The sequence below is a fragment of the Juglans regia genome, chromosome 5 (assembly GCF_001411555.2).
Source record: "Juglans regia cultivar Chandler chromosome 5, Walnut 2.0, whole genome shotgun sequence".
Lineage (NCBI taxonomy): Eukaryota > Viridiplantae > Streptophyta > Magnoliopsida > Fagales > Juglandaceae > Juglans > Juglans regia.
In genome coordinates, this window is record NC_049905.1 from 19,446,472 (window position 1) to 19,518,560 (window position 72,089).

The 72,089-nt window shown below is 35.0% G+C and overlaps 7 protein-coding genes and 1 long non-coding RNA gene across 8 annotated transcripts; 1 reads left to right on the forward strand and 7 right to left on the reverse strand.

Moving 5' to 3' along the window:
* Positions 1-4,069: 4,069 nt before the first annotated feature.
* On the reverse strand, positions 4,070-4,576 carry LOC109017996. The gene is made up of 2 exons (XM_019000178.1): positions 4,484-4,576; positions 4,070-4,393 (listed from the first exon to the last, which is right to left on the reverse strand). The coding sequence occupies exons 1-2, from the start codon at positions 4,574-4,576 to the stop codon at positions 4,070-4,072; spliced, it is 417 nt and encodes a 138-aa protein (XP_018855723.1).
* A 4,295-nt stretch (positions 4,577-8,871) lies between these two features.
* LOC109018000 (hexokinase-3-like) lies at positions 8,872-12,235 on the forward strand. The gene is made up of 7 exons (XM_019000188.2): positions 8,872-9,125; positions 10,307-10,475; positions 10,571-10,729; positions 11,026-11,100; positions 11,608-11,763; positions 11,870-11,968; positions 12,044-12,235. The coding sequence occupies exons 1-7, from the start codon at positions 8,872-8,874 to the stop codon at positions 12,125-12,127; spliced, it is 996 nt and encodes a 331-aa protein (XP_018855733.1). The 3' UTR covers positions 12,128-12,235.
* A 1,463-nt stretch (positions 12,236-13,698) lies between these two features.
* Positions 13,699-14,532, reverse strand: LOC118348453 (putative disease resistance protein At3g14460). Its single transcript, XM_035690080.1, has one exon. The coding sequence runs from the start codon at positions 14,530-14,532 to the stop codon at positions 13,699-13,701; it is 834 nt and encodes a 277-aa protein (XP_035545973.1).
* A 9-nt stretch (positions 14,533-14,541) lies between these two features.
* LOC109017995 (putative disease resistance RPP13-like protein 1) lies at positions 14,542-16,997 on the reverse strand. Its single transcript, XM_035690081.1, has one exon. The coding sequence runs from the start codon at positions 16,924-16,926 to the stop codon at positions 14,542-14,544; it is 2,385 nt and encodes a 794-aa protein (XP_035545974.1). The 5' UTR covers positions 16,927-16,997.
* Positions 16,998-25,737: 8,740 nt separating this feature from the next.
* LOC118348524 lies at positions 25,738-27,192 on the reverse strand. The gene is made up of 2 exons (XR_004801594.1): positions 26,641-27,192; positions 25,738-25,994 (listed from the first exon to the last, which is right to left on the reverse strand). It is a non-coding gene; the product is annotated as an uncharacterized LOC118348524 (long non-coding RNA).
* Positions 27,193-27,302: 110 nt separating this feature from the next.
* Positions 27,303-30,436, reverse strand: LOC109017994 (putative disease resistance RPP13-like protein 1). Its single transcript, XM_035690082.1, has 2 exons — positions 27,462-30,436; positions 27,303-27,351 (listed from the first exon to the last, which is right to left on the reverse strand). The coding sequence occupies exons 1-2, from the start codon at positions 30,434-30,436 to the stop codon at positions 27,303-27,305; spliced, it is 3,024 nt and encodes a 1,007-aa protein (XP_035545975.1).
* A 12,260-nt stretch (positions 30,437-42,696) lies between these two features.
* LOC109021741 lies at positions 42,697-43,551 on the reverse strand. Its single transcript, XM_019000176.1, has one exon. The coding sequence runs from the start codon at positions 43,549-43,551 to the stop codon at positions 42,697-42,699; it is 855 nt and encodes a 284-aa protein (XP_018855721.1).
* A 10,900-nt stretch (positions 43,552-54,451) lies between these two features.
* LOC109007330 (putative disease resistance protein At3g14460) lies at positions 54,452-57,571 on the reverse strand. The gene has a single exon (XM_035690083.1). The coding sequence runs from the start codon at positions 57,542-57,544 to the stop codon at positions 54,452-54,454; it is 3,093 nt and encodes a 1,030-aa protein (XP_035545976.1). The 5' UTR covers positions 57,545-57,571.
* Between the last annotated feature and the right edge of the window lie 14,518 nt (positions 57,572-72,089).

Sequence of the window (72,089 nt, forward strand, 5' to 3'; positions counted from 1 at the left end):
ATATCTGGGTCTTAGATCTAATACTGGAGGATCCAAGTTGCATAGATAAGTTGATATAAAATGAAATGAAATAAAAGTTGAAAGTTGAATGAAATATTGTTAGAATATCACTTTTTAATATTATTTTTGTTTTTAGATTTGAAAAAATTAAATTATTTATTATATTTTGTGTGAGAATTTGAGAAAGTTATAATGATTATATGAGAATTTGAGAAAGTCCAAATAATAAAGCCAACAGTTCAGCTTGATTATTTGATCCCATCCCAGTGCTTGCTGCAAAAGCAAACTACAATCTCCGCTCCTCATTCCACAACATCCCACCTACACCAGACTCCCCTGGATTCCCAAGATTGCTGCCGTCGACGTTCAACTTGAACCAACCTGAACTAGATTTCTGCCAAGACACTACACTGATATGTTTTTCCTAGGAAGTTTGACCCCCAACTGAAGCACCTTGAGTATTTCTATATCCCGCTGAGCTAAATGAGATGCATCCTTCAACTTGCTTCCCACCCAACTGAACCAATACCTGATAGATCTCCACAAAGAATCAATAGACTCCCTTCTACATTCAATTCGAGTAGTACAGCACCATCACCACAGTCTCTAGGTGACAATGACTGGAATCAACATGATCAGGTTCCCCACATGTGAAGCTTTTTTGTGCGTTTGAACCATGCCTCCATCGGCTCTCACCACGTTCTATTAGCAACATAAGGAATACCCAAAATATTAGAACAAGTCCTCCATATAGCAGCTACTGTTCTCCCCTGATAAAGAACATGGTTTAAATCTTCAAAAGCACCCTCCTCACAACACTAACACTTTGACACCATAGGAATTCCAATTCTCCTCATACGATTATCCACACTCAGACTCTGTGAAAGAGCCTTCTACATTATAACCGAAATTTTTTTTGGCATAGCAGCATGCCATATCCAATCAGACCACTTTTTTTTTTTTGAGCCACTACTCGAACAAAACCTCAAGCACTGCGAGTTATGAACTCAACATCTAAGTTACCCAACCAAAACAAGATATTAGAGTCCTATTTTGTACCCCCTATGTTAGACAAAATCCTGTCTGATAACTCCCGTCCCACAAACTGAATCAAGAAGTCTCCACCATACATTGCTTAATATTCAACTTCGAATTATCAACAATACAATGATACTCACAAATAGGACTTGAATCCATGCACTTGTCCCTTTAGAAGGAAACATTTCCTTCTTTCACATGCCATTTGGAATGATTTAGCACTAAAGGAATAGATTCCATGACCATTCTCCAAAACTGGGAACGTGAGCAATCTTGTGCCATTCTTTTCCTTTTCCCTTTAGCCACTGTTTGTTCAACAAATGGCAGTTTGTAATTAAAAGAATAGAAATTGAGGGGGGCAGCCCTTCTTCTGACACTTTCTTAAGCTTGGGGCAGTCTCTGATCTAGTTACTAAGCAAGGTGACGTATTCAATCCCATTCTTGTCCAACGATTTCAAATTTGGAAAACCAAAGATATGAAGATTGGTCAGACTTGCGGGAAGCAACCTTGCCTTTGGAAAAGACAACATTTTCTAAATTACCCTCGAATTCAAATGATGCAAGGGAAGTACAATTTTGCAACCCCATCCCCTCTGATTGGCAGCAAGTTTTTCACAATTTCTGATGCAAAGTCTCTCAAGATTGGAACACAACCCCCCTTCAGGAAACGACTCGATTTCTTAGCAATTTGATATTACTAAAACCATAAGAGACGGAAGCTTAAATCAAGAATTCAAAACTTAAATCATTAAGACATCATCATTACCTTGGACTCCATACTTCTCCATCTCATGTATAACTTTCACTAGACCGCTTGATCCACCAGCTGGGTTCCTCCTACTAGTGCTCCTTTATGACTTTCATAACCATTGTGGATATGGAGCTCATAGTGGAAGGAATTGAATCGATTTCATAATTGGTTTGTAATTGTCTTGGGATGGTTTTTCTTTTCCCATTGTATTATAAAATCAACCTAGAGGATTGGATTATAAAAAAATAATTATTAAGTTTCTAATTATATTCATAATGCACATTCAATTAATAGCATGAAATGAGCTTTTCTTACTCGGATGCAACTACAAAGCTCCTCATTTTCATTATTGGGCACATCATTCCAACTAGGGTAAGGCTACTTTGCAGCCCCATCTTGACCGCTGGGCTTATCGCCCAGTGTAAAACAGTTTTCTTTTTTTTTTTTCTTTTTTCTTTTCACATTTTTTTAATATATTTAAATACATTTAAAAATTAAAAATATACATCAATACATTTAAAATCACTTCTTTAATCACTAAATAAAATAATAATAATAAAAAAAAACTAGCGGTCAAATAGAAGTGTCAAATAGAGTGGGCATAATAGTATTTTCCTTCCAACTATGGAAGCTCATTTCAGCATGATGTGTCACTATCCATGTGACCCTTGAAACAAATGTAGTCGTGTTCTTGCATGAGATTTTAGTATCTTCGTCCTTGATGAGCAAAGGAATCGGTTCAATCTTGCGAAGGTTGTCAAATTTTGTGCTCCTTGATTGTCTACGACCACGTTTCTTACTCATGGATACTAAAAGCTCCATCTCACAACAAATATGTCAATACTATATATTGTGTCCAAGAACAAAAGCACACCATATAACAGATTGAATGATAGGTTAAAAAAATCCAGAAACGAATAAGCAAAGTTGTTTTTTAGAAGTATGAAGCTATTGGGGGTACCTGCCTCTACCATTAGATCTTGAAATTTAGTTTCCAAAAACCACATCTGGTGGTTAATTAGTTGGGTCATCCGAGGAGGAGTCAGTGTGGTCTCTCATTGTCCGTGCATTTGGTAGTGGTGATGGTGACTCTTCTCTAACTAATGAAGGTCCAAACCTCCATCAGCCTCCACCTCGTCCATGTATTCTTTTTCCTCTTGTAGTTTGGCTCATTGTCTCACAAACTACTTCCTAGATAATGGCTGAGCTGCATTAAAACATAGTATTAGAGCGATATTGAAAACTTAATTTCTAATGGTGATAGAAGATACAAATCACTCTAATTTTATGTACATACTTCAGGCTCATTTAAATTGTAATTGAGCTCCTATATATGTCTAAGATTCTCCTTTTATTCATTCCATTTAATTTGCAACCAATCAATTGAGCTCCTTTTATTCATCCTAGAGTTTACTCTCATTTTATGTACATACTTCAAGCCCATTTAAAATGTATTTGAGCTGCTACATATGTATGAGATTCTCCTTTTATTCATACCATTTAATTTGCAGCCAATCAAATAAATGATACAGTCATATATATATATATATATACACACACATTCATTCCCAAAACATCCTAAATTCAGAGAAATATACCATTATTGTTTTGTTTAGTGCATTTGTTTGAGCATCAAGAAATTTATGGGAACAAACAATCCTTTGATAGTCTGGCAAAGAAAGGTAAAGGGCGGCGGGAGCTGTCTCTGCTTGCGCATGTCGAAACAACGTGGTTTTGGGGAAGTCATATGAGGGAGGCCAAAAGGTGCCACATCTGGATGGTGTGAGTGATCGGAGGCGGTAGATGGGGGGAGGTTATGTTATGGGTAAACTAGTGAATTTACCCAGAATGTAGAACAACCAGAATGTAAGAGTAACTGTAGAAGAATATCAAATCAGAGAACAAACAAGAACACAATTGAGAAAAACCCAAGAATCACTTCTTGATTCTTGGAAGAGGCATTCGAGGGACCTCCAACCTCCAGACAAATTCTTATTGATACTTCTCCACCCCAGTATTTACAATGCACTCAGTATTTATAATACTCGAGTGGCAAAAGGCCCCGTATTGCAATGTAACAAACTCACCGCCTTAACCTCATTTTAGTTAAAACTGTTATTCATCCTACACTTAACAAAACGCACTGTTTCATTAAACATAAAACTCCCCGTTTAAACCCCTCATCTCTCTCGACTGATTCCTCTTTATTAACTAACTTCCAGCCATTACATTCCCTTCCCCTTAACAAAGTCCTTGACCACAAGGATTTAATCCTCCCCACTAAAGGACCTTGCCCACAAGGTGGGGATAGCGATCCCGCAATGTCCACAGAAGTTCCCAGGTACTATCTTCAATAGAAGCTCCTAACCATTTCACCAATACTTCAGTGACCGCATGGTTTCTGATTTTCTTCATCCTTCTTTGTAAGATCAACTCAGGTTCAGGTTGCACTTTTCCTTGAGAATCCAAAGGAGGCAATGTAGGAAGTGGAATAACATTTTGATCCAACTTTTTCTTCAAACATGACACATGTACCACAGGATGTATCTTTGTAGATGGAGGCAAGTTGAGTTTGTAGGCCACTGTTCCAATTCTTTCCAAAACCTAAAAAGGTCCAAAAAACCTTGGAGATAATTTCAGATTGTGGCGTAAGGAGATAGTTTTCTGTCTGTATGGTTGCAATCTAAGAAAGACCCAATCTCCCACTTGAAATTCCCTCTCAGTTCTCTTTCTATCTGCAAACTCCTTCATTCTATTCTGAGACTTCAGCAAATTCTCCCTCAGCATCAACTAAAGTTGCTCTCTGGACTTAAGTTGTTGGTCTACTGCAGGATTGACTGATGTGCCAGCTACATAAGAAACCAATTTAGGAGGTAAGTAACCATAAAGTACTTCAAAAGGACAGACTCTGATGGAAGAGTGACAAGTGGTGTTGTAACACCATTCAGCCAAAGGAATCCACAAACTCCACTCCTTAGGTTTGTCACTGGTATAACATCTCAAATACCCCTCAAGAGTTTTATTCAAGGCCTAAGTTTGTCCATCCGATTGAGGATGATAACCAGAACTGAAATTGAGGGAAGTGCCTTGCAACTTGAAAAGCTCTTTCCAAAAATTACTAGTGAAAATAGCATCACGATTTGATACAATTGATTTAGGTAACCCATGCAGCTTAAAGACACCAGAGAAGAAAACCTGGGCTACTTTACTTGCTGAATAGGAATGTGCCAAGGGAAAAAAATGTCCAAACTTGGTGAATCTATCCACCACAGTAAAAATCACATTGTAGCCACCAAAGAAAGGCAAACGCTCAATGAAATCCATGGAAATATCTGCCCATGGTGAGGAAGGAACATGTAGAGGTTGCAAGAGGCCAGTTGGATGCACATTTTCATGTTTGCATGTTTGACATACTTCACATTCTCAAACCAATGCCTTAATATCCTTGCGCATTCCCTTCCAGTAGAAATCCAACTTGGCCCTATGTAATGTTTTATGATAGCCCACATGGCCAGCTTATGGACTATTGTGAATGTGATGCAATACTTTAGCCTTGAATGGTGAATTTGAAACCACCACGAATTTCCCTTTCCTTAATAATAAGCCCAGTTGTAGTGTAAAGTGCTTAGGACCCTCTGATCCTTGTTGCAACTTCTCATAGATGTCTTGGATTATGGGACAAAATTGATAGCTTTGTTTTAATTCTTCCACCCAAAGAGAGGTAGGAAAAGTGATAAGTGCTAAGGTTGCTGACTGCTCTTCAGACTTCCTGGAAAGAGCATCAGCTACCTTGTTTTCTTTTCCTCTTTTGTAATCAATAGTAAAATCGTAGCCAATAAACTTCAGAAGCCATTTCTGCTGAGTTTCTGTGCCAACCCTTTGCTCTAGTAAGTACTTAAGAGCTTGCTGATCAGTCTTTATTTTAAACACATCACCCAAAAGATAAGGTCTCTATTTAGCTACAGCAGAAACAAGAGCTAATAACTCTTTCTCATAGGTGGATAAAAGTAATGCCTTACCTTTTAATGCCTTGCTATAAAAGGCAATAGGCTGATTTTTCTTGCATGAGAACAGCTCCTAACCCAAAGCCTGAAGCATCACACTCAATAGTGAAGCTTTTAGAAAAATCAGGCAATTTGAGTACTGGTGGATTAGTAACAGCCCTCTTCAAGTGTTGGAAAGCCTGAGATGCCTCCTCAGTCTAATGGAAAGCATTTTTCTTCAACAACACTGTTAATGGGGCAGCAATGGATCCATAATCCTTGATGAATTTCCTGTAATAACCAATGAGCCCGAGAAACCCCCTTAAAGCTTTCAAGGATCTTGGAATAGGCCAGTCAATCATGGACACAATCTTGGAAGGATCAGCTTTAACACCACAACCAGAAATGATATGTCCCAGATAATCAACTTCATGCATTGCAAACTTACATTTTGACCTTTTTGCATAGAGTGTATGTTGCTTTAAAACTTCTAACACTGATCTCAAATGTGCAATATGGTCCACCAAATTCCTGCTGTAAACCAATATGTAATTGAAAAAGACCAAGACAAACCTTCTTAAAAAAGGTTTAAACACATCATTCATCAAGCTTTGAAATGTAGCAGAAGCATTAGTAAGCCCAAAAGGCATTACTAAGAACTCATAGTGGCTCTCATGAGTTCTAAAGGCTGTTTTCTCAATATCCACATCTTTAACTCGAATCTGGTGATATCCAGATCTCAAGTCCAGCTTGGAAAATATTGTTGCTCCATATAATTCATCAAGTAACTCATCAATAACAGGAATGGAAAACTTAACCTTGATGGTTACTTGATTTAATGCTCGATAGTCCACACACATCCTCCATGAACCATCAGATTTTTTAACAAGAAGCACTGGTGATGAAAAAGGGCTCTGACTTGGCCTCACCACCCCAGATTTCAACAAATCCTGAACAATATTCTCAATCTCAGTTTTCTGATAATGAGGATATCTATAAGGTCTGACTGAAACATGACCAGTTCCCTCCTTAAGAGGAATATGATGATCGAAAGACCTGATGGGAGGTACACCCACAGGTTCAGCAAACACATGCTCGAAACCTTGTAACAGTTCTTCTACCTCTTGCACCTGACTTCCAGGTTTTTCTGTTGGATCCTCAGTTCTCAGCTGCAAAAACCAACCCTGCTGTCTCACCAAGGAAGACTTCAAACTGCCCTCTCCATTTTGAAGCCTAATGCCATCAGACTTCAACCCATGTAAGGTGATCTTGGATTGCCCCACTGTAAAACTCATAGACATGGAATTAAAATCCCAACTGATTAGCCCCAAGGTCTTTAGCCATTGAACTCCCAATACTATGTCACAAACACCCAAAGCTAGCACATGAAATGGAATTCTAAACTTTGAGCCTTGAACCTTGATGACTTCTTCACAGCTACCACTACTTACCAACTTGTCACCATTAGCTACTCTCACTTGTAACCTCAAATCATCATGTACTTTCAGTTTTGCTGCTTGTTCCACCAATGGATCCAAAAAATTATGTGTACTCCCAGAGTCCACTAAAATTTCAACCACACAACTTCCAATCCTTCCCAATAACTTCATGGCATTATTGTTAGAGCAACCAGATATTGCATTAATGGACACCTCCAGCCCTTCTCCTGCTTCTGTCACCAACTGTTCCTTGGTCACTACAGTCTCATCCCCCTTCTCCTGTGTTTCTAAGGCTTTATCAACAATATCCTCAACTTGTAACAGATACACTTTGGGAGCCTTACATATATGCGTGGGGTTCCATTTTTCATCACAACGGTAACATAAACCTTTCTTCCCTTTTTCATCCATTTGTGAAGAAAAAATCTTCTTAACTACTAAGGGAGGTTTCTGGAATCTGTTGCCTTCCACCATAGATTCACTCAATGCTGAAACCCCTCTCCATGGTTTTTTAACAGTTGACAAGTACTCTTCTTGGATTTTTGCCAATCCAAAAGCAGCCCCAAGATTCACTGGATTAAACATCTCACAGGTAACCTGATTTCATCTTTCAGGCCACTCACAAAACAACTAAGCAAATGCTTCTCAGACAAGCCTATCAACCTACTTGCCAAGGCTTCAAACTGTGACTTATACACAGCAACAGATGTTGTCTGTTTTAACTTGGTTAATGTCTCTATTGGGTCATCATATGCTGATGGCCCAAATCTCACTTGCATTGCCATAACCAATGACTCCCAAGAATTGAACTGACCTGAGTTTAAGGCAGTTTGGTACCAAACTAATGCCTCACCCTCCATATGATACGAGGCCACCATTAATTTTTGATGGAATGGTGTTTGATAAAAATCAAAATATTGATTAGCTTTAAAAACCCATCCAGCAGGATCACATCCACTAAAACGTGGAAAATCCAAACGAAAGCTTCTCTGAATAACCCTATCTTCATGACCTCTAGGTTCATTTGTATTGACACTAGAAGACTCAACCAAAGATAGTAACATATCAGAAACTTGTTCTAACCTTGCTGACATTGCAGTAATAACTTGTTGATGGTTCTCCAACTGTCTATGAACCATTTCTTGCTACTTCTGGGATCCATCCTGCTGACCTTTCAGAGCTCCACGCGTGCCTTCTGCCATCACAGAATCAAGTACTACTGATACCAATTGTTATGAGTAAACTAGCGAATTTACCCAGAATGTAGAACAACCAGAATGTAAGAGTAACTGCAGAAGAATATCAAATCAGAGAACAAACAAGAACACAATTGAGAAAAACCCAAGAATCACTTCTTGATTCTTGGAAGAGGCATTCGAGGAACCTCCAACCTCCAGACAAATTCTTATTGATACTTCTCCACCCCAGTATTTACAATGCACTCAGTATTTATAATACTCGAGTGGCAAAATGCCCCGTATTGCAATGTAACAAACTCGCCGCCTTAACCCCATTTCAGTTAAAACTGTTATTCATCCTATACTTAAAAAAACTCACCGTTTCATTAAACATAAAACTCTCCGTTTAAACCCCTCATCTCTCTTGACTGATTCCCCTTTATTAACTAACTTCCTAACTAACTTCCAGCCATTACAGGTTAATGGTGTTGGGGTTGGAGGTGACGGTGGTGGTGGCGGCGTGCGCGGTTGCGTCGGTGGTGGTGGGGAGAAGAGTAAGGAGCAGGAGGAGAGTGTTGGGGGTGCTGGCGGAGCTCGAGGAAAGGTGCCCGACCCCGTTTGGGAAGCTTAAGCAGGTGGTGGATGCCATGGCCGTGGAGATGCATGCTGGCCTAGCCTCCGAGGGTGGCTCCAAGCTCAAAATGTTGCTCACCTTCGTCGATCGTCTCCCCAATGGGTAATCACATAATCTTATTTGGCTATCTTTTTTTATCGCTGTTGTTTGGTTGCGAGCTCATTTGGTTTAGGATTGAATGGTCTCTTTCTTAGTCTTTCTTGAATCTTTCTATCCTTTTTGACAAGATTTTTTTCTGGAATTTGATAATGGTTCTTTCATCGCTTTGGTTTAACTGTTGTTTTGATCTTTTTGTCATCTTTTTACACTTTTGTGTTTCCTTTTGGGCTTTTTATTTCTCTATGATTCCCTTTTACTTTTATTGTATCGAAGTCCGTCTCTATTTGATTCCCGTAACAGTTTTGTCACTATTTCTTTGTAATAATTTTGTTGTTTATCGATCGAGTAACTCCACTCCTGTGACATTATATATTCTTTGCTTTCTCTCCCAAGTTCACTTTAGCGGTGTTCTATTGTCACTTTCTCCTGTGTATTGAACTTTTGTCTTGGTTTCGTTGCGAATTTGTCATTTTTTGTTGTTTCATTTTATTTTTTCTGCTGCTCTTTTATTCAAAATTCTCTATCTTTCTGGATTTTTTTTTTTTTTTTTCCAAAGAAGTGCAGGTCTTTTTGCTATCTTTTTACTCTATTTCTGGTCTTCTTGATGTATTTGGTAGGTTCTTTTAGGAGATACTTCTTCATGGCTTTTAAGATTGGGATGTTTTGAAGTCATTCACCTTACCAATCTAGATATATACTCAATACAGTTGTATATGTCAGTTTGACATTCCAAAATTGTGATTAATTCGTCCACTTATATGGGAATGTTTTGTTTGGAAAAGCTAAGAATATGGTCTGTAAATGTGAGAGAAGTTTCATAGGAATACTGCATTAGATTCCAAAAGCCACTAACTGATCGTGCACTAGCCTTTCATTTGATCAAATTGCAATTTGGGGCTCTGTCTTGCCCTGAGTTCTCTGTTGTTTATAGGTGCCATTTTGCTTCATCTAAGACATAATTTTGGTTCAGGATTCAGTTACAATAAAAAAACTTTGGTTCAGGATTGATGTTTGAAGGAGTAATATAACATGATTTTATTGCTTTAATGTCCGCATTGGTTTTGTTTGTCATGATGCATGCAATGACCATATTGTTCCCATCGCTGATCGCTTTATGAGCGGGTGGTACTGTCAAGATCTTGTATTTAATACCATGGTAAAATTGACATTACCTTTTTCATCAGGAGTGAGAAAGGAACTTATTATGCACTAGATGTTGGGGATACTAATTTTAGGGTCTTGCGGGTTCAGCTAGGAGGTCAAAGGTCCTCAATCCTGGAACCGCATGTGGAACAAGCCGTTCCCCCACATCTGATGACCAGCACTAGTGAGGTCATTGACTTTGTAACTCAAATATTGTATCTATATTTAGAACTACTATGAAATATTATGATGTGTTGATGCTATGCTACTATGTGCTTTTATTTCCTGCAGAACCTCTTTGATTTAATATAAAGGAGTTTGTTGATAGAGGAGAAGATGGTTCCAAAACTCTAGTTAGCGGAAGAGGGGAACTCGGATTTACATTCTCTTTTCCAGTGAAGCAAAGATCTGTTTCATCGGGCATTCTGATTAAATGGACAAAAGGGTTTCACATTGAAGAAATGGTTAGTCAGGTTAATTTCATGTACTTTTCCCAGTGATCCATAATCATGGGAAACTTTGTGAAAGTTGATTGCCTAGATGCTTCTGTTGATGCAGGAATTGGAATCGTAGTAGTTTCAAGTCAAGCTAAATTTTGATTGCGAATATGCTAGGCTCTTCTTGCCAAATTAAGCTGTGGTCTTAACAGTTCTTTCAATATCAAATTTTAGCATAATCCTATATGAACATTATACTGCATTTCTCATAATTTGTTTTAGTGAGATATTGAAATATGTATATTTTTTTATCTGGTTGTCAGGTTCGAAGGGAGGTGACAGAATGCTTAGAACAAGCAATGAGCCGAAAAAGACTGAATATGCGGGTAGCAGTACTGGTGAGTACTCCCTGAGCGTCCTTGACTAATTTGGGTCGTATTGGTCTCTAACTGTGCATTGAGGACCAAATAGCGTTTAATTAATTGGTGGCATGATTGAAAAATTTTAAATTGTTGGATGTGATGACATGCTTGAGTAATAACTTGAACAAAAATGCAATAACATGTCTGTAATATTTTGCACAAAGGATATTGAGCATTAATGACCTCATTATGTTGCATTCTTTTTCTCCTTTTTAATAAGTTATGCTCGTTATGATATAGTCAATAGTGACTATATCATAAAAAGGTTTGTAGCCAATCAATAGTAATAGCTAATTGTGGTTGTAGCTATGGTTGTTATGACACCCTAAATGGTGACGTACTGACTGTTTTCAACTTCTGGAGACATGCATAAGATTGACATGAGTGCAGCCAGACATGTGATTGGCTTTTTTTTTTATTGACTACCACAGTTGTGCGACTGACTGGTTTTTTGAACATGATTTCATTCATCTTTCTAAGCAGGTCAATGATACTGTGGGAACATTAGCACTTGGACATTATCACGATGAAGACACTGTTGCTGCAGTGATATTTGGTACAGGTACAAATGCCTGCTACTGGGAGCGGACTGATGCTATCATCAAGTGTCAAGGGCTTCTCACAACTTCGGGAGGCATGGTATCCTTTCTTTTGTTTCTATGCAGACATCATCTGACTCTTCATCTGACAAGGTGATTTACTTTGTATATTCTTGTTCATGTTGAGTCATCTTTCTTCTGATCAGGTCATCAATATGGAATGGGGAAATTTCTGGTCATCTCCTTTGCCGAGAACTTCTTATGACACCGACTTAGATTCCCATAGCTCTAGTCCAAATGACCAGGTAAGGTTCGATTGCTTACCCTTTCTGTTGCTTACTGTTTTGGGATCAACTCAAACCTAATCTTTTTGGATGCAGGGTTTTGAGAAAATGATATCAGGAATGTATCTTGGTGAGGTTGTGAGGAGAGTGCTTCTAAGAATGTCATCATTCTGTATTTAGCCAGGCATTGGAGTAGCTCTCTTGCCGCCACATATTCATAGGACAGTGTGTGTGGATAGCGTACAGTTGCTATGAATATATGTTCAATTACATACAAATAGCCCCTGTAAATGTAGAGTTATTTATAGATTGATGTTCTTTATAAAATTTTCCTCTCCCAGTCTTGATTTTCAGGAAGGATAGGATGTCTTTTTGCCTTTTGAATTTTGCATCCTGAGTCTTTGATTATAAGACACGGGAAGTGGGTTTTATAATCTTCATTTGTTATGATAGAATTGTTCGAGAGATATTGTAGAATTCACTTCATATGTCTCTTATCACTTTAAACATTACAATTTAGAGCAGAACATGAGTTTCTAAATCAAGTGGATTCTTGGAGGAAATCCAAACTCCCTAAAACTTATTTATATGCAAAATGCAATTTGAACAAGCAAACGACTTAAATCCAAACAGATTATGGAAAAAAAAAAATAGTTTTAAGCCAAACATCGCTGTATCCTGAAAGTTATATAGCATTTCAAAACATTGCTTCACATAATGTTCCAGTTCCACTTGATATCTTCTAATATCTCAGCTTCTCATCTCAACTCTTCTCAGCTTCCAACATGTTAAAATTTCACAAGGCAAAAATTTCATTGCAGATGAACAACCATTTTCCCCACATTGATCATGTCACGTGTCTGCAAATTAAGTGCAAAAAAGTGTCACGACCAACGACAATGAAAAACAAAAACAAAAAGTGATCACTCGCTTTTACAATTATCAAAAATGTTTTTTCTATTCAAAATTAAATAAAAGATTTGATACTCACTAATAGCAATTTTTCCCCGGGGAGGGTCAAATTTTCTAACGTGTGACACATTGAAATTAAAAAAAAAAACTATATATAAAATCACATCTCGATAATTTTCCATATACACGTAGAAATAAAATTCTAAAAATACAATGTCTTAATATATGTTTCATATTTTAGACGATAATGTTTTATGAAATATTTAGAATTTGTTTGCTTCAAAGAAACTATCAAGTGATCTTTTAAAATGTCACTATGTATGTTATTTTATTGTTTCATATAAACTCTAGATGTTTTCGTGTCACATTAAGCATATAATACTATAATAGAGATCTTAAATTATTTTTCTTGTATTCTTAATATTGTATAACAAAAAACTTTGGGATCTATATTTATAAGTTTATTATTTCTCTTAATTTAGTTTTGATTTAATTTTGGTGAGACCACACTCTTAAATTGGAGAGATATTTCTAAATATATTGAAATTTTATAAAATTTTGCAAAGCATATGGCCGAGATTATAAATTTTTTTGGGTGGTCATTTTCTATATTTATAAAATATATTATGATTAAAAATTAGTGTATATTTATTTTTCAAAAAATTTCACAAAATTTTTTGATCACATCTATCAAAGAGTAAATACCTAACGTACCCATGTTTTGATCATAGACTTTTGGTTGGCTCACTCAATCAATTCGAAGTAAACATACGAGATCAAAATGGTATAACATCTATCAAAGAGTAAATACCTGACGTACCCATAGACTTTTGGTTGGCTCACTCAATCAATTCCCAGTCAACTATTTTTTTGGGGATGTGAGCAAGCTTGCGCCGCCATTCTTTTCCTTCTCTTCTTTCCCACCACCTTCTCTTCGTTAATAAAGGACAATTAATGATACATAGATGAGAAAGGGAAGTGAGGTGTTGAAGCCCCTCTTCTAACATGCAGTACTCCAGCTTCGGACATTTCCGGATTCCCAAATATTCAAGTGAGGTGAGGCGTTGAAGCCCCTCTTCTGAGATGCACTCCAGCTTTGGACAGTCTGCGATTAACAACCCTAAAAGTGAGGTGAGGTTCTCAAACCCATTCTTGTCGAACGACGTCAAATTTGGGAATTCAATAATCCCAAGAGCGGTCAGATTTGTGGGAAGCAACCCCTTCTCCTGAAAAGACACCACATCTAATTTCGATCCACCGGAAATTATCAATTCTCTAAGAGAGACAAGATTTTGCAAACTCCACCCCATCCGACTCTCAACGAGTTTCTCACAATTCAAAATATGAAGTTCATTCAGACTGGAAGGCAAGCCTCCTTCTGGAAACGTCTCAATATTTGTACACTCTCGTATAGAAAATTCAGTAAGAGATGGAAGGAGCATGTGCATCTTGTCAGGTAGCGATCTCAAACTCTCACAATCCCCGATATCTAACTTTCCAAGGTTGGTGGCGTGCAATCCTCCTATCGGAAATGACACAAAATTAGAACACTCTCCGATAGTTAGAGACGACAAGGCCACTAAATCATGTTGATCTTGTTCTACAACTGTAAGAGATTCTAGATCCCTACACCTTCGGATTGTCAGATCCTTAACATTTGGGAATAAATCCATTGGAATGGACTAGAGAGAATCACAATCGAACAATTCCAAAACTTCAAGGCATGAATAGTCCAAGTTTATTGGGAGCCCTAACTTCTTGCAATTGTTTATTCCAAGAGTTTTTAATGGAGAGGGTAGACCACCCATTGGAAGAGACATATGTGAGAAAAAGTCACCCATATCCACTACATCAAATCCTCCAATTCTGAGCTCCTTCGTAACATGAATTGACAGTTCCCTTAATATATCCTCCCTACAATTTATCAGCTTCAACTGACATATAGCCGGAGCCCTTGGGAGTGAAGTCAGCATCTTCGGACAATCTATAATCTCAAGGATACCCAAAGAAGGAAGGTGAATGGGCAAATCTCCCGTTAGCTTTGCGCATTTCCGAATATAAAGCTCATCGAGACGATGGAAAGCTCCTCCTTCATTTTCAGCACCAAACGAAGACCATTTCTCCCAATTCAACATCTGCTCAAATTTTAAAAATTTCAATGCCCCAAACGACTTAATAGAAGAATAACAAGTACTTCCGTAAAACTCTTCACCCACTGCTACAATTCTATCAAAACCAACAATAGAGAGGTTTTGCAAAGAGTGTAGTTGCCCAAGTGCTGGTAAGCTGCAACAATATTTACAGTTTTTCAAATGAATAGACGTTACATAAGGGAAGGAATGATCCCCTACCAAATTTGGAAAACTTCCACCCATGTAGTCATTTATAGTGAGACTTTTCAGGTTTCTATGTGGTTGCAGACCGTTGAGTACATCTCTTTGACTTTCTGAAATCTCAGTATTTGAACCTGCTTTCCAGTTTAATGCCAACTCTTTAAGGTCCATTTTATTCCTCAAGCATGCACCTTCTGCATCTTTGAAAGATTCAACATTTTCAAGATCCAAGATAGAAAGTGCTCCTCGAAGATTTGCAAGCTTTCCCAATTCTCTAATGCTACACCCAGTGCGTTTGTTAACGACAAACTTGGTTAATGTCTGGAGACATTTTAGTTTGTCCATACGCATCGGCATCTCCATTATGAGGGGAGTTTCAGTCAAATCAAGATGGCGTAAATTAACAAGTTGTTGCATGTCTCTTGGCAATGTTTCGAGATCTCTACAGCGAGATAACTTCAACGTTTGCAAATTGTACAACTTACATAACGAATCAGGCAACCTTCTAATTGCCGTACGAGAAATGTCCAAATAACGTAACTGTGTAATTTTTCCAATTGATACAGGCAACTCAAATATATTCAAGTAGTTAGATAGGTTGAGCACCCGTAAACAACTTAACATTGGCAATAAATCATGCAACAATTTTTTAGTTGCGTAGCGACAAGGTGTTGAAGATTCTAATGCCAAAAATGTACGCAATTGCGTAGCTTCTTGAAGAGCCTCGAACTTCTTAAAGTTCTCCTCAAAAGCTCTAGCATATGACACGTGACGAATCTTTTTAACATTTTGATGAGAAGGGCTATCAACCTCCAACCTAAATGTAAATTCACCAGACACAAATTTTGCCAAGTCATTGATGAGATCATGCATCACAAAACATAGTTCATCTTCATTCGACTTCTGAAATAATGATCTTGATACAAGAGTGTCAAAGTAATAATTACCAACTGCTTCCATTGTTTTGTTTTCAATTTCGTGGAGAAAACCTTCTGCCATCCATAATAAAACTAATTCATCTTTCTTGAAGGGATGGTCTTTTGGAAATATTGAACAGTAGGCAAAACACCGTTTTATATATGAGGGAAGGTGTTTATAGCTTAATCTTAGAGCAGGAAGAATTTCATTTGACAAACTCCATATCTCACTATTCAAAACCTCATCCCAGTCACTAACATCAACTTTGGATCGCAAGAGGGCCCCAATTGTTTTTATTGCTAAAGGTAGACCTTTGCATTTTTCAACAATTTGTCGACCTAACTCTTCAAACTCTGAATGCATGTAGGAGTTAGCATCGTGCAGAAATGCATGTCTTGCAAATAGTTTCCAACAATCCTCGCCTTGTAACTCCTTTAGATGATGGATTTCAAAAGCACGCATGGCTGATGCAACACCAACATCGCCCGTTGTTACGATGATCCTACTTCCTTGTGCCCCAAATTTCAAGGGGTTGCTTAATATTTCACAGTCAGTGGAATTGCTATTCCAGACATCATCCAAGACCAATAGGAATTTCTTTCCCATCAATTTCTCCTTTAGTTTAAGTTGAAGCTGATTTAGATCTTGAATATCTCTGGTCGAAGAAGGCGCTACTGCTTCCAGAATTGTTTTCGTTATTTTAAACATATCAAATTCTTCTGAAACACAAACCCATGCTACAAGGTCAAAATGCTTTTGGACCTTTTGGTCATTGTATACAAGCTGAGCAAGGGTGGACTTGCCCAGTCCCCCCATGCCAACTATGGCAATCACACCTATCTTATTGTCACTAGCATCATCAGGAAGTAACTTATTAATTATTTCATCCTTATCATCATTTCTACCACAAATGTCTGAAACTTGTACCAAAGAAGTAGTGGGCAATCGTTTAGATGCTTTCGTTTTGACGGTACTAGCTTGTACTAGACCCAGGACATACTGTTGACCTGCTAGATCTTTTAATCTCCCATGTACCCCTTTTATCCTTTCTTCTATCTTCTTAAAAAAAAGAGAAGTGTGGATGGAGTTTCGTACCTTACTTGAAATATTGGTTCCAAATTTAGCATCTAATTTGGATTGTAAGGCTTTTGTGGCAATCTTATCCAAGACGTCCTCTGCATCATAGACAGCATCCTTCAGCTCATCAAGCCACTTTTTCACACTAGAATTTGTAACTTGTTTGTCCTCGGCATCTTCGAGAACCGCTCCCACAGACAGCAATACATTGTTCAACTCGGACAAGAGTTTTTTACTGGGTTTTCGTCCCCTTAGGAAATCAACAAACTCGCGGGATGCCATCCTATCAAATAATACTTGAAGGAAGGCAGAGAGAAGTGCTCCTCCTACTAATTCGGCCATGTTTTGTTCTTTGAAAGGGGAAAATGCAAATGAAGAAAGGTGAGATTGCAAAGAGCCAGCAGAGAGTAAAATGTGGTTGCAAGCAATATTTGGCAATGAGTACTATATGTGGAGGAAACAGCCTACTGCATTGATCCAACACCACCTGATTGCACCAGGTCAAGTCAATGACCCCAGCAGTTATTTAAGAGCCATTATTGGACCCTCATCTCTACACAAACAAAGCAAGGGCTAATTTGGCTTTTTATCGAAACTTGAATGATTGGATTAGTCATCTCATTTTCTAAAATTATAAAATAATAATATTTTTTTAATCTACTTAGTTAATGCAATATTTATTTTTTAAATACATTTTATTTTTATTTTCATAATTTCCAACCATCTATATATTAAAATACATAAAATCCATCTATCAACCTAAATTAACTTCATTTTTAAATACAAAATATTAAAATATACACATAATAAATTCACAAAAGAATGAGAAATAATATAAAATTCCTTAAACTTAATTACTGTAACTTAACACATTTATTGAATTACTGTAGCTCATAATCAAATTTATATACCAATGTTTAATCCAAGGAGGAAGTTTTAAGGGACATTTTAGCTAAAATTACGTCACAATCCTTAGCTCCAAATTCTGAGTCTCCGAAGAAAATATCCCAACACTAATATCAATGATATTTCTATAAATAAAAAAATAGAATTTAAAATGAAAAAAAGACTGGAAATTCAAGTTGGGAATGGTCGACCTTTTCAGCGGGCCAAGGTAAGCATGTGGTGGGCGGAATACAAGAATTAATGCATTGACGTCGCCTCTCAACCGTTTATTTATTTATTTTGATAATTTAATACAAGAATTAATACACCACTAGGTGCCTCGACAGCTTCCATAAAATATCGTTCAACCTCATATGTACACTGCATAATATTCCTCGTTGCAATGAGTTGATGATACTGCTGGATAATAAGATGACCTGTAACCTCTCCGGATGGGTCAGTATCATCTAAGAAAGCTATCGACCCCGTCAGCCTCTAATGTGAGGAGCTACCAGCTGTGGATGAAGGTTGTTGTTGTAGTGACTATATAGGTCATCAATGTCACTTTTTAGCATTCTAATAAACTTTGCAGCCTTCACTACCCCGAGGATGGAATTTATCCAAAATTTTAGAACGGCCAACTTATATCGGGGGTTAAGGATCACAGCCACAAATAGTAATCTATTTATATTCTCAATATTCCCCCAATAATAATGAATAGTAATTCTTGTTTAACATTTTTATTCCATCAATGCCACCCTTGGTACCTAGGTGTTATTACGATTTTAGCCTTACTTTTTGTGTTTTACTTTTTCCATTTGCACTTTGTCAGTCACTCTTATTTGATTTGTCATTACGGTTTTAATCTTCTAGTTTTGTCAGCAACCCTTTCTAGATTTGATCCAACGGTGAAGGTTAAAACATTGAAAATAAACTAATTTAAAATAGATAATTAAAATAGAAATATCATATCATACATTGAAAATTAACTTTAATTTATAAAATACTAATCTTTCATCATTAAATAAATGATGAAATCTTGCCAAATATTTTTAAGAGAGTAAAACCATATAAATAATTAAAAATTTTAACATAATTTAAATCTCATAATAATTCGGCTATTTACTAATCAATCTTATGTACTCTTTTAATCTTGATGATTGTGAACTAACATCTAATTCAATTATTTAAGATTATGTGCTACATGTAAAGAGTCACACTTTATTTACAGTTTGGACACATTATTTTTAAAAATTTTTGTAAAGAATTTTTAAGAATTTTTAAAATGTGTATTTTTTTTAAAATATAGTAGGTAAATTTGAGATCTACATACAAATTATTTTCTTAACGAGGGACTCAATTTGTTTTCAAAATAAAAAATTGTGTGTTAAGATGTGCCACGCGGCATTGTATCGGTGCATGAGGCTTATGTGTCGATAGTGGAAGGTTGATGAAGGCTGTAACTAGCATATCTGAGGCACCATAGTCCATTTTATAGCGCGTATACTATTTGCACGTGCCGATGTTAGGGGGCGTGCATCACGTTGGTAGTTAGAAAGAGTAATATTGCTAGATATAGTACTTATGTGTTGTGAAAGTGCCGTACACTTTTTTTTAAAAAATAGTGAGATCTATTATTAAGAAATTATTTTTTTATGTGGGTCTCATGTTTACTTATTTTTTAAAAAAAGAATGCACGATGTTTATATATTCTATAATTGCAAATATCATTTCTCAGCCATAAAACGGTATATTTGATATTTTCAATCTAACAGCAAATTTCGGAAAGAAATTAGACATAAAAATAAACCAAATATATACTATAGGAGTAGTAGACGAGCAAGAGTTGATGACAATTTTTCTTTTCCTTTTTCTGATCCCTCATGAATAATTCTTGTTAAAAAAACACTAATCATGATAATATAGTGAATATTCAATTGTCCGAAAATAATTGACATTCTGAACTTTCATCACAATATCTTTAAAAAAAGAAAAATTTTATTCATTATCTTCACATCACACACTAAATATAATTTTTAAAATTTTTTTTATTATTCAAATGTGTGATATATAAATAATAAGTAGAATAATTCAATTAGTTTAAGAATAATAAAACTAAAAAAAAATTAACTTTACAAATTATACTACTGTTTACAAATTATCTTAATTCTATTTATAAGTTTCTCATCTTATCTATATAACGAGTTCTTAAAATTAACTTTACAATGAAGGAAGCACATAGCCACATGGTATTGTAGTAGCCACTAGGGCCTACCAAAAGTGAAATGCCCAAGGAACGCAGTGGTTCTAATTTCATGGACGATGCCTTTGGAAGAGAGAGATGAGAATTATCACGTTCCTAAATTGTGCAAGGCAACTTACTTTATTAACTAAACCATCCTTTTTACACCCAAATTGAGGGGACTACACAAAAGATACCGGCTACGTTTTTACACCCAAATTAATTTCACTCCAAAATCTTGATACCAATATGGTCTCGGTTCACAATAATAGAGATCTTGGTCTATGTGTCTCGGATCATAATTATAGAGATCTTGATATTCGGGTCTCAGATCTAATACTAGAGGATCCAAGTTGCATAGATGAGATGAGATGAGATGAAATGAGATAAAAGTTAAAAGTTGAATAAAATATTGTTAGAATATACTTTTTATTTTGAGATTTGGAAAAGTTGAATTGTTTATTATATTTTGTGCTAGAATTTAAAAAAATTGTAATGATTATATGAGATGAGACTGTTATCTTGGTAACTGAGGCCGGCCTTACTTATAAGTTCTATAGCGGAAAAGACCCTCCAAGTTTGAAACATTTATTTTGTCTGGACTCTATATATGTAACGTAAATAACATTTATTTTGTCTTGACTCTATGTTATCTTAGTTTTATCAATGCAGATCATTTGCTTAGAAGTTCCAGAGAGCTTTCGGATTTTGACTTCTGCAAAGGCTGAAGTTGTTACCTGTTGTGTATCTCACCTTGATTTATATATTCTTTAAGATATCCTGAAATCCAAAGATGTGCTTTGATATGGGTTGTAAAAACACAGATTCACATTAGCTAAAATAATATATAGGAAAGAAAAAACTCCTAATGATCCACACTAAAAGGTGCATGCCACTGCCCGACAAGCAACCCAAACACCTTGCAAATCTTGATTCCGGACGGACAAAACATGAAAAAATATGACAAAGAAAATGACTATATGAATAGGACAATGAACAAGTAATTATACATCCGAAACACTCCAACAGAAATTTTTTCAAATGTTTTTCTAGACATTTGCTTAAGTCGATCACAACATCTTCGTCAATCAATTTGTAGGGGAACGTGTGCAATCTTGCGCCATTCTTTTCCTTTTCCCCTTTGCAACCAATTGTTCAGCAATGGGCAATTTCTGATCTTAGAATAGAAATTGAGGGGGGCAGCCCCTCTTCTGACATGTTCTTCAGCTTAGGGCAGTCATAGATCTCTAAGAAATCAAGAGAGGTGAGGTATTGAAGTCCATTATTGTCCAACGATTTCAATTTTGGATTTTGGCAAACTAATCCATTGATCCTTTCTTGAGTTCCATTGTTGGTGATTTCAACTGTTAATTTACTTCTCCTGCTCATATTGATCATGTCTCGTGTCTTGGGCATTTCAAGTGCAGTTGCCCTCTGTTATTGACGATATCGAACATGAAATCTAAGTTCGAACATCATCTCTTAGTAAATCATTCGATTGTATCATAATCCGATTGAACATTCAACGTAATGCATCCCAACATAGTTGTCTGTTCGAACACTAAATTTAACGTTTGAACATTTTTTTATGTTAACACCTTTGAACGAATTTATTTCGATCGACCATTCATAAGTATGTGTACGAACATACTTCACGGTCGAACATAATGATTTTACTGTTCGACTGGAAATATGGGATGAAATTTAATTGTCCCAGAAAAAACTTTCATTCGAACGCTATGGAATGGTTTTGCTCAATTTTGTCTCAAAAAATATTTTTAGGACGAAATTTAAATTTTCTTCTTAAAAGATCTCTTGAGACATTGATATTGGGACGACCTTAAGACGTTTTTTTTTTTCATCCTAATATATGTTTTGGGAAGAAGTCACGGTTTTCCATCCTAGAAACCTCTTTTGTTGTAGTGTACAAGTAAGAGAAAAGAAAAAATAAGGCCAAACAGAGTGGGGCCGTGGGAGTTGTAAATGAAATTCATACTTGTATAAAAATATTAGTTCTTCTACCGTGAGGCGAATTTGATATCCAAATTATGTCCTTAATTATATATATGCCTAGAGGTTGGCACTACATGATGGAAAAGAACCATGAACAGATAGTAATTAACGATAACCACCAGTCAATTCAAGCAAGATTTACTTGTGTGGTTATGTAAATGAGATGAAATGAGATGAAAGTTGAATAAAATATTATTAGTAATGTTACATATAGTCGTTAGTGTGCAAGTGCCGTAGAGTAGTCGCTTTGAAAAAGAATGAGATCCATTATTAAAAAATTAATTTTGCTTTCATGCGGATCCCGTATTTATTCATTTTTTTCAAAGTGATTACGCGACATTTGCACACTCACGACTGCAACTATCATTTTTCAAATATTATTAAAATATAATTTTTTAATATTATTTAAGTATTTTAATATTATTAGATGAAATGAGAAGAGATGAGTTGAGATAAAAAGAGGGCATTAAGAGTTTCAGCTAGCATGTGATCTTGAATATGGAAATTTAGAGATCTAATTAATTCTAATATTTCCCCACACACACACGAACGCACTAAGCCCTAAGGTACATGCATCTATGTTTAGCCAATTTACTTGTTAATATTCCGCTTCCTCAAATATATAAAAAGACTACAAAAAATCTGGGATGATAGGAAATAAAAATATGGGTAATTGTCATATTGAGCTTCCTCCAATATACAAAAAGAATTAAAAAGCTTGTGCTTCTTTTGTTTTTTTGTCGGTTTCAATATTGTTAGATTAAATGAGATAAGAAGAAATGAGTTGAGATGATTTAAACTTCGGTAGAAACAGAGCATTTAGAGTTTCATATCGTGCTAGTTAGATTGTGCTTCTTTCGTCTGTACATGTAAAATTATAAAATAATATTATTATTTTAATCTACTTAGTAATGCAATATTTATTTTTTAAATACAATTTATTTTTATTTTCATAATTTCCAACCATCTATATATTAAAATACATAAAATCTATCTATCAACCTAAATTAACTTCATTTTGAAATACAAAATATTAAAATATACACATTATATATTCACAAAGGAATGAGAAATAATGTAAAATTCCTTTAACTTAATTATTGTAACTTAACAAATTTATATACCGATGCTTAATCTAACGAATTATTGTAAATTTTAATTAGCTAAATTTACGTCACAATCCTTAGCTCCAAATTCTGAGTCTCCGAAGAAAATATCCCAACACACTAATATCAATGATATTTCTCTAAATAATAAAAAAGATAGTAAAATGAAAAAAACACTGGAAATTCAAGTTGGGAATGGTCGTCCTTTTCAGTGGGCCAAGGTCGCATGTGGTGGACGGAATACAAGCATTAATGCATTGACGTCCCCTCTCAACCGTTTATTTATTTATTTAGATAATTTAACTATAATCAGGCTTGAGAGCGATAGGCCAACAAATCCTTGTTGAGCATCATCACCTAGCTAATGCCAATGAGTCAAGGATTCCTTTTGGCAAAATGTATTCAATGTCTAGATCTGTCAATACTCCAAACTTTTATTTCAATTTCCTATTGCAATTTCATCTGTCCATTCCTTTTAAATGAGCTTTATAGCAAAGGAGGAAGCACATAGCCACTTGGTATAAGGAGTTGTGCTTCCAAAATTGTCATTTGAGAGATGATATTTGAAGTATTAAATGAGCTTCCTCCAATATACAAAAAGAATTAAAAAGCTTGTGCTTCTTTTGTTTTTTTGTCGGCTTCAATATTGTTAGATTAAATGAGATGAGAAGAGATGAGTTGAGATGGTTTAAACTTCGGTAGAAACAGAGCATTTAGAGTTTCATATTGTTCTAGTTCGGTGGAAATATTTGTTATTCTGGTCTTGTAAAAAAAAAAAAAAAAAAGAACCTAGCCAAGGGTGATGATTAGCTAGAAAAAAGAAAGAAAAATGCAGAGCCATGGGTAGTAATGATATGATTCTTTTCAATTCCCTTACAACTGACCGATTGTTCTTCAAGTTTGCATTCCAAAATATCAATCATCCTTTCATCACTTGCATTTCGTAGTAGTTGTCAGCAGCTTTAGATCGTAATGATAATTTTCTGTACTTAGCGTGACATCTTTCTGAGAACAGTTGCCTTCTATTTTGTTTTAGCATGTTAAGATTGTGAGGCGGGTAATTACACATGAAGATAGAGCATGTGGGCAATTGCGTTACAATTTTGTCATAAATTTTGGCAAATTTTGTCACCACAAATGTGTTGCAATTTCGACCCAAATGATGGAGTAGATGGTAGAAAAAAATCACATTTGGGGCTAAGTATTGGTGCCACAATTTAAACATATTGCCATAAATGAAGTATTATAATCTATGCGCCCTTTTTAGTGTCGCATATAGATTTGTTGCCGCAAATGATAAATATCTGCAGCGACATCGGTCTTCACAAACGGGTTATATTTTTGCCGCAAAAAAGACCGAGTAGATGGTAAATAATCATATTTGCGGCTAAGTAGTGGTGCCGTAAATGTAAAAATATTGCCGTAGAAACTATTATTGCCGGCGCCGTTTTGTAGTTGCAAATTATTTGGTTTTGATGGCGCTTATAATCTTTTAGCAAATGCCAATGAATCGCAGTAAAAGAAATTCATATACGCTGAATTTGTTAACGTCACAAATACATTCTTCTTGGGAAAAAAATTGTAATTGAGCTCCTACATATGTATGAATTTCTCCTTTTATTCATTCCATTTAATTTGCAACCAATCAAATAAATGAATAAGAAACCAGCGTTTATTATAAACACTATGGGTATTATAAAGTTCCAATATTGTCAAAATATGATTTTTTTAACATACTTTATGTTTTAAAATTTTAAAAAGTTGAATTGTTTTTTGTGTTTTATTTAGAAGTTTGAGAAAGTTATAATGATCAGATGAAAAAGTTAAAAATTTAAAATTGAAATGTATTTGCATTTGAGTAGGAAAGTATGAGAAATTTTAAAATGGAATGAGATGAAATTTATTCCCAAACGAATCCCAAGTGTAAGCTCAAATAACTTACTCACAACCAAGTGAAGTTGAGGTTTTGAGAAATTGAGGTCATATAATTTTAGAGAAATGCTTTAGCCACAAAGAGATTACATAAAAGTAATTCCGTAAACTGATGTAGATTCATGTGGTTTGTCAAATTATAAAATTATTTTTATTGTAAAGTAGATATGATAGATCACATGAAGCCATAACAGCTTTTGATATTTTTCCTTCCAGATGTTAAAAGAATCATTGGAGAAACCAAACAAAGCAGAAAAATATCCTCAAACTGTTACAATCAAGATTATAATGTTTCATTAGAAATCGGAAAAATGTTAAAAGCATTGGAGCTTAAACGAAAAGAACAATAAGAAAAAGAAAAAATTCCCTAAAAGCCAAACGGAAAGTTCTCTAGCATTCCAAAACAACATGGTCACACAAAGTTCAAGTTCCACTTAGTAAAACGACACAACTTCTATTCAACTCCAACTACTTTCACGTCCGGTCGTCTACTCAAACTCGTTCTCTGCTAATATCTCAGCTTCCGACGTGTTACAATTCGACAAGGCAAACCTTCAGTGCAGGTGAACAATCATTGTTCGTGATTTCAATGTCAATTTACTCCTGCCCACATTGACCATATCACGTGTCTACAAATTAAAGTGAAAAAAAAAGTGTCACATGGAGAATATTAAATATGATATATCAAAAATGTTTTTTCTATTCAAAATTAAATAAAAGATTTGATACTCACTAATAGCAATTTTTCCCCCCGGAGGGGTCAAATCTTCTAGTATGTAAGTTATAAATTGTTTCATGTAATCTTTTAGAATGTCACTATGTAAGTTATTTTATTGTTTCATGTAAACTCTAGATGTTTTCGTGTCACATTAAGCATATATAATACTATAATAGAGATCTTAAATGATTTTTCTTGTATTCTTAATATTGTATAACAAAAAACTTTGGGATCTATATTTATAAGTTTATTATTTCTCTTAACTTAGTTTTGATTTAATTTTGGTGAGAGCACACTCTTAAATTGGAGAGATATTTCTAAATATATTGGAATTTTATATAATTTTGCAAAGCATATGGCCGAGATTATAAATTTTTTTGGGTGGTCATTTTCTATATTTATAAAATATATTATGATTAAAAATTAGGGTATATTTATTTTTCAAACAATTTCACAAAATTAGGGTCTGGCATCGGTGGCAAACTACGTCTAAGCAAATTAAGCTAAACGAGATCAAAATGGTATTACATCTATCAAAGAGTAAATACCTAACGTACCCATGTTTTGATCATATGCAGACTTTTGGTTGGCTCAGTACTCAATCAATTCTCCGTCAAGTGTTATGTTGGGAATGTGAACAAACTTGCGTCGCCATTCTTTTCCTTTTCTTCTTTCCCACCACCTTCTCTTCGTTAATAAAGGACAAGACTCGATCTCTAGAGTAGAAAGGGAAGTGAGGTGTTGAAGCCCCTCTTCTAACAAGCAGTACTCCAGCTTTGGACAATCCCAGATTGTCAAATTTTCAAGTGAGGTGAGGCGTTGAAGTGCCATGCGCTCTAGCTTTTGGAAGTCACTGATATGCAAACTTTTAAGAGAGGTGAGGTTCTCAAGCCCATTCTTGTCGAACAACGTCAAATTTGAGAATTTATTAAGGACCAGACTGATCAGATTTGTGGGAAGCAACCCCTTCTCCGGAAAAGACACCACATCTAATTTCGATCTACCGGTAATTTCCAAATATCTAAGAGAGGCAAGATTTTGCAAACTCCACCCCATCCAACTCTCAACAAGTTTCTCACAACCACAAATAGCAAGTACATTCAGACTGGAAGGCAAGCCCCCTTCTGGAAACGTCTCAATATTTGTACACTCAATTATCAAAAATTTAGTAAGAGATGGAAGGAGCATGTGCATCTTCTCAGGTAGCGATCTCAAACCCTCACAATTTCCGATCTTTAAGAATCCAAGGTTGGTGGCGTGCAATCCTCCTCCCGGAAATGACACAAAATTATAACACTGTTCGATACTTAGAGACGACAAGGCCACTAAATCATGTTGATGTTGTTCTGCAACTGTAAGAGATTCTAGATCTTTACACCTTTGGATTTCCAGATCCTTAACATTTGGGAATAAATCCATTGGAATGGACCGGAGAGAATCGCAATCGAACAATCTCAAAACTTCAAGGCATGAATAGTCCAAGTTTATTGGGAGCCCTAACTTCTTGCAATTGTTTATTTCAAGAGTTTTTATTGTAGAGGTTAGACCACCCACTGGAAGAGACATATGCGAGAAAAAGTCACCCATATCCGCTGCATCAAATCCTTCAATTGTGAGCTCCTTCGTAACATGAATTGGCAGTTCCCTTAATATATCCTCCCTACAATTTCTCAGCTTCAATTCACATATAGCTGGAGCCCTTGGGAGTGAAGCCAGCATCTTCGGACAGTCTATAATCTCAAGGATACCCAAAGAAGGAAGATGAATGGGCAAATCTCCCGTTAGGTTTGAGCATCTCCGAATAGAAAGCTTCTCGAGACGATGGAAAGCTCCTCCTTCATTTTCATCACCAAACGAAGACCATTTCTCCCAATTCAACATCTGCTCAAATTTTAAAAATTTCAATGTCCCAAACGGCTTAATAGAAGAAGAACCAGTACTACCGTAAAACTCTTCACCCACTGCTACAATTCCATCAAAACCAATAATAGTGAGGTTTTGTAAAGAGAGTAGCTGCCCAAGTGCTGGTAAGCTGCAACAATATTTACAGTTTTCCAAATTAATAGACATTACATTAGAGAAGGAATGATCCCCTACCCAATTAGGAAAACTTCCACCCATGTAGTCCTTTATAGTGAGACTTTTCAGGTTTCTATGTGGTTGCAGACCGTTGAGTACATCTCTTTGACTTTCTGAAATCTCAGTATTTGAACCTGCTTTCCAGTTTAATGCCAACTCTTTAAGGTCCATTTTATTCCTCAAGCATGCACCTTCTGCATCTTTGAAAGATTCAACATTTTCAAGATCCAAGATAGAAAGTGTTCCTCGAAGATTTGCAAGCTTTCCCAATTCTCTAATGCTACATCCAGTGCGTTTGCTAACGACAAATTTGGTTAATGTCTGGAGAAATTTTAGTTTGCCCATATGCATCGGCATCTTCATTCTGCGGGGAGTATCAGTCAAATCAAGATGGTGTAAATTAACGAGTTTTTGCATGTCTCTTGGCAATGTTTCAATATCTCCACAACCAGATAACCTCAATGTTTGCAAATTGTACAACTTACATAAAGAATCAGGCAACCTTCTAATTGCCGTACTAGAAATGTCCAAATAACGTAACTGTGTAATTTTTCCAATTGATTCAGGCAACTCGCACATCTTGTTGTAGTTAGATAGGTTGAGCACCCGCAAACAACTTAACATTGGCAATGAATCACGCAACAACTTTTTATTTGTGGAGTAACAATATACTGGCGATTGTAATGCCAAAAATGTACGCAATTGCGTAGCTTCTTGAAAAGCCTCTAACTTCTTTAAGTTCTCCAAAAAACCCCTAGCATATGACACGTGACGAGTCTTGTTAACATTTAGATGAGAAGGGGTATCAACCCCCAACCTAAATGTAAATTCACCAGACACAAATTTTGCCAAGTCATTGATGAGATCATGCATCACAAAACATAGTTCACCTTTATTCGACTTCTGAAATAATGATCTTGATACAAGAGTGTCAAAGTAATCATTACCAACTGCTTCCATTGTTTTGTTTTCAATTTCGTGGAGAAAACCTTCTGCCATCCATAATAAAACTAATTCATCTTTCTTGATGGGATGGTCTTTTGGAAATATTGAACAGTAAGCAAAACACCGTTTTATAAATGAGGGAAGGTGTTTATAGCTTAATCTTAGAGCAGGAAGAATTTCATTTGACAAACTCCATATCTCACTATTCAAAACCTCATTCCAGTCACTAACATCAACTTTGGATCGCAAGAGGGCCCCAATTGTTTTTATTGCTAAAGGTAGACCTTTACATTTTTCAACAATTTGTCGACCTAACTCTTCAAACTCTGAATGCATGTAGGAGTTAGCATCATGCAGACATGCATGTCTTGCAAATAGTTTCCAACAATCCTCCTCTTGTAACTCCTTTAGATGATGGATTTCAAAAGCACGCATGGCTGATGCAACACCAACATCGCGCGTTGTTACGATGATCCTACTTCCTTGTGCCCCAGATTTAAAGGGGTTGCTTAATATCTCACATTCAGTGTAATTCCTATTCCAAACATCATCCAAGACGATTAGGAATTTCTTTCCCATCAATTTATCCTTTAGTTGAAGTTGAAGCCGATTTAGATCTTTAATATCACTGGTTGAAGAAGTTACTGCTTCCAGAATTGTTTTCGTTACATTAAACATATCAAAGTCTTCTGAAACACAAACCCATGCTACAGGCTGAAAATGCTTTTGGACCGTTTTGTCATTGTATACAAGCCGAGCAAGGGTGGTCTTGCCCATTCCCCCCATGCCTACTATGGCAATCACACCTATCTCATTGTCACTAGCATCATCATGAAGTAACTTATTAATTATTTCATCCTTATCATCATTTCTACCACCAATGTCTGAATCTTGTACCAAAGAAGTAGTGGGCAATCTTTCAGATGCTTTCTTTGTGATGGTACTAGCTTGTACTAGACCCAGGACATACTGTTGACCTACTAGATCTTTTAATCTCTCATGTACCCCTTTTATCCTTTCTTCTATCTTCTTAAAAAAAAGAGAAGTGTGGATGGAGTTTCGTACCTTACTTGAAATATTGGTTCCAAATTCAGCATCTAATTTGGATTGTAAGGCTTTTGTAGCAATCTTATCCAAGACGTCCTCTGCATCATAGACAGCATCCTTCAGCTCATCAAGCCACTTTTTCACACTAGAATTAGTAACTTGTTTGTCCTCGGCATCTTCGAGAACCGCTCCCACAGACAGCAATACATTGTTCAACTCGGACAAGAGTTTTTTACTGGGTTTTCTCCCCCTTAGAAAATCAACAAACTCCTGAGATGCCATCCTATCAAATAATACTTGAAGGAAGGCTGAGAGAAGTGTTCCTCCCACTAATTCGGCCATGTTTTCTTCTTTGAAAGGGGAAGAAATTAGCAGGTGAGATTGCAAAGAGTAGAGAGCAAAATCTGGTTTCAATTAGCTTTAGCAATGAGAATAGAGGAGACAGCCTACTGCAGTGATGGTATTATCAGTGCTGCAGATGGACTTTTAAATGTTGGAATCTTTTCTTTATATGTTTGCTTTATTTATTCTAACATGACACTCGAATAAAGATAGCTTCGGATGCCTTTAATTTGGCCTATTAAAGTGGCCAACTTCGGTGAAAGAAGATTGGCATCGAAATATTATAAATGATGAGTAATTAAAAAACACATTTAATACATGACTTTCATAATTTTCATAATTACAACAAACCGCTTATAACAAACATGTAAGTACTACTCCAGTTTGTTTAAAAAATATCTAACATGCATGCACCTTTCACTGGAAAAAAAAAAAAAAAGATTAATCAAGAAGAACATACCATATACATTATATAAATAAGTATACTTCATTATTATTTAAAATACCCAAAATAATTTACAAAATGAAATAAAATCATAAAAATATTCTACCCAAATTAATCAAGAAGAACATACTTCCCTTTAAATAAAATAAAATTATAAAAATATTGTTAATTTACAAATTAAATACCTTTTATTTATAATGTCGTTAAAGACATTGTCTCTCAATTATTTTTCAGTGATCAGAAAGGAATCAAAGCATTAGTACTCATTTCATTGACGTTGTCCTAGGAAAAGAGAGATCATGATGAGAATCAAGTTCACATGGTATAATAGGGCATACCGAAAAAGAAAATGCCAAGGAATTAAAGCTTGCTAATTTCATGGACGACGTTGCCTTTGGAAAAGAGATGTGAGAATCTAAGTTCACATGGTATAATAGGGCCTACCAAAACAGAAAGAAATGCCAAGGAAAGCAGAAGTACTAATTTCGTGGAGGATGTGCCTTTGGAAATTAAAGAGAGACGAGAATCAAGTTCCGATGTCCAATGTCTATATAGCATGATTTATGATCTGTCGATCAATATTCCTTTAGGCCTTGTTTGGTTTACAGAGCTTTTAAACTATTTCATCTTATCTCAATATCTAAACACAATTCAAATATAAATATTTTTTAAAATTTTTCATCTAATCATTACAACATTCACAAATTTTTAAATAAAAAACACAAAAACAAAATCAATTTTTTCAAATACTAAAGTAAAAATAATATCAAAAAATTATATTCTACCCTATTTTAATTTTATATTTTTTTATTCAACAACTTCACAAGAATCACAACAATTAATCTCAAAACAACTAATTCTAGGCAACCCAACATCATGGAAAAAAAGAAAACTTAAAATTAAATTTCCTTGATTTAATTTTAAGGCTTGGAATCGGACAACTTACCAGAGGCTGAAACTGAACGGAGGTTAGCCTGAGAAGTGAAGGAGAACGGAGTGTTGCACACTACGGAGGTGCAAAGAGGCAACGACAGCAGCAGAGAGGGAATGAGGCGGCGAGACGCGGAGATCTGAGGGACCGAGATGTTCAGAGAAAAAGGAGAAGAAGAAGGAAGAAGGAAGAAGGGAAGGGGGTCCTGCGTTTTGGACCCCCTGTGTGATGAAGCGACGCCGTTCCACATTAAGTGGAACAGCGTCGTTTAAATTTTTTTTTTTTAAATCCATATGTAAAACGACATCATTTTACATCTTGATTTTTTTAAAAATATCGGAGTCGGAATTCGGAGTTTGGAGCTCCTGACTACTTATTCGGAACTACTCCGATTTTGACTTTGATTTCCGACCATTCTAGCTCCGTCGAAATCGGAGCGGAAGTTAGACAGAGTCGAAATTTTTGGAAGTTTGCACAGCCCTAATTTATGTGTCCAATCTTTTAAAATTAGCTTTATACATAGCGAAGGAAGTGTAATGCTAATTATGCATTAGACTCTTGTGAAAAACGTCGGCCCTAGCATTTTTTAGAGAGAGAACCTCCAACCTCTCTCTAACATCCAAACCGAAACCAGCTAGGGGGTAGGAGCTCCAACTCCACCCCCTCCCTCCTTCCAGTCCAGTGTTTCGTCTCCTCCCTTGGTTGTGTTTTCTATTTTGTTGGTTTTTTCAGGTCAAATAAAGGAGCAACACCGACCTGTGATTTTCCAGTGGCCAACGTTCTACACGCACTCTACCATGGGTTTTTCAATCGCCGGTCTTCCTGTCTACCGAATACAACGCTGGCCTTTGGAAAAGATCAGATATGAGAAAATCAAGTTTACATGGTATAATAGGGCCTACCAAAAAAGAAAATGCATGATTTATGTGTCCAATCCTTTAAAATTAGCTTTATACATAGTGAAGGAAGCGTAATGCTAATTATGCATTAGACTCCTGTCAAAAACACCGGCCCTAGCATTTTTTCGAAAGAGAACCTCCAACCTCTCTCTAACATCCAAACCGAAACCAGCCAGGGGGTGGGAGCTCCGGCTCCTCACCCCTCCCTCCTTCCAGTCCTGTGTTTCGTCTCCTCCCTTGGTTGTATTTTCTGTTTTGTTGGTTTTTTCAGGTCAAATAACAGAGCAACACCGACCTGTGAATTTTCAGTGGCCAACGTCCTACACGCACTCCACCATGGGTTTTTTAAAGTCGCCAGTCTTCCAGACTACTGAATACCACGCCAAAAGAAGCGGTGTGTAGCACACACGTGCGGCTTATTGCGCACGCGTGGCTTCCACGCGCTAATGCGAGAAGGCTTATGCTCTGCCACGTGCGGCGTTTCTGGCGCCAGCGACTCCGGCCGCACCAATACAGCCGCCTTGGCCAATGTATTTTCGATTTTTTTACAGTATTTTTAAGTGTATGTAGTTTTGGTGTTTGTTTGTATTGAGAAATAAAAGAAATAGACTATTGGACTTTTGTCCATAGCAGGAAGAGGAGGGGGGTGGTCTAGTCCTTCTCCTCATTTGGAGGTGGGGAGATGGTTATATCTGTTTTTTTTTTTTTTTTTTAGAGAGAATGGTATTCTCAAACAAACCATTTTTGTTAGTAGAGAGTTCCTAGTAGTTAAGACAATTTCCGTCACAAATAAATTTGTGTGCAGAGAAGCTTTCCATAGATGAGTAGTTTGGATTGTAATATGAGTTTTTTCTCTGTATTGACCAGTCACAGTTGTAACTTCGATTTCATGAATGAAATTATGTCTATTTCCTATAGGAAGAAGAGGAAGAAGAAGAAGAAAAAAAAAACATAGAGAAGGAATTATCACGTAGCCGGCCACGGGCCTGCCAACAAAAGAATCAATGCCATGGGAAGCAGTACTAGTTTTGCTAATCGCCTTTGGAAAAGAGATGGCATGAGAATTAATCAACTTCATATGGTATAATAGGGCTTACGAGAAAAGAAAATGCCAAGGAATTAAAGCTTGCTAATTTTATGGACTGTTGCTTTGATTTAATTCAAATAATTTTACTACTATTTATAAATTATCTTATTATTATTTACAGATTTTTTTATCTTATCTATATAACCAAACCAATTCTTAAAATTATCTAATTTCATGGACGATGCCTTTGGAAGAGAGACATGAGAATCAAGTTCCTAAATTGTGCAAGGCAACTTACTTTATCAACTCAACCATCCTTTTTACACCCAAATTGAGTGGACTATAAAAAAAAATACCGGCTACGTTGAGAAGAGTCTAGTTGAGTTATAAATAATAATATTTTATAAGTTTCATTAAAATATGTTAATTTTTTTAAATTGAGATGTTGAAAAAGTAGCAATCCTATCAATATCTATATAATATCCATGTTTTATAGGTCCCTTTAAGATTGCTCCACAGTCCACCCACTAATTCGGTCATGATTTGTTCTTTGAAAGGGGAAAAAGCAAATGAAGAAAGGTGAGATTGCAGAGAGTAAAATGTGGTTGCAATCGGTATTTGGCAATGAGTATATGTGGGGGAAACAGCCTACTGCATTGATCCAATACCACCTGATTGCACCAGGTCAAGTCAATGACCGCAGTCATTTAAGAGTCATTATTGGACCCTCATCTCTGCACAAAGTAAGGGCTAATTTGGTCCATGTGATATCTCATTATTAATGGAAAAAAAATGGGATAAATTCTGAAATAATTGTCATTATATCATTTTTCCGTTGGAAAAATATTTTTTGGCTTTTTTTCAAAACTTGAATTATTTGATTAGTCATCTCATTTTCTAAAATTATAAAATAATAATATTTTTTTAATCTACTTAGTTAATGCAATATTTATTTTTTAAATACATTTTATTTTTATTTTCATAATTTCCAACCATCTATATATTAAAATACATAAAATCCATCTATCAACCTAAATTAACTTCATTTTTAAATACAAAATATTAAAATATACACATAATAAATTCACAAAAGAATGAGAAATAATATAAAATTCCTTAAACTTAATTACTGTAAGTTAACACATTTATTGAATTACTGTAGCTCATAATCAAATTTATATACCAATGTTTAATCTAAGGTGGAAGTTTTAAGGGACATTTCAGCTAAAATTACGTCACAATGCTTAGCTCCAAATTCTGAGTTGAAAAATTGTTTGGATAGTGAAAAATGTTGAGAAGTGTTGAGAATATTTGTGAATAGTAGTAAAAAAGTAATGAAAAAATAATAATAAAATATTGAATAGTAGTAAAAAGTAGGTGAAAAGTAATAAATAAGTAAAAAATAATAATAAAATAAAAAATAATAGTAAGAATATTTGAGATACTTTCACTTGCTAAACATAGACATAATGAATGATATTTCTATAAATAAAAAAATTAAATTAAAAAAAAAATGAAAATTCTAGTTGGGAATGGTCGTCCTTTTCAGTGGGCCAAGGTCGCATGTGATGGGCGGAATGTATTTATTTAACGTCGCCTCTCAACCGTTTATTTATTTATTTAGATAATTTAATTATAATCAGGCTTGAGAGCGATAGGCCAACAAATCCTATGTAATGCCAAGAAGTCAAGGACTCCTTTTGGCAAAATGTATTCAATGTCTCCATCTATCAATTTCTTATTGCAATTTCATCTGTCCATTCCTTTTAAATGAGCTTTATAGCAAAGGAAGCACATAGCCACTTGGTATAAGGAGTTGTGCTTCCAAAATTTTCATTTGAGAGATGATATTTGAAATATTAAAATATGTATTTTTTTTAAAAAAAAATATTAGGTAAATTTAAGATCATCTACGTAAAAAATTATTTTCGGACTCAATTTTTTTTCAAACTTAAAAGATTGTGTGTTAAGATGTGTCATGCGGCATTCATGTATCGGTGCATGGGGCTTATGTGTTGATAGTGGAAGGTTGATGAAGGCTGTAACTAGCAGATCTGAGGCACCAGAGTCCATTTTATAGTGCGTATACTATTTGCACGTGCCGATGTTAGGGGTGTGCATCACGTTGGTAGCTAGAAAGAGTAATTTTGCTAGATATAGTTATATGTTGTGAAAGCGTCGTACATTTTTTTTAAAAAAATAGTGAGATCTATTATTAAAAAATTAATTTTTTATGTGGGTCTCATATTTACTTTTTTTTTTAAAAAGAGAATGCATGCTGTTTATATATTCTATAACTGCAAATATCATTTCTCAGCTATAAAACGGTATATTTGATATTTTCAATCTAACAGAAAATTTCGGAAAGAAATTAGATGTAAAAATAAACCAAAATATATATTATAGGAGTAGTAGAGGAGCAAGAGTTGATGATAATTTTTCTTTTCCTCTTTCTGATCCCTCATGAATAATTCTTGTTAAAAAAACACTAATCACGATAATACAATGAATATTCAATTGTCGAATATAATTGACATTCTGAACTTTCATCACAATATCTTTAAGAAAAAAAAAAAATTATTCATCATCTTCACATCACACGCTAAATATAATTTTTTAAATTTTTATTTTTTTCTTTTATCAAATGTGTGATATATGAATGATAAGTAGAATAACTCAATTAGTTTAAGAATAATAAAACTAAAAACAAATTGAAGAAAAAAAATAAAATATATATGATGGATCGCATAAATTGACATCAATTTATAAAATTTATTGTATAAAATTTTTAAGTAGCCTAAATATTCCCCGTTTAAGAAAATAAGATTATAACAATATTGTCATTTTACAAAATACCTTTTGTTTATGTTTGGAAAAACGTTCTCTTTATGACTGCAATTATTTTTCAGTAGTGAGAAAGGTAGGGTTGATATCTGCTTGGTGTGAGGCGGGGGTACCCTTCCCCGCACCAAGTGGGTGTGGGGCATTTTCCCCTGCCCCGGTGCTGGGGGACGGGGGAAAAAACTCCACCTAGGTCAATACATTGGGTCTAAAAAATTTTTTTTGATCTAAAAATAATTTTTTAGACCCAAAATGACTATTTCAAGTCTTTAATAAATTGTGTATATATATATACAATATATTTATATATATATATAAATATATATAATAATAAAAAAAATTTATACATGGAGCGGAGCGGGGGGTGGGACGAGGCCCCGCTAGCGTCATCTTGTCCCCGCTATGCCTTCTCCATGAGGGGCGGGGCAGATGGGGGCGGGGCCCGCTACCCACCTCTAGAGAAAAGAATCAAAGTAGTGGGTTTGGTGGGAAAAGAAATGCCAAGGAAAAATCAGTGGTACTAATTCTAGCTCACATGGTACAATAGGGCCTACCAAAAAAGAAAATGACAAGGAATTAAAGCTACCAGTACTGCTAATTTCGTGGACGTTGCCTTTGGAAAAGATAAGAGATGAGAAAATCAAGTTCACATGGTATAATAGGGCCTACCAAAAAAAAAATGCCAAGGAATTAAAGCTCGTCAATTTCATTGACGTTGCCTTTCATTTAACTCAAATCGTACTACTGTTTATAAATTATCTTATTACTATTTATAGATTTTTCATCTTATTTATATAACGAGTTCTTAAAATTAACTTTACAACGAAGGAAGCACATAGCCACATGGAATAGTTGTAGCCACTAGGGCCTACCAAAAATGAAATGCCCAAGGAAGGCAGTGGTTATAATTTCATGGACGATGCCTTTTGGAAGAGAGAGATGAGAATTATCACGTTCCTAAATTGTGCAAGGCAACTTACTTTATTAACTAAACCATCCTTTTTACACCCAAATTGAGGGGACTACACAAAAGATACCGGCTACATTTTTACACCCAAGTTAATTTCACTCCAAAATCTTGATACCAATATGGTCTCAGTTCATAATAATAGAGATCTAAATATATGTCTCGGATCATAATTATCGAGATCTTGATATCTGAGTCTCAAATCTAATACTAGAAGATCCAAGTTACATAGATGAGTAAAAGTTAAAAATTGAATAAAATATTGTTAGAATATAATTTTTATTTTGAGATTTGGAAAAGTTGAATTGTTTATTATATTTTGTATTAGAATTTGAAAAAATTACAATGATTATATGAGATGAGACTGTCATCTTGGTAACCTAGGCCAGCCTTACTTACTTATAAGTTCTATAGCAGGAAAGACCCTCCAAGTTTGTAACATTTATTTTGTCTGGACTCTATATATATATGTAACGTAAATAACATTTATTTTGTCTTGACTCTATGTTATCTTAGTTTTATCAATGCGGATCATTTGCTTCGAAGTTCCAGAGAGCTTTCGGATTTTGACTTCTACAAAGGCTGAAGCAGTTGTCTGTTGTGTTTCTCACCTTGATTTATATATTCTTTAAGGTATCCTTAAATCCAAAGATGTGCTTTGATATGGGTTGTAAAAACACAAATTCACATTAACTAAAATAATATATAGGAAAGAAAAAACTTACTTCACGGTCGGACATAATGATTCTACTGTTCGACTGGAAATATGGGATGAAATTTAATCGTTCCAAAAAAACCTTTCGTTCGAACGCTATGGAATGATTTTGCTCAATTTTGTCTCAAAAAATATTTTTAAGACGAAATTTAAATTTTCTTCTTAAAAAACCTCTTGAGACACTAATATTGAGACGACCTTAGGACGATTTTTTTTTCATCCTAAAATATGTTTTGGGAAGAAGTCATAGTTTCCCATCCTAGAAACCTCTTTTGTTGTAGTGTATAAGTAAGAGAAAAGAAAAAATAAGGCCAAACAGAGTGGGGCCGTGGGGATTGTAAATGAAATTCATACTTGTATAAAAATATTAGTTCTTCTGCTGTGAGGCGAATTTGATTTCCAAATTATGTCCTTAATTATATATATGCTTAGAGGTTGGCACTACATGATGGAAGAGAACAATGAACAGATAGTAATTAACAATAACCACCGGTCAGTATATTTAAGCAAGATTTACTCGTGTGGTTACATAAATGAAATGAGATGAGATGAAAGTTGAATAAAATATTATTAGTAATGCTACATACAGTCGTGAAGTGTGCAAGTGCTAAGTAGTCGCTTTGAAAAAGAATGGAGTCTACTATTAAAAAATTAATTTTGTTTTCATGTGGATCTCATATTTATTCACTTTTTTTAAAGTGATTATGCGGCGCTTGCACACTCACGACTGCAACTATCATTTCTTAAATATTATTAGAATATAATTTTTTAATATTATTTAAATTTTTCAATATTATTAGATAAAATGAGAAGAGATAAGTTGAGATAGAAAGAGGGCATTAAGAGTTTCAGCTAGCATGTGATCTTGAATATGGAAATTTAGAGATCTAATTAATTCTAATATTTCCCCACACACGCACGAACGCACTAAGCCCTAAGGTACATGCATCTATGTTTAGCCAATTTACTTGTTAATATTCCGCTTCCTCAAATATATATAAAGACTACAAAAAATCTGGGATGATAGGAAATAAAAATATGGGTAATGTCATATTGAGCTTCCTCAAATATACAAAAAGAAATAAAAAGCTTGTGGTTTTTTTGTCGGTTTCAATATTGTTAGATTAAATGAGATGAGTTGAGATTGTTTAAACTTCAGTAGAAACAGAGCATTTATATTTTCATATTGAGCTAGTTAGATTGTGCTTCTTTCGTCTGTACATGTAAAATTATAAAATATTATTATTATTATTTTAATCTACTTAGTAATGCAATATTTATTTTTTAAATACAATTTATATTTATTTTCATAATTTCCAACCATCTATATATTAAAATACATAAAATCCATCTATCAACCTAAATTGAATTCATTTTGAAATACAAAATATTAAAATATACACATTATATATTCACAAAGGAATGAGAAATAATGTAAAAGTTCTTTAACTTAATTATTGTAACTTAACAAATTTATATACCGATGCTTAATCTAACGAATTATTGTAAATTTTAATTAGCTAAATTTACGTCACAATCCTTAGCTCCAAATTCTGAGTCTCCGAAGAAAATATCCCAACACTAATATCAATGATATTTCTCTAAATAATAAAAAAAAATAGTAAAATGAAAAATGACTGGAAATTCAAGTTGGGAATGGGCGTCCTTTTCAGTGGGCCAAGGTCGCATGTGGCAGACGGCCGTTTATTTATTTATTTAGATAATTTAACTATAATCAGGCTTGAGAGCGATAGGCCAACAAATCCTTGTTGAGCATCATCACCTAGCTAATGCCAATGAGTCAAGGATTCCTTTTGGCAAAATGTATTCAATGTCTCCATCTGTCAATACTCCAAACTTTTACTTCAATTTCCTATTGCAATTTCATCTGTCCATTCCTTTATAGCAAAGGAAGCACATAGCCACTTGGTATAAAGAGTTGTGCTTCCAAAATTGTCATTTGAGAGATGATATTTGAAGTATTAAAATGTGTATTTTTTAAAAAAAATATTAGTTAAATTTAAAATAAAAAAAATTTGTGTGTTAAGATGTGCCACGCGGCATTGTATCGGTGCATGGGGCTTATGTGTCGATAGTGGAGGGTCGATGAAGGTTAATTGTTCTAGCAAATCCGAAACACCAGAGTCCATTTTATAGCGCGTATATTATTTACACGTGCTGATGTTAGCCTTGAAGGTGTATATTGGCGGCCTTTGAATTTGCTACAAGGGGGCGTGCATCACGTTGGTAACCAGAAAGAATAATATTACTAGATATAGTCATGGATTGTGCAAGCGCCATACACTCATTTGAAAACACAATGAGGTCTATTATTAAAAAATTATTATTTTTTATATAGGTCTCATGTTTACTCCATTTTTTTAAAAGAAATGCACGACGTTTATACACTCTATAATTGTAAATATCATTTCTCAACCGTAAAACGGTATATTTGATATTTTCAATGTAAAAGGAAATTTCGGAAAGAAATTAGACATAAAAATAAACCAAATATATACTATTGGAGTAGTAGAGGAGCAGGAGTTGATGATAATTTTTCTTTTCCTTTTCTGATTTCTCATGAATAATTCTTGTTAAAAAAATACTAATCACGATAATACAGCGAATATTCAATTGGTTCGAAAATAATTGACATTCTGAACTTTCATCGCACTATGTTTAAGAAAAGAAAAATTGTATTCATCTTCTTCACATAATTACATACTATATATAATTTTTTAAGTTTTTATTTTTTTTTTCGTTTATCAAACGTGTGATATATCAATATAAAAGATTGAAACGTCCTTCCTACAACAATGGTCCAACACCACCCAATTACACCCGGTCATGTCAATGACCAGTAATCTAATTTTATGACCCGAAATTTTTTTTTCATCAGTCACTATTCACACCCCACACTTTATGAAAAACAATCTCATACCTTATGAAAAAAAAATATTATATATGTGAGGTGTATGAGTAAATAGTGATTGATATATAGTTTCTATCTTTATGAGCCATTGGACAGATCGACCTCTTCATCTTAGCACAAATCAATGATATGTTATTTAATAAAAGTTAAAATAATTAATAAGTTTAGCTCCATTAAACATTAACTACAAAATATCTTATGGCATCACTAATCAACAGAATTTTTAATATCTTATATAAAAAAAATTATATTCATCATCATCCATATTCTCATCATCCACTCATTATTTCATGATATGACAATATTAGATGATAGTTTCACAAATGAAATATAGTAAATAATATCCAATCATCTAATACCACATCATGAGATGATAAGAATTAGGATGATGAGTAGCATTTTTCATAATTCTATTTAATTGAGTACTCTCATCACATTATTATTTAAAATACTCAAAATAATTTATTTTGTTTAATTAATAATATCTAACAATATATATATATATATATATATATATTAATATGACTAATCAAGGATTCATGAAATCTACCATTTTTTTCCGACTTAGTTTACTAATCATATATAGTTTACTAATCATCTAAGGATCATTTTATTAATCATATATAAAGAAATATAAAGAACACTCATTTTTCTTACCAAATTTACTTCTTTACGAAGAGAACTGCGACTCTTATATAGAAATCTTTTGTATATAAATATAAATTTATATATTAATTACGTAATTTAATATGATGCTTTAAATTGTAATTATATTTTTGTTGTAAAATATATCTGACGATCACATAAATTGATATCAATTTATTAAATTTATTGTATAAATTTTTTATAATCCTCTTTTAAGAAAATAAGATTATAAAACAATATTGTTATTTTACAAATTAAAATACCTTTTATTTATGTTTTGAAAAACATTGTCTCTTTATGGCTGCAATTATTTTTCGGTACTGAGAAAGGAATCAAAGTAGTGGGTTTGTGGGAAAAGAAAATCCAAGGAAAAGGCAGTGGTACTAATTTCTAGTTCACATGGTATAATAGGGCCTACCAAAAAAGAAAATGACAAGGAATTAAAGCTAACAGTACTGCTAATTTCGTGGACGTTGCCTTTGGAAAAGATCAGAGGAGAAAACACATGGTACAATAGCGCCTACCAAAAAAGAAAATGCCAACGAATTAAAGCTTGTTAATTTCATTGACTTGCCTTTGGTTTAACTTAAATCATTTTATTATTATCTATAAATTATCTTATTATTATTTATAAGTTTTTCATCTTATCTGTGTAACTAAACGAACTCTTAAAATTAACTTTACAGAGAAGGAAACACATAGCCACATATATTTTTTATTTTTTGAATAGTCGAGCTTTCATCATTAATTTAGCAAGTGTTGGATACAAAGAGGGACTCCCTCCATAGTTATGCTATCCTAAGAGAGTTTTAGTGCATCCTTAGCTAAACAATGAGCAATACAGTTAGAGTTTCTAGATATAAACTGAGCCGATCCATACTCCAAGTTCTGAAGTTCAGCCTTGATGTCTTGGATAATCAGCCCTGCTGAGCTCCAGTCCTTTGTCTCTAAGTTGATATCGTTAACCACATTGAGAGCATCCCCTTCTAATAGTACTCTTGAAATGCCTAACTGTTTACATAAGAGGACTGCTCTTAGTGCAGCCATTGCTTCTGCAAGTTTGGCATCAGGAAATATACTCCTTGATGATTTCAGAGTTGCTGTTACCCTTCCTTCCCAGTTTCTGATCACTACCCCCACCCCCATTCTGCTATGTACTCGGTCTATTGAGGCATCCCAATTTGCTTTATAGACATTCAATGGAGGAGGACTCCAGGAATCTGTACCAGCAGGCCTTCTAGAAACCAAACTAACTTGCTCACTGTAACTGGCTTCTTTAAAGTCCTTAGTCAATTGAAGAGCTGCTTGAGCTATCCGAGATGGGTTCTCAAACTTTTCTTCAAACAAAAAAACATTTCTTCTCCTCCACACATGATAAGCTGTACAGGCAAACAGCTCAACTTCCTCTGCACTGAGGATTGCTATTACATGTTCCACTACTTCTTTGAATGACTTGAACCCAACCTTCATTTTCTGAAGTCCTCTAGAACTGACAGACCATACATCCATCACTGCAGAACATGACCATAATGCATGCATAACAGATTCTGGCTCCTGTCTACAAATGGGGCATGAAGGGTCTTCCTTAATTTTCCTCCTCTTGAGATTGAGGTTAGTTGGTAAAGACTCGTGAGTAGCTCTCCATAGAAACATCCTAACAGCACTTGAGGTCTTCAGCTTCCATATTTTGGGCCACACTTCCTTCTGGTTGGGTTGAGCAGAACTTTGCCCCTATGGATACTGCTCCATTGTGCCCAACAGATGGTATGTCCTCTTGACAGTAAACATGCCATCTTTGGAGCACCTCCAAATGAGCTTATCTGGGTTGCCACACCAACTAATAGGTATCTTGCAGATATTACTGATGTCTTCTTCTATGCATATGCTCCTCAAAACCGATAGGTTCCAAGTTTTAGAATGCTCATCAATCAAATTACTGACTTTCCAGAGTGCATGCCTCTGATCTAAAGAGGTCTGCACTTTGAATGTGGTCGGTTGAGGGATCCATTTGTCTCTCCATAAGCTAACCCCTTCCCCATTACCAATCCTCCATATCAATCCTTCCTCTAACACCTTCCTGGCTTCCAAAACGCTCCTCCAGAGAAATGAAGCATTGCTGCCCAGTTTTGCATTTAGGAAATCAGTCCTGAAAAAGTATTTAGCTTTCATCACCTTAGCTGCTAGAGATTGTGACTGTTGTATTAGTCTCCATCCCTGCTTGGCCAGTAAAGCAACGTTGAAATGTTCAAAATCTCTGTAACCTAATCCACCTTCTGCCTTGTTCTTTCCAAGTAGTTTCCATGGCAACCACTGAGTCTTGGTTTTATTTTCTCAACTGCCCCACCAAAACTTGTGCATAAGCTTGTTAATGGCATTGAGAATAGTTTTTGGCAGCTTGAAAATGCTCATGCAGTATGTAGGTATTGCTTGGACTATTGATTTTAATAACACTTCTTTTCCAGCCTTTGAAATGAATTTAACTTTCCAATTCTGCATACGGTTCCTTATAGAGTCCAGAACTGGTCTAAATGATGCTAGCTTGTTCCTTCCAACACATGAGGGTAAGCCAAGGTGCTTCTCAAACACTTTAGCTTCCACCATCTTAGAAACCGAGATAATAGCCTGTTTTCTCTCAAGTGCTATATTCTTGCTGAAAAAAATTGCTAATTTCTCAAGATTGAGTCTTTGTCCAGAGGCTTCCTCATAAGTTTTGAGAATTTTAGACATTCTACTCCACTCAAGTGCATTTGTTTTGCAAAAAAGTAAGCTATCATCTGTGAAGAAAAGATGATTAACCTTCAACGATCCTCTTGCAAATGGAAAACCAGTTATGTAACCCTTTCTCTCAGCTTCATCCAACATCTTCCCAAGAACTTCAGTGCAAAGTATGAATAGGTAAAGGGAGAGAGGGTCCCCTTGCCTTAATCCTCTAAAAGGTATAAAGTGTTGTTGAGGGTCTCCATTAACTAGCAGAGAATATTTTACTGAAGAGACACATTGCATAACCAATTCTATCCACCTCTTATCAAAACCCATCTTTGAGAGCACTGCCTTCAAGAAAGACCACTCTAATTTGTCGTAAGCTTTGCTCATGTCTAGTTTCATAGCTATGTACCTCTCCTTCTTATGCTTCATTCTATGTTTCATTGAGTGCATTGCTTCATATGCCACGATGATGTTATCAGAGATCAACCTTCCTGGTACAAATGCACTTTGGGATGGAGATATCAACTTGGATAGAAAAGGCTTAATTCTGTTGGCTAGTACTTTAGAGAACACTTTATAAATCATATTACATAGACTTATTGGTCTATATTCAGTCACCAAGTTGGGCCTTCTCTTTTTTGGGATCAGCACTATAAATGTTTCATTAATTTCCTGAATACCCCTCTTGGATTTAAAGATCTCTTTGACAACCTCGACCACACCATCACCAACTGCTTCCCAGTGGTCCTGATAGAATCCAGCAGAGAATCCGTCAAGTCCTGGAGAGCTCATTGGATCCATTTCAAATAAAGCACCTTTTACCTCTTCATATGAACATGCCTTTGTTAACAGGAGGTTCATCTCGGGTGTCACTACTGAGTCTAGATCAGCCAGGGCCTCCATGATACCATTTGGGTTAGAGGACTCAAACAACTTTTGATAATACCTTTGAAATATATCCCTGACTTCTGACCTATTACTCACTTGCTCCCCTCTTTCATTTGCAATCTAGTGAATACTGTTATTCTTCTTTCTTTTAGATGCACACTTATGGAAGTAGCTTGTATTTTTGTCTCCCTCCTTAAGCCACAATTGTTTTGCCCTCTGCCTCCACTTGATTTCCTCTTCAACTAGAAGCTGATTAACTTCCCTTTGATATCCCTTGATGGTATCATTAAAATCTCCTTGGTTTATTCTTTGCAACTCTTGGATCATCTCACTTTTCTGTCTAATTAGGTGTTTCTGCTTGCCATTCATGTCTTTTGACCAAGTTCTCAATAACTGCTTGCATCTGTCCAGACCAGCTAGGAAGTTCCTTGTTGATTGGGCCCCTCTGCACGAAACCCTCCATGAATATTTTATTAGTTCTTTGCACTCCTGTTTAGTTGACTAGTAAGCTTCATACCTAAATAATCTTGTCCTTCTATTAACTCCAGCTTCCTCATTATCACAGGTTATCAACAAAGGAGAGTGATCTGAATTGAGGGCAGGTAACACTAAGGCCTCACTATTGCTGAATTGTAATGGCCATTCCCCGTTTCCCATAGCTCTATCCAGTCTTTCTTTGGTAAAATCTCTCCCCTCCCTATTGTTACTCCAAGTATACTTAGACCCTGTGTATCCAAGATCACTCAAGTCGCATTCATCAATAGCTAATTTGAAACACTCCATTTGAGAAAAAGATCTAGTGACTACCCCATACTTCTCATCATTACTCAAGATCTCATTGAAGTCTCCCATACATAACCAAGCCATTGGAGGCTCGGGTTTAAGCATTTTAAGGAGACTCCAACTAGCTTTCCTTTTGTCTGTGGCAGGGTTACCATAGAACCCAAAGAGTCTCCAGGGTTGACCACTACTCTCAGGAAAGATTGTCAAAGATATATGGCTATTTGAATAAGAAAGTAGTTGAGCATTTACCTCAGTTTTCCAAAGCATTGCAAGTCCTCCACTCTTGCCTATGCTGTCGACCACAAAACTTTGCTCCATTCCCAACTTGTTCCTCACCTTCTCCACTTTATATTTGTTACCTTTAGTTTCTGACAAAAATATAACAGATGGGGTTCTTTCCTTCACCAATAGATGAAGTTCGTTAACTGTCCGAGGGTTCCCAAGCCCTCGACAGTTCCAGCTTAGTAGTTTCATGGCAGTGCTGCATAGCAACCACTACCTTAAGCACACACTCTTCCCCTTCCTCAACATGCATCTGTTTACTTCTTTTGCCAGCCAACCTTCCATTGTCTGTTTGACCCTTTCTTTTCCTTGCTTTACTAGGCTTATCCAGCTCCATGTCACACGCATTGTTCTGTAATTCATTGCTGACTAACCTTGCACGTGCTTTCCTCTTCCACTTGCCTGTCTGAGCTTTGACCCTTTGGGAAATTACATTAGTGACCTGAGCAGAAGGATCTCCCTCTTCAGGGGACTACACGTGGTCCACCCTTGACTTCTCAATAGTCTTTATCTTAGAACTAGGTCTCTGGTCCCCTTTTTCTATCACGGTTACTTCCTTTCCCAATGAAGCTTCCACTGTTACACTTACTCCTTCCTCTTTGCAGGATATGTCAGCTTTACTCTGAGCGCCATACCTACCACCCTGGTTTCCCACCTCTTGTTCCTCCTCAGTTCCCGCCATTACACTCTCCTCTCTTCCATCTGGTACAACTTTTTCCTGCTGTACCTCTCCATCTCCCTTTCTCTGGTCATGACCCTCGACCCTGCCCTAACTTGTTTCCCTTCTGGATTGAGAAACCTCAGAAAATGAGGTTTTTGGACTGGTTCTTAGCCATGCACCGTACTGTTGGTTGAAGCCTTCCAAACTAGCTTTTCCTCTATCAAGTTTGTTGCACATTCCAGTGACATGCTTGATCTTCCCACAATGATAACAAAAGTTTGGTAACCTTTCGTACTTGAAAGGAATCCAGTGCTTTGAGTTCTCGAGAGTTAAAAATCTCCCTCTCGCCAAAGGCTTTGTGAGATCTATCATTACCCTTAACCTTAGGAAGCTACCCCAGCATACCCCACTACTGTCCGTATCCACCATGAGAACCTCCCCCATTGACTTGCCCAGATTAAAGCCAGTGTTAGCATTCATCCCAGCAAAAGGAAGGTCATGACATTGCACCCAAAAAGGTTCATACTGGAATTGCATTTCCTTCCAAGACTCGTGGCCTTCACAATCCTGCAGGCAAATTAGATTTTTGTCAAAAGACCAAGGGCGTCCCTACATGATTCTCTTTTTATCAGCTTTTCCTTTCAACTCCACCAGGAACTTATTTCTCCCTACTTCTTTGAAGACAGCCTTACCTTCTATTTGCCACACTCGTGCCATAGTGTTTTTAAGAGCACCTCTATTTACTTCCTTATCTGTAATCACCATCATCATGAAACAGTGTTTACTCTTTTCCTCTGATATGATCACTTCTTCACTGCTAACCACCACCTCCTGTTGTTCTTCTTCCGCCAGCTTCAGACCCTCGCATAACTTTGACAAATCACTATCCATTTTCTATCCTACACAGACAAAAGTCTAGGAGGACCAGTCTCTAGGTTTACAAAGAAACTTAGAGAGAAAACCTTACACTCAGAGAGAGAAGGACTCCTTTTTCACATAGCCACATATATGGTACAGTACTTATAAATGAAATGCCCAAGGAAGGCAGTGGTTCTAATTTCATGGACGACGCCGAGATATGAGTGTAGACTAACTCATAAAATATTATTAGAATATAATTTTTTAATAAAATTTTTATTTTAAAATTTGAAAAAGTTGAATTGTTTATTATATTATATATGTAAATTTGAAAAAAGTTGTAATAATTATATGAGAGGAGACTCTCATCTTGGTAACCAAGCCAGACCTTACTTATAAGTTTCATAGCGTGAAAAAACCTCCAAGTTTGTAACATTTATTTTGTCTCGACTCTATATATGTAACGTACATACCATTTTTTTTGTCTTGACTCTATGTTATCTTAGTTTTATCAATGCATATCATTTGCTTAGAAGTTCCGGGGAGAGCTTTCGGATTTTGACTTTTACAAAGGCTGAAGTTGTTGCCTGTTGTGTATCTCACCTCATCTCTGCACAAACAAACCAAGGGCGAATTTGGTCCATGTTATATCTCATGATTAATGAAAATAAAAGAATCTGGAGGACTGAAAAAAAAAAAAAAAAAGAAAGTTGTGCAGACAAAAATATCACGAATAATGTCTTAGGAAAATGATAGTCTTCCAAGATTAAGCTCTGTTTGGATAGTGACTATTATTTATTATTTTATCATTATTTTTCATTTATTTTTTACTACTATATAATATTTTATTATTACTTTTTTATTATCATTCACGATCACTTGAGATTACCTCACTATCTAAACACAACCTTAACAACAATACAGACAAAAAACAATTCAAAAGAGAAATGAAAAGAAAAATAAGAAAAAGAAATAATTAATAATTGTGGAATAGTCAGAACATTCCCCTGGACACCCGGTGTTAATAAAAAAAATTGTGAAATATATTATTACATTTTGCTTTTCATGTATGGAAAATGCTTGGATACATTCGAAATTCTGAAATATATCCACTAGTGCATTTTATTTGACTTTATATATTTTAAAAGTTATAACTAGTGAATTTGTGAGTGTACATTGTTTTTTACATTAACAAAATCAAAATGTACTAGTAGACATATTTGGAGTGCACCCTAACATCATCTTTCACACACACACACATGGTTGAAAAGAGTAAATACCTAGGAATTATTCTACTAAACAGTTTTACATCACACACCTGATGATGAACAAAAATAAAAATAGATATGTGGTGTTGGTTGTTGAATAGAATTTTTCAATACTTAACCCATGTTTTGACTGACTTTTGCCTAGTTGAGTCGATCAATTATCCTTCAGCTAATTTGGATAATTTTTTTTTTTTAAAGGAAATATCATCATTCAATAATCAAGAGAAACTTATAGGATACATGCGGAGTTATCCCTATATCAACCATTTGAAACTCTATCAGTACACTCTTGGACTGGTCTAGACTTCACTACTATTAATACTTTCTGAAGACAAACATCCAAGAGAAAGCATTCTGCCTAAACAGAGACTCAATCTCACACTTCATAAAAAGTGAGGACTCAACCTTTATGGACAAACCATCCAAGAGACGATTTTTTTTTTTTTTTAACTATACAATAAAGAAAACAAGAACGAAAAAGGATTTCTGACGACTGTGAAGGCCATAAGCTTTTCTTTTTTTAGTCACAAAAGTCAGATATAAAAGATTTGGTGGTGGCGATTCCGATGATTCGGCACGTGTGGCGAGAAAATATGTCGGAATGGGTGGCGCATGAGAACCACACGCAGTGATTTTTGCAAAACCGCCACTATTTTCTACAGAATTTGTAACCTAAGAGTCTTCTTATGAAGTGGGAGTTCTTGTATAGAAGTCTTATATAAAAAAATTTCTATTGACAAAGTTTAATATGATTTTTTAGATTGTAAATATATTTTTATTGTAAAATATATACGACGGATTACATAAATTGACATCAATTTATAAAATTTATTATATAAAATTTTTAAGTAGACTAAACATTCCCCTTTTAATAAAATAAGACTATAACAATATTGTTATTTTGCAAAATACCTTTTATTTATGTTTTGAAAATCATTGTCTCTTTATGACTGTAATTATTTTTCAGTACTTCAGAGAAAGGAATCAAAGTAGTGGGTTTGGTGGGGAAAGAAATGCCAAGGAAAAAGCAGTGGTACTAATTTCATGGACATTGCCTTTGGATTAGTGAGAAAAATGAGAATTAAAAAGAATTAAAAAGCTTGTGCTTCTTTTGTTTTTTTGTCAGTTTCAATATTGTTAGATTAAATGCGATGAGAAGAGATGAGTTGAGATTGTTTAAACTTCGGTAGAAACAGAGCATTTTGAGTTTCATATTGAGCTAGTTAGATTGTGCTTCTTTCGTCTGTACATGTAAAAAAATGTATAGTTTGCTCAATGCTGTTCTGAATGGATTGATGTTATTCATTTCCGCGATTGCTGATGCTTTGAACCTTATGGTAATTACATGTCTGGGCATTCTTGCACTTACTTGTCTGTAGCGTGCAGCCTAGTGTTCAAAGGCAAGGTTGGGATGAGTTGTGGACTCAAAGATCCTCATGTGTTTGATTCCTCACGAGGAGTTTCCTTGGATTACTTTGCGCATCATTCTTGCAGGTTTACTCCCCAGGGGTAAACCCAAAGTGCCCTTCTTTGGTGAAGTTCCACATGGTAAAAAGAAACTTGTCTGGGCTTTGCCTAGCTCAAGTCATCTGTTGAAGAAGGAAATCACTGATTTGATAGAGATGCCTAGATATTGGAAATAGTTTTTATTCTTGTCTTGTAAAAAAAAAAAGAACCTAGCCAAGGGTGATGATAGCTAGAAAAAAGAAAGAAAAATGCAAAGCCATGGGTGATGATATGATCCTTTTCCATTCCCTTACTTTGTACATCATTCTTGCAGGTTTTCATCACTTGCATTTCGTAGTAGTTGTCAGCAGTTTTAGATCGTAATGATAATTTTCTGTATTTAGCCTGACATCTTTCTGAGATCAAGTCATCAATATGGAATGGGGAAATTTCTGGTCATCTCATTTGCCGAGAACTTCTTATGACACCGACTTAGATTCCCATAGCTCTAGTCCAAATGACCAGGTAAGGTTCGATTGCTTACCCTTTCTGTTGCTTACTGTTTTGGGATTAACTCAAACCTAATCTTTTTGGATGCAGGGTTTCGAGAAAATGATATCAGGAATGTATCTTGGTGAGGTTGTGAGGAGAGTGCTTCTAAGAATGTCACAAGAGTCGGATATATTTGGAACTGTTCCTTCCAGATTATCAGTGCCATTAATTTTTAGGTGCTCTGTCTCTCTCAAACCCTCCCCCCCCCAAGCCACACCCCCCCCCCCCCCAACCCACCCAAAACACACATGCACAAAACACGCTATGGTACATGCATCTATGTTGTCCACACATAGATCCTTCGTATGTTTTTCTTTGTTTTAATCATGTTCCCAATTGACTTGTAAACATGCATATTCAGCTTCCTCAAATATATGAAAGGACTATTAAAAATTTTGGATGATAGGAAATAAAATGTTGACCTACCTGAGCTACACTATATGGGTATTGAGCTTAGACTCTGCTTCTTTTGTTTGTGTATGTGAAAAATTTTATAGTTTGCTCAATGCTGTTCTGAATTGATTGATATTATTAATTACAATGATTGCTGATGTTTTGTTTCTTTGTCGGTTTCAAAAGGATTAACATGTCCGGGCATTCTTGCGCTTGTCAGGGTGCAGTCTAGTGGTCATTGGCAGGTTTGGGATGAGTTGTAGACTCAAAGATCCTGTGTTTGATTCCTCACTAGGAGTTTCCTTGGATTAGTTATTATATGATTCTTGCAGGTTTACTTCCTACGGGTAAGCCCAAAGGGCCCTACTTTGGTGAAGTTCCATAGTAGAAGGAAACTTGTCTGGGCTTTTTTATTTCTGTTGCCTTTAATCACAGATGACAGTGATTTAATTGAATGCCGTAAAGCCTGCAAGTTGAAACAAATCCTCGAATCCGAGGAGCTGAAGACAGATTTAGCATAATGGAAACTGTTGCACAAGCATGCGAGACATACGGTGGTTATCTTGCATGAATATAGATGCCTTGATTCTTGACATATTTTAATTCTGCACATGATCTGCTACTCATGTATGTGCTCACTCCTACCCCTTCTGAAAACAGCTTTCCTTTGTCTCTCTCTTCTCTTATTTTCTCCAAGGGCGATGATAGAAACAACTTTCCTTTCCTTTGTCTCTCTCTTCTCATATTTTCTCCAAGGGTGATGATAGAAACAACTTTCCTTTCCTTTTTCTCTCTCTTCTCTTATTTTCTACAGATTATTTCAATGAATAAGAAAAATGAAGGGGAAAAAACAAAGCCATGGGTGATGATACATGATCTTTCTTGGCTTCAGCACACTTCATCACCAATATCCTTTTCCATTCCCTTGTGAATCACAAAAAACTAGTTTTCTGTAGTTGTCATTTGATCTTCTCTGAAACTAGTTTTTTTTATCAAAGATGTATTTAAAATAAATGCTTGTATTTAGCCTGTCATCATTCTGTATTTAGCCAGGCATTGGAGCAGCTCTCCTTGCCGCCACATATTCAAAGGACAGTGTGTGTGGATAGCGTACAGTTGCTATGAATATAGGAAGTATTTTTCCATATTTTCTTGTATAAAGGAAGGATTGTCCACATAATTTTTGTTTTTTCTGAAATTTCCATCCATTGATAGATTGATGTTCTTTATAAAATTTTCCTCTCCCAGTCTTGATTTTCAAGAAGGATAGGGTGTCTTTTTGCCTTTCGAATTTTCCTCTTCCTTTGTTATGGTAGAATTCACTTCATATTTCTCTTATCACTTTAAACATTACAATTTAGAGCAGAACATGAGGGGGATTGAAATCACAATAATTGAATTTGTAAATCAAGTGGATTCTTGGAGGAAATCCAAACTCCCTAAAACTTATTTATATGCAAAATGCAATTTGAACAAGCAAACGACTTAAATCCAAGCAGATTGTAAAGTTATTTTTATTGTAAAGTAGATCTGATAGATCACATGAAGCCATATCAACTTCTTGTATTACATTTTTATTATTCCTTTTTGGCAAAGAAATGGGACATATCCACTGTCATTAAGTGATCTAAATATTATAGACTTGCTAAAATTAGAGCAGACACAAAATACATCTTTCAATTGATTCTGATATTGCCTGACTTATGACTCATGAACATAACTACAGATGAAAATGATGAACAGATAGATAGAGCTGCATGCAAACTTCGGCAGAAACAGAGCATTTAGAGTTTCAGTATGTGATCTTGAACCTGGAATCTAGGCTTAAGTAAGAAGTGTAGCTCTTACAGAGCATTAATGTAGTCCTAACACCTGATTAAACTAGTGATGAAATCTGTAAAATAAGACCACCATAGTTCATATTTTTCCTTCCAGATGTTAAAAGAATCATAAGGGAAACCAAACAAAGCAGAAAAATATCCCCAAACCGTTACAATCAAGATTATAATGTTTCATTAGAAATCGGAAAAATGTTAAAAGCATTGGAGCTTAAACGAAAAGAAAAATAAGAAAAAGAAAAAATTCCCTAAAAGCCAAACGGAAAGTTCTCTAGCATTCCAAAACAACATGGTCACAGAAAGTTCAAGTTCCACTTAGTAAAACGACACAACTTCTATTCAACTCCAACTACTTTCACGTCTGGTCGTCTACTGAAACTCGTTATCTGCTAATATCTCAGCTTTCGACATGTTACAATTCGACAAGGCAAAACTTCAGTGCAGATGAACAGTCATTGTTCGTGATTTCAATGTCAAGTTACTCCTGCCCACATTGACCATATTACGTGTCTGCAAATTAAAGTGAAAAAAAAAAGTGTCACATGGAGACCAACCATGAAAAACAAAACAGAGCAAGGTAGTCACAACAAAATGTTTTTTCTATTCAAAATTAAATAACAGATTTGATACTCACTAACATACTTCCAATCAACATAACGGTTTTGCCTCCGATTCCGAAATCAACACCAGCTAAACTGACATCCAAAGAGACAAAAGAAGAGTGTCAACTGATCTTTACTAATGCTCTTTATGTAGTGTGTGATTCATAAAAAACTGGGTCCAAGCAAATTAAGCTAAACGAGATCAAAATGGTATAACATCTATCAAAGAGTAAATACCTCACGTACCCATGTTTTGATCATAGACTTTTGGTTGGCTCAGTCAATCAAATCCTCGTCAACTATTTTGATGCGGATGTGAGCAAGCTTGCGCCATTCTTTTCCTTTTCTTCTTTCCCACCACCTTCTCTTCTTTAATAAAGGACAATCTTTGATAAATAGATGAGAAAGGGAAGTGAGGTGTTGAACCCCCTCTTCTAACATGCAGTACTCCAACTTTGGAAATTTCTCGATTACCAATTCTTCAAGTGAGGTGAGGTTCTCAAACTCATTCTTGTCGAACGACGTCAAATTTGGGAATTCAAAAATCCCAAGAGTGGTCAGATTTGTGGGAAGCAACCCCTTCTCCGGAAAAGACACCACATCTAATTTCGATCCACCTTCAATTCTTAATACTCTAAGAGAGGCAAGATTTTGCAAACTCCACCCCATCCGACTCTCAACGAGTTTTTCACAACGGAAAATACCAAGTTCATTCAGACTGGAAGGCAAGCCCCCTTCTGGAAACGTCTCAATATTTGTACACCCTTGTATATCAAATCGAGTAAGAGATGGAAGGAGCCTGTGCATCTTCTCAGGTAGTGATCTCAAACTCTCACAAATAATGATCTGTAAGCGTCCAAGGTTGGTGGCGTGCAATCCTCCTATCGGAAACGACACAAAATTAGAACACTCTTGGATAGTTAGAGACGACAAGGCCACTAAATCATGTTGATCTCGTTCTGCAACTGTAAGAGATTCTAGAACCCTACACCTCCAAATTTTCAGATCCTTAACATTTGGGAATAAATCCATTGGAATGGACCGGAGAGAATCACAATCGAACAATTTCAAAACTTCAAGGCATGAATAGTCCAAGTTTATTGGGAGCCCTAACTTCTTGCAATTGTTTATTTCAAGAGTTTTTAATGTAGAGGGTAGACCGCCCGCTGGAAGAGACATATGCGAGAAAAAGTCACCCATATCCGCATCAAATCCTCCAATTGTGAGCTCCTTCGTAACATCAATTGGCAGTTCCCTTGGGAGTGAAGCCAACATCTTCGGACAATCTGTAATCTCAAGGATACCCAAAGAAGGAAGGTGAATGGGCAAATCTCCCGTTAGCTTTGTGCATTTCCGAATATAAAGCTCCTCGAGATGATGGAAAGCTCCTCCTTCATTTTCAGCACCAAATGAAAGCCATTTCTCCCAATTCAACATCTGCTCAAATTTTAAAACTTTCAATGCCCCAAACGGCTTAATAGAAGAAGAACCAGTACTTCCGTAAAACTCTTCACCTACTGCTACAATTCCATCAAAACCAACAATAGAGAGGTTTTGTAAAGAGAGTAGCTGCCCAAGTGCTGGTAAGCTGCAACAATATTTACAGTTTTCCAAATTAATAGACGTTACATTAGAGAAGGAATGATCCCCTACCCAATTTGGAAAACCTTCACCCATGTAGTAATTTATAGTGAGACTTTTCAGGTTTCTATGTGGTTGCAGACCGTTCAGTACATCTCTTTGACTTTTTGAAATCTCAGTATTTGAACCTTCTTTCCAGTTTAATGCCAACTCTTTAAGGTCCATTTTATTTCTCAAGCATGCACCTTCTACAACTTTGAAAGATTCAACATTTTCAAGATCCAAGATAGAAAGTGCTCCTCGAAGATTTGCAAGCTCTCCCAATTCTCTAATGCTACTACACCCAGTGCGTTTGCTAATGACAAACTTGGTTAATGTCCGGAGACATTTTAGTTTGCCCATATGTATCGGCATCTCCATTATGCAGGGAGTTTCAGTCAAATCAAGATGGCGTAAATTAACGAGTTTTTGCATGTCTCTTGGCAATGTTTCTAGATATCCACAATGAGATAACTTCAATGTTTGCAAATTGTACAGCTTGCATAATGAATCAGGCAACCTTTTAAGTGACGAATAAGAAATGTCCAAATGACGTAACTGTGTAATTTTTCCAATTGATTCAGGCAACTCGGTCATACTTTCGTAGTTAGATAGGTTGAGCACCCGCAAACAACTTAACATTGGCAATAAATCACGCAACAACTTTTTATTTGTGGATAAACAATATACTGACGATTGTAATCCCAAAAATGTACGCAATTGCGTAGCTTCTTGAAGAGCCTCGAACTTCTTAAATTTCTCATTAGAATTTCTAGCATAAGACACATGCCGAGTCTTGTTAACATTTAATTGAGAACGACTATCAACCTCCAACCTAAATGTAAATTCACCAGACACAGATTTTGCCAAGTCATTGATGAGATCATGCATCACAAAACATAGTTCATCTTCATTCGACTTCTGAAATAATGATCTTGATACAAGAGTGTCAAAGTAATAATTACCAACTGCTTCCATTGTTTTGTTTTCAATTTCGTGGAGAAAACCTTCGGCCATCCATAATAAAACTAATTCATCTTTCTGGAAGGGATGGTCTTTTGGAAATATTGAACAGTAAGCAAAACACCATTTTATATATGAGGGAAGGTGTTTATAGCTTAATCTTAGAGCAGGAAGAATTTCATTTGACAAACTCCATATCTCACTATTCAAAACCTCATTCCAGTCACTAACATCAACTTTGGATCGCAAGAGGGCCCCAATTGTTTTTATTGCTAAAGGTAGACCTTTACATTTTTCAACAATTTGTCGACCTAACTCTTCAAACTCTGAATTCATATTGGAGCTGTTAGCATCATGAAATGCATGTCTTGCAAATAGTTTCCAACAATCCTCCTCTTGTAACTCCTTTAGATGATGGATTTCAAAAGCACGCATGGCTGATGCAACACCATGATCGCGCGTTGTTACGATGATCCTACTTCCTTGTGCCCCAAATTTAAAGGGGTTGCTTAACATCTCCCAATCAGTGTACTTCGTATTCCAAACATCATCCAAAATGATTAGGAATTTCTTTCCCATCAATTTCTCCTTTAGTTGAAGTTGAAGCCGATTTAGATCTTTAATATCACTGGTCGAAGAAGTTACTGCTTCCAGAATTGTTTTCGTTATTTTAAACATATCAAATTCCTCTGAAACACAAACCCATGCTACAAGGTCAAAATGCTTTTGGGCCTTTTTGTCATTGTATAAAAGCTGAGCAAGGGTGGTCTTGCCCATTCCCCCCATGCCAACTATGGCAACCACACCTATCTCATTGTCACTAGCATCATCATGCAGTAACTTATTAATTATTTCATCCTTGTCATCATTTCTACCACAAATTTTTGAATCTTCTACCAAAGAAGTAGTGGGCAATCTATCAGATGGTTTCCTTCTGACGGTACTAGCTTGTACTAGACCCATGAGAGTCTGTTGACCTGCTAGATTTTCTAATCTTCCAAGTACCCCTTTTATCCTTTCTTCTATCTTCTTAGAAAAAAGAGGAGTATGGATGAAGTTTCGTACCTTACTTGCAATATTGGTTCCAAATTCAGCATCTAATTTGGATTGTAAGGCTTTTGTAGCAATCTTATCCAAGACGTCCTCTGCATCATAGACAGCATCCTTCAGCTCATCAAGCCACTTTTTCATACTAGAATTCGTAACTTGTTTGTCCTCGGCATCTTCGAGCACCGCTCTCACAGACAGCAATACATTGTTCAACTCGAACAAGAGTTTTTTATTGGGTTTTCGTCCCCTTAGGAAATCAACAAACTCGCGGGATGCCATCCTATCAAATAATACTTGAAGGAAGGCAGAGAGAAGTGTTCCTCCCACTAATTCGGCCATGTTTTGTTCTTTGAAAGGAGAAAATGCAAAAGAAGAAATGTGAGATTGCAAAGAGCCAGCAGAGAGTAAAATGTGGTTGCAAGCAATATTTGGCAATGAGTACTATATGTGGAGGAAACAGCCTATTGCATTGATTCAACGCCACCGGATTGCACCAGGTCAAGTCAATGACCCCAGCAGGCAGCAGTTATTTAATAGCCATTATTGGACCCTCATCTCTGCACAAACAAAGCAAGGGCTAATTTGGCTTTTTCTCGAAACTTTGAATTATTGGATTAGTCATCTCATTTTCTAAAAGTATAAAATAATATTATTTTTTTAATCTACTTAGTTAATGCAATATTTATTTTTTAAATATATTTTATTTTTATTTTCATAATTTCCAACCATCTATATATTAAAATACATAAAATCCATCTATCAACCTAAATTAACTTCATTTTTAAATACAAAATATTAAAATATACACATAATAAATTCACAAAAGAATGAGAAATAATATAAAATTCCTTAAACTTAATTACTGTAAGTTAACACATTTATTGAATTACTGTAGCTCATAATCAAATTTATATACCAATGTTTAATCTAAGGTGGAAGTTTTAAGGGACATTTTAGCTAAAATTACGTCACAATCCTTAGCTCCAAATTCTGAGTTTCCGAAGAAAAGATCCCAACACACTAATATCAATGATATTTCTATAATTAAAAAAATAGAATTTAAAATGAAAAAAGGAAGAGTAATGCTACATACAGTCGTGGAATGCGCAAATGCCGTGCAGTCGCTTTGAAAAAGAGTGGGGTCCACTATTAAAAAATTAATTTCTTTTCAGGTGGGTCCTTTATTTATTCACTTTTTTCAAAGCGACTGCAAGTATCATTTCTCATTTATTTAACGTCGCCTATAAATAAATAAAATAGAATTTAACGTCGCCTCTCAACCGTTTATTTATTTATTTAGATAATTTAATTATAATCAGGCTTGAGAGCGATAGGCCAACAAATCCTATCTAATGCCAAGAAGCTTTTGAAGGCTTATTTTGATACTTCAAATATCATCTCAATACATATCAGATTATATAACCATTCCATCTTCAATGCATCTTCTTCAATTATAAATGACATGTAGTGGTAAAGGACTGAGTATGGAATAATAATCAATGACCATGTTCAATCAATAGTAGGCCGGTTGCTCGTCAACATTTTATATCAGTTGATCAATATTTTATTCAATGGATGTTGAACTTACCTTTTGTTTTTCGTTGTGATTTTGTCTAGTACTGAATAATCTACTACCAAACTTATAATATATTAGGATATTGGGTGATCAGACACATTTGATTATTTAATATTTATTGATGTTAATACAAATAAACAGAATAAAAAATAATGACTACTACTTATTACTAATAAAAAAAAAATGGCCGGACCACCGGCCCTATGATTGGTATTGTTGTGACAAATGGAGTTTTTAAGATTGTCAAGAAGTAGAAGAAAATAATAAAAAGATTTCAGCAAACATACAAGACATCAAGATTTAAATGGTTCGGCTTGAAGAGAAGCCTACATCCATTAGTGGAGACGATCTCAAAGTGTAACACCCTATTCTTGTAAGCTAATAAAGTCACGTGATTATGTAAATAAAGCCAGACAAGATATTTGTATAATTAAATAAAACATTGTCTATCACATAAAAATAGAGCACCGTTGGAACCGACATCCATTAGTGGAGACGGTCTCAAAGTGTAACACCCCATTCCCTTGAGCTAAGAATGTCACATGCTTACATAAATAAAGTCAAGCAATAGATTTGTATAATTAAATAAAAAATTATTTATCACATAAAAAATAGGCTAGAATCAAGAATTGTTTATTTGTAATTGAACTCACATAAATGTTTTTAGTTAAATTTTGCATCCACTGAATTAATTGAATCTAGCTATAAAATCATAGTGCCATAAATTGGATCTAGCTATCAATTTGTGTTACATTTTAACTTACTTTTTATTGAAGTAATGACATATAAAATCATATATATATATAAATAATATGTCTCTTTGTCAACTGAGCCGGCATACTCAGCCGGCATGATATAAATCGTGATTATTAATTCAAGAAGAATAAAGTAAGACGTACTTCATTCTATGTGAATTTCCAAATAAAAATACTGAAAGGACTCGATCTTAATTGTGCATATATAGTGGAAAAAAAAAAAAAAAAAAGTTCGAAACTGAAAGCTTTCAATCTACCCACCAGCTACGAGGGCAGCTGCTTTATGATGTCGAACACAAGCCATACCCATCCTGTTCAAGTTAAATATGCCCACCAATTATGAGGCAGCTGGTTTATGATGAAAATGATTAAGTTATGCACACCTGCTCCGAGGTTAACTAGTAAATCCGCCAACTTGTTACCTACCCTGTAGGCATGAACAATTTTAAAATGCATAGTGAATGGATGTCATGCATAGTGGGGTCCGGGGGCGATGCTCCTATGGAGATATTTTGACCTAGTTTGTGACTCAAAAAATGCTAGACAGAAAGTTTGCTCTATAGATAGCTTGAGCGAAGCTCAAGTAGAGAGTTCCCGCTCGAGCGAACATTGGACAGAGAGTTCACTTGAAACTTGCTCGACACCTCACTCTAACGTATAACCCAAAATTTGTGAAATTAGGACTTCCGTTGTGTAACCCTATAAATATATTTATAATGAATAGTATGGCGGTCTAGAACAACATAATTTCACCGTGAGTGTATCTTGTCATTCTTGAAGATAATAAAATCCTTTACAATTCTGTGGATATAAGCACGTTGTCGAACTACGTAAATCTTTGTTTCAAGTGTTTGATTTTCCCAATTGTCTTTATTTTTGTTGTATTGTTTTTCAAACGAGTATTTATTTATTAGAAAAGTAATAAGAAAATGGAATAAAAGTTAAATGGTGGGAAGCCAAAAGCAATAAACAGATGAGGATTCATATTTTTATTGTAAGGGTAATAACAAAAAGGAGATATTTTTAAACTTACAGACGGAATGGCCGAAGGATACAACTCATTAAAAACAAAACTTTATTCTTAAAAGATAGCTTTAACTTATAGCACTATTAATATATTGTTGGAAATATTTTCAATACTCCTTTTGGCAAAATGTATTCAATGTCTACATCTATCAATACTCCAAACTTTTAGTTCAATTTCTTATTGCAATTTCATCTGTCCATTCCTTTTAAATTAGCTTCATAGCAAAGGAAGCACATAGCCGCTTGGTATAAGGAGTTGTGCTTCCAAAATTATCTTTTGAGAGATGATATTTGAAGTATTAAAATATTCTTTTTTTCAAAAAATATTAAGTAAATTTAAGATCATCTACATAAAAAATTATTTTCGGACTCAATTTTTTTTCAAACTAAAAGATTGTGTGTTAAGATGTGTCACGCGGCATTCATGTATCGGTGCATGGGGTTTATGTGTTGATAGTGGAGGGTCGATGAAGGTTGTATCTAGCAGATCTAAGGCACTAGAGTCCATTTTATAGCGCGTATACTATTTGCACGTGCTGATGTTAGGCTTGAAGATGTATGTTGGCGGCCTCTGAATTTGCTACAAGGGGGCGTGCATCAAGTTGGTAGCGAGAAAGAGTAATATTGCTAGATATAGTCTTGGATTGTACAAGCGTTATATATTCTTTTTTAAAAAAATTGACATCTATTATTAAATAATTAATTTTTTATGTGGATTCATGCTTACTCCTTATCTAAAAGAATTAAATATTATATACATATAAGATTTCTATATAAGAGCTCGCAGTTCTGTTCATACACAAGTAAACTTGGTAAGAAAAATGAGTGTTTTTTAATATATTTCTTTATATATGATTATTAATAAAATGATCGATGATTAGTAAACAATATATGATTAGTAAACTATGTCGGCAAAAACAAAATGGTAGATTTCAGGAATCGTTGAATAGTCATATTAATATATATATATATATATATATATATATATATGTGTGTGTGTGTATATATATATATATATATATTTAGATTTTATTAATTAAATAAAATAAATTATTTTGAGTATTTTAAATAATAATGTGATGCAAGCACTCAATTAAATAGAATTGTGAAAAATGCTACTAATCATCCTGATTCTCATCAATATATATGTAAATATCTTTATACTTTAAAAGCATCTATATGATATAAACAGTAATGAATAGTAATTCTTGTTTAACATTTTTATTCCATCAATACTGCCCTTGGTACCTAGGTGTTATTACGATTTTAGCCTTACTTTTTATGTTTTACTTTTTCCATTTGCACTTTGTCAGTCACTCTTATTTGATTTGTCATTACGATTTTAGTCTTCTGGTTTTGTCAGTAACCCTCTCTAGATTTGATCTAACGGTGGAGGTTAAAATATTGAAAATAAACTAACTTAAAATAGATAATTAAAATAGAAATATCATATCATACATTGAAAATTAACTTTAATTTATAAAATACTAATCTTTCATCATTAAATAAATTATGAAATCTTGCAAAATATTTTTAAGATAGTAAAACCATATAAATAATTAAAAATTTTAACATAATTTAAATCTCATAATAATTCGGCTATTTACTAATCAACCTTATGTACTCTTTTAATCTTGATGATTGTACACTAACATCTAATTTAATTATTTAAGATTCTGTGCTACATGTAAAGAGTCACACTTTATTTACAGTTTGGACACATTATTTTTAAGAATTTTTGTAAAGAATTTTTAAGAATTAAGAATTTTTAAAATGTGTATTTTTTTTTTAAAAAAAATATTAAGTAAATTTGATATCTACATACAAATTATTTTCTTAACGAGTGACTCAATTTTTTTTCAAAATAAAAAATTGTGTTAAGATGTGCCACGCGGCATTGTATCAGTGCATGAGGCTTATGTGTCGATAGACGAAGGCTGTAACTAGCAGATCTGAGGCACCAGAGTCCATTTTATAGTGCGTATACTATTTGCACGTGCCGATGTTAGGGGGCGTGCATCACGTTGGTAGCTAGAAAGAGTAATATTGCTAGATATAGTTATATGTTGTGAAAGCGTCGTACACTTTTTTAAAAAAAATAGTGAGATCTATTATTAAAAAATTAATTTTTTATGTGGATCTCATGTTTACTTCTTTTTTAAAAAGAGAATGCACACTGTTTATATATTCTATAACTGCAAATATCATTTCTCAGCCATAAAACGATATATTTGATATTTTCAATCTAACAGGAAATTTTGGAAAGAAATTAGATGTAAAAATAAACCAAAATATATACTATAGGAGCAGTAGAGGAGCAAGAGTTGATGATAATTTTTCTTTTCCTTTTTCTTATCCCTCATGAATAATTCTTGTTAAAAAAACACTAATCACGATAATACAATGAATATTCAATTGTTCGAAAATAGTTGACATTCTGAACTTTCATCACAATATCTTTAAGAAAAAAAAATTTATTCATCATCTTCACATCACACACTAAATATAATTTTTTAAATTTTTATTTTTTTCTTTTATAAAATATGTGATATATGAATGCTAAGTAAAATAACTCAATTAGTTTAAGAATAATAAAACTAAAAAAAAAATTAAGAAAAAAAATAAAATATATATGATGGATCGCATAAATTGACATCAATTTATAAAATTTGTTGTATAAAATTTTTAAGTAGACTAAATATTTCCCGTTTAAGAAAATAAGATTATAACAATATTGTCATTTTACAAAATACCTTTTGTTTATGTTGGGAATAGGGGTGGGCAACGGGCCCCGCCCGGCTTCCGCCCCGCCCCCGCATGGGCTGGCGGGCTAACCCTCCGCCCATGCAGGGGGTCCCGCCCCGCATAGAGAGCATACCCGGGGCGGATGACCTGGGGGCGCTCCCCATCCCACATTAAAAAAAAAAAAATTATTTATATATATTAAATAAATATATTGTATATAGATATACACAATTTATAAAAGACTTAAAATTATATTCAAGTCATTGGATTGCTTTGGCCTCTTAGGCCAATCTTTATATAGGAGGCCAAGACAATACAATAGTCATCTTTAAGCAATGTGGGACTTATTAGAGTAAGTCCCACATTGCTTAAAGATGACTATTGTATTATCTTGACCTCCTATATAAAGATTGGCTTAGGAGGCCAAATCAATCCAAAATCTAACTCTAATGAGTTTAAATTTTTTTTATATTTATAAATTTTAATTTATTATTTAAATTATATTATAATTTTGGTCTAAAAAAATATTTTTAGACCAAAAAAATTTTTTTTTAATATAATGCGGGGGGCGGGATGGAGCTTTTCTACCGGGCGGGGGGAGGGGGAAAAACCCCCATCACCCGCATGGTGCGGGGCGGGGGGCGGGGAGGGGGTGCCCCCGCCCCGCACCATGCGGGTAGCACCCCTAGTTGGGAAAAACATTGTGTCTCTATGACTGCTATAATTTTTCAGTACCGGAATCAAAGTAGTGTGTTTGGTACAACAAAAGTAACCAGAAAGGTCAAATCAGACAGAAGTTCCATTTCACAGTTCACTTCAGCTCTAAGCCAATGCGTTATATCCGCAAAGGAAAATACTTCAAACAAGGAAGTGGTGTTAAGAAGAAATATAGACCATCTAATAAAATTATGACACGTATGCTTTCTGGAAAGATTAAAGCTCACATCAAGCTTTCTTAGCATAATATGCATAAAAAATTAATATTATTTTGTAGTCAATGTAATACAGCTTCCTAAACTTATTAATAATCAAGAGATGTGACATGGACCACATTAGCCATTGTTTAATCTACCTAAACTTTTTACTTTTTTAAAGTTTATTATTTATTAATATATCAAATATTATAATTAAGAGCTAGCAAACCCTATGTAATTATCATTGACGACGTCGGTCCCATGGGCCCATGGCTCTTAAATAACTGGTCATTGACTTGCCCGGGTGTAATCAGGTGGTGTTGGTGCAGGAAGTAAGGTTTAGGCCATATATGCTTGGACATTAGATAATAATAGCATCTCATCTTAACATTTTTTATAATTCTATTCTCAAACATAATTCAAATACATATTTTTAAATTTTAAATTTTCATAATTTAATCATTCTAATTTTACCAAATTTTACAACAAAACATAAAAAATGCCATTTTTTTAAGTTTAAAAACAAAATTTATATTCAAATAATTTTTTAACTTTATATTATAATTTTTATTCAATTTTTTCTATCTTCTTTTCCAAAATCCAATATAATATCTTAATTCAAACAATTTTACTGCTATTCAAAAATCATTTTATTGCTAACAAAATTCTCATTCTATCTCATTACACAAACATGCTCTAAGTATCGAGATCCTTAGAAAGTGAGATGAGATGTAAATTTTGTAAATAGTAGAAGGCTTAAGTCGAGACACCACTGCCAAGAACATGCACAGACTGCCTTATCGGCTGTGAACCACAACGCCTCCTCCAAACAGAGCACCAGCTGCCACCAACATCCCGCACAACGTCAAAGCGCACCTTGGGAAACCAACCCACGAAGCCACCGTAACAAGTCATCTCACTTATGTTTCATCTAGGTGGCCAAACAAGTCCTACGTCAGAGCCAGTACTATTACGATCAAGTTTTCCTCTTGATCAATTTTTTTCCCTGGGAGTAGGTGCATGTTAGATCATTTTCTAAACAACTGGAGTAGTAATACATGTTGTAGCGAGCTTAGGAATATATGTGATAAGACCATCAGCAGCACTTAAAATACCATCACTGCAGTAGGTTGTCTCCTCTATTTTCATTGCTAAATCTTGAAACCAGATTTTTCGCTCTGCTATTTGCAATCTCACCTTCCTTTATTTGTTTTCTTCCATTAATTCAAAGAACAAGACATGGCCGAACTGGGAGGAGCACTTCTCTCTCCCTTCCTTTAAATATTATTTGATAAAATGACATCTGGCGAGTTTGTTGATTTTCTAAGTAAAACAGAAACATAGTGCTTCAGTCACAAAATACGTGTACCTCTTGTATATTAATAGATCAGTAAGTACTTTTACAAGAAAGGAAAGTCATTTACATAGAAAATAAATATGCAGCAAAAATATACATGGTTACAATATATGGTTTCAACTTTAGAGTCATTGACTTTGGTGGAACTGCATGCCTTGTGATGTTGGTTTGTGCAGCAGCGGATTCATCAGTGGCATCCATAATACTCGTAATAGCCCTCGTCAAGCCAATGGGCGGTGCAACAACATTGAGCTTGGACCTCAAAAAGGAAAAAAAGCATGGAAATGAGCGGCTTCATAAGCAAATCAACAATTTGGCCATTTGACCTGTAAATTGTTGAATAGAAACTAAGTTCTTCTTAATCCTAGGAACATGTAAGATATTATTCAAAAGAAAAATAGAGTTTGTGAATTTCAGATGAGATTTCCCAATGTGAGCAATCTCCAAACCTGTGCTATCGCCTACTTGGATTTGATCTGTGCCTGTGTAGGGCTCAGCTTCAATATTTAGCTTATAAAAATAATGGGTAATGTGATTTGTAGATCTAGAATCCGGGTACCAATTTTGGTCTGGATGAACTGGTGGAGTGGTGAGAAAAGCTTGCATTTGACCAGATTGCATTTGACCTTGATATGCACTATCAAAACGGTGATAGCAAGAGATAGCAACATGACTAGTTTTGCCACACACTTGACAGGTTGGTCTTGATTGGACATAGTTGTTGTACCCTCTTCCACAACCACGGCCACGACTCATATTTCCTTGACAATTTTGAGAGCCAGAACTTATACCATGTCCAGTATTGTTATCGTTGTGAGTGGCCTTGTGAACAACAGAGAGTTCAACTGAAGAGTGTTGTTCAAGTCGGAGTTCATAGGCCAGTAAGTTTCCAAAGACTTCTATAAGAGACATGGGATCCACTCTAGTGGATACAGAAATGACAATAGAATCATAGGAATAATCCAAGCTAGCCATCAAATAGGAAATAATTTATGTTTCTTCGAGAGTCCCTCCAATAGCAACTAGAGTATCTACAAATGATTTGACCTTCAGAAAATAATCAGAAATGGAGAGATTACCTTTCTTTATGGTGGAAAGTTTAAGTCTTGTTTGCAAAACTTGAACTTGACAGTTTGTCGTAAATATGCGTTCGAGGGCCGTCCATACATTGCGGGAATTTGTTAGACCAACCAGATTGGTTATGATGCTTTCTAAAAGTGAAGACATCAAAAGACCAAGAAGAGCCTAGTCACGTTGGAACCGTTGTGCAAATGTCGGATTTGGGATGAGACTTGGAGAAGTATCACTTGAAGATGTCGCTTGGATCAACGCCAAAGGACATGGGATATTTCCATCTACATAGCCGTAGAGTTGCTGATTGAGCAGGTAAGGTACAACCTGTGCCTACCAAAGAAAATAATTATCCTTGGTGAGTTTGATCGTCACCAAGTTTTGAATGTTCATAGGGATAGGGTTGACATTATTGGCAACAAAGGTGGTGTTTGTGGTGATGGAAGAAGTGGATGAGTTGGACACCGAAGAGGTTGAGGATGCGATGGAAAAAAATTGACGTAAGTCTAATCCTCTAGTACCATAAAACAAGAATAGAGTGCTTGGATGAATTTTCTGTCACATACCTCTTTTATATTAATAGAGTAAGTACTTGTACAAGAAAGGAAAGTCATTTACATAGAAAATAATATACATCAAGAATCAAGGAATAAATTCCTTGGCAATATATGGTTCCAACTTTAGAGTCATTGACTTTGGTGGAACCGCATGACTTGTGGTGTTGGTTTGTGCAACATCGGATTCATTAGTGACATCCATAATATTCGTAATACTATGGGGGCGAAAACTAAACGGTGGGCTCTTGAACAAGTTGAAAACAATATTGTTGTCTGTTGAAGTTATGCTTGAAGATGCTAAGGACAAACAAGTTACGAATCCAAGCGTTAAAAAGTGGCTGATGAGTTGAAACATGCTATCTATGATGCAGAGGACATCTTGGATGAGATTGCTACTAAAGCCTTACAATCTTGGTTGGATGCGGAATTTGGAACCACTACAAGTAATGTATGAAATAACATCTGCACATCTCTTTTTTTTCCATAAGATAGAAGTAAGCATAAAAGAGGTACTTGAGAGACTTGAAAATCTGGCAAGTCAACGTATTGTCATGGGTCTCACACAAGGCACCGTTCGAGGGAAAGCATATGAAAGATTGCCCACCACTTCTTTGGTAGAAGAAACAAAAGTTTATGGAAGAAATAATGATAAGGAGCAAATAATTAATAAGTTACTCTCAATCAAAGATGATGCCAGTGACAATAAGGTGGGTGTGATTGGCATAGTCAGCATGGGGGGAATGGGCAAGACCACCCTTGCTCAAGTTGTATACAATGACAAAGGACGTCCGCGAGCATTTTAACCTTACAACATGGGTTTGTGTTTCAGAGGAATTTGACCCTTTTGGAGTAACGAAAACAATTCTAGATGCTGTAACTTCGTCCACCAATAATATTGAAGACCTAAATTAGTTTCAACTTCAACTAAAGGAGAAATTAAATAGAAAGAAATTTCTATTCGTTTTCAATGATGTTTGGAATAAGAATTATAACGATTGTGAGATATTAAGCAACCCAAATCTGGGGGCACAAGGAAATAGGATTATCATAACAACGCGCGATGATGAGGTTGCATCAGTCATCCGCGCTTTTGCAACTCATGCTGTAAAGAAGTTACTAGAGCAGGATTGTTGGTCACTGTTTGCAAGACAAGCATTTCATGATGCTAACTCTAATGCACATTAGTTTTGCAAGAATTAGGTCAAAAGATTGTTGAAAAATGAAAAGGTCTACCTTTAGCAATCAAGACAATTCGGGGCCCATTACAGTTTAAATTAGATGTTCGTGAATAGGAGAAGGTGTTAAGTAGCGAATTATTAGAATTTTCAAATCACGAAACAAACAATATTCTTCCTGCTCTAAGATTAAGTTACAGATATCTCCAATCATATTTGAAACTGCATTTTGCTTACTATTCAATATTTCCAAAAGACCATGCTTTCAAGAAAGAGCAATTAATTTTATTATGGATGGCATAAGGTTTCTTGCATGCAACGGAAAATAAAACAATGGAACAAATTGGTGATGATTACTTCTACATTCTTCTATCAAGATCATTGTTCCAAAGATCAAGTGAAGATGAATCATGTTTAGTAATGCATGACCTTATTAATGATTTAGCAAACTTTGTATCAAGTGAATTTACCTTTAGGATAGAAGTTGATCATGATCGTTCTCACAAAATTTCCGACAAGACTAGGCATTTCTCCTACGTCAGAAGTCAATTTGAAACATATAGTAGGTTTGAGGCACTTAATGAGTTTAAGTGTGTTTGGATGTTAAAATGAGTTGAGTTGAGTTGAGACGATAAAATATTGTTAGAATATTATTTTTTAATATTATTATTGTTTTGGGATTTGAAAAAGTTGAATTATTTATTATATTTTGTGTTGGGATTTGAAAAAGTTGTAATGATGAATTGAGATGAGTTTGTGATCCAAACTCACCAGTTGTTGTGTACTTTCATAGCATTGGAGTCGCCACAAATGTTAAGATTTCTTTTCTTATCCAAAAAAGTCAATTGTGATTTATTGCCAATGTTAATCGAAGAACTTTGTGAGTGCTTTCTCTGTCTCACTATTGGAGTATGACTGAGTTGCTTGCGTCCATTAGAAAATTGAAACACTTGCGCTATCTGGATGCAGTTTCTTATACACGACTTACAAGGTTGCCTGATTGCTAATGTAAGTTGTGTAATTTACATATATTAAATTTATTTAGTAGTGAAAATCTTATTCCACTGCCAAGAGATATGGAAAAGCTCATCGATTTACGTCATCTTGATATTACTAGAACTGTTATGAAAGAGATGCTGGAAAATCTTGGTAAACTCAAATGTCTCCAAACGTTGACCAAGTTTATCATTCATCAATGCAATGGATGTTCCATTGGGGAGTTGGGGAGGTAGAAAAATGAAGAACAAAAAAGGTCAAAAATTGAATGTAAATTCGACAATATTGTGACACTCTCTTAAGGGTATTTGTCCTACAAGTTGGTGATGGACAAAGGGAATTGAGTGCTTTCGTTGTGCACCAAGAACCCCTATTTATAGGCCATGAGACAATGGTTAGCAAAGGGCACAACCATTAACAAATGACACAATATTTTGACTAAACTGAACTGAACTCATTGATATCAAATGATTCCAAAGATTTTGATTCAAGTAGTCGATTAAGTTCCTTACGATCATTGTTATCAAGTTTTAATTGATTAATCTTGTTTTGAAATTTACTGGATTTTTTGGTACATTGTTTGGAGAAACAACCATACTTGCTAAAATTAAAACATTTTCCTTTTGAAGGATTTTGAAAAGTCTTTTTTTTATAAGAATATTTTTTTCTTATAAAAATCAGAAGGTTTTTTTTTAATTCTTATAAAAATCCGAAGGTTTTTTTATAAAAATTATCGCGCTTACTATATCTTTTCCTAGTGTAAATTTTAGTAGATTTATCAAAATGCTTGCGCTTCTGTCTAGAATGAGAAATAGGAGGAAGGCCAAATTGTTCATTGAAATTTTTCATTTCATATTTGGCTTTCTTACTATTCTCTATCTATTGCTGAAGCATTTTTGTATCATTGCATGTATTAATACCAAGCTTCTTAATTGTACTGAAAATATCACCGTAGGTCTAATTATCGTAATTAAGAAGTCCCAAGATATCATTAAGTTCATCATTGACTTTGTGAGCAAATGAATGAGGTAATTTATCAATGAATTTTTCTTTCCAATTAGGTTTCTGGCTATCTTCCCTAAGCATAACTCTAGAAATAAAAACATTCTGATACTATCTATAATCAGACATTTGACGGCATCTCAAATTATTCAAATAATTACTAATGCGCTTAGTAATGTTGAAGGGAGTTCCAACAAAATGTTTAATAATAGTATAAATCAAAGTATTAATACCATTAGGGATACCCCTTTCTATGGTTTGATAAAAAAAAATAAGCATGTTGTTATCATCATGCTTGATAGCATTCCTAATGTTTTTTTTTTTTTTTAAAAAGAGTCGGATGCCACATGTCTTATAGTGACCACGTCCCAAATTTTATTAATAACCCTCACTTATGGCAGATGAATACCGTGGTAACAAGACCGACACTAGGGATTTAGAGATAAAACACTAAAACCATCCCTAGTATCCAACCAAAATAAAACAACCAAATCAAACCAACTTCTAAACAGGCCTATAAGAAAAAAACACAAACTAAATAGGCCTAGGAAGAAAGAAACACAACCACTTACATGCGAATGGCCGGAAGGCTCACTTTATCAATCTGGACAATGCCCTTTAAAATCCTTGGCAGCTGGTCATAGTTATAATAAATAGAATTAGAGCCCAGCTCACCTTGTCTAGCAAGAAAATTTGTAGCTCAATTCGCCTCACGGAATTGATGGATCACCCTGAACGTAACTCCTTGAAGTTCAGACATGAGCACTTCCCAATAATCCCATAAATACCGCAACGAACATTTCCTAGCCCGAATCCAATCCACAATAATTTTAGAGTCACTTTCTATGACCACTCTAAAGCACGACAGTCTTTTATATAACCGAACCCCCCTCTATAATAGCCTTTAACTCAGCCCCATTATTAGTACCATTACCAAAATAACTAGAATCCTATAGTTAATAACTCAGCCCCATTCTTCATGGAGGTATTTATTCTACCAGTGTTAGCATTCCAAAGAATCCTATAGTTAATAAATCAATTGTCTCGATTTGATTGAAATTGTTGTTATTAATATAAGCATTTGCAACTATTGACATTTTATTCATG

Excerpts from the sequence above, each read along its gene's own strand:
- LOC109017996 (XM_019000178.1), bottom strand. The coding sequence starts at position 4,576 with ATGCTGAGGGAGAATTTGCTGAAGTCTCAGAATAGAATGAAGGAGTTT. Across the intron at positions 4,394-4,483 it reads AATTTCAAGTGGGAGATTGG|GTTTTGGAAAGAATTGGAAC; the intron begins GTCTTTCTTAGA and ends GGACCTTTTTAG.
- LOC109018000 (XM_019000188.2), top strand. The coding sequence starts at position 8,872 with ATGGTGTTGGGGTTGGAGGTGACGGTGGTGGTGGCGGCGTGCGCGGTT. Across the intron at positions 11,101-11,607 it reads ATATGCGGGTAGCAGTACTG|GTCAATGATACTGTGGGAAC; the intron begins GTGAGTACTCCC and ends CTTTCTAAGCAG. Across the intron at positions 11,969-12,043 it reads GCTCTAGTCCAAATGACCAG|GGTTTTGAGAAAATGATATC; the intron begins GTAAGGTTCGAT and ends TTTTGGATGCAG.
- LOC118348453 (XM_035690080.1), bottom strand. The coding sequence starts at position 14,532 with ATGGATTTATTCCCAAATGTTAAGGATCTGACAATCCGAAGGTGTAGG.
- LOC109017995 (XM_035690081.1), bottom strand. The coding sequence starts at position 16,926 with ATGGGGGGACTGGGCAAGTCCACCCTTGCTCAGCTTGTATACAATGAC.
- LOC109017994 (XM_035690082.1), bottom strand. The coding sequence starts at position 30,436 with ATGGCATCTCAGGAGTTTGTTGATTTTCTAAGGGGGAGAAAACCCAGT. Across the intron at positions 27,352-27,461 it reads AAGGATCTGGAAATCCAAAG|GAGGATTGCACGCCACCAAC; the intron begins GTGTAAAGATCT and ends CATTTCCGGGAG.
- LOC109021741 (XM_019000176.1), bottom strand. The coding sequence starts at position 43,551 with ATGTTTCTATGGAGAGCTACTCACGAGTCTTTACCAACTAACCTCAAT.
- LOC109007330 (XM_035690083.1), bottom strand. The coding sequence starts at position 57,544 with ATGGGGGGAATGGGCAAGACCACCCTTGCTCAGCTTTTATACAATGAC.